The 70,713-nt window shown below is 48.5% G+C and overlaps 2 protein-coding genes and 1 long non-coding RNA gene across 19 annotated transcripts; 1 reads left to right on the top strand and 2 right to left on the bottom strand.

Moving 5' to 3' along the window:
- Positions 1-2: 2 nt before the first annotated feature.
- Positions 3-3,800, top strand: FAM240A (family with sequence similarity 240 member A). Of its 3 annotated transcripts, none has more exons than XM_057503777.1 (2): positions 3-302; positions 3,217-3,800. In XM_057503777.1, the coding sequence occupies exons 1-2, from the start codon at positions 127-129 to the stop codon at positions 3,305-3,307; spliced, it is 267 nt and encodes an 88-aa protein (XP_057359760.1). In that variant the 5' UTR covers positions 3-126; the 3' UTR covers positions 3,308-3,800. The 3 variants fall into 3 exon arrangements, 1 of the variants encoding a protein (XP_057359760.1); XR_008998371.1 differs by lacking the exon at positions 3-302 and adding an exon at positions 326-1,421 and having other exon boundaries at positions 3,217-3,309; XR_008998320.1 differs by lacking the exon at positions 3-302 and adding an exon at positions 326-1,037 and having other exon boundaries at positions 3,217-3,308.
- A 14,584-nt stretch (positions 3,801-18,384) lies between these two features.
- LOC118930035 (uncharacterized) lies at positions 18,385-28,356 on the bottom strand. The gene is made up of 2 exons (XR_005031850.2): positions 24,651-28,356; positions 18,385-23,016 (listed from the first exon to the last, which is right to left on the bottom strand). It is a non-coding gene; the product is annotated as an uncharacterized LOC118930035 (long non-coding RNA).
- A 523-nt stretch (positions 28,357-28,879) lies between these two features.
- On the bottom strand, positions 28,880-67,453 carry ALS2CL (ALS2 C-terminal like). Of its 15 annotated transcripts, XM_057497759.1 has the most exons (28): positions 67,318-67,453; positions 50,398-50,606; positions 46,421-46,546; positions 45,468-45,666; positions 45,006-45,071; positions 44,685-44,711; positions 44,371-44,536; positions 43,773-43,904; positions 43,417-43,536; positions 41,872-41,930; positions 41,663-41,729; positions 41,051-41,247; positions 39,927-39,992; positions 39,424-39,522; positions 39,161-39,322; positions 38,325-38,436; positions 37,125-37,202; positions 36,146-36,276; positions 34,758-34,931; positions 34,479-34,575; positions 34,152-34,309; positions 33,575-33,643; positions 32,534-32,707; positions 31,265-31,307; positions 30,506-30,534; positions 30,345-30,406; positions 30,090-30,239; positions 28,880-29,340 (listed from the first exon to the last, which is right to left on the bottom strand). In XM_057497759.1, the coding sequence occupies exons 3-28, from the start codon at positions 46,521-46,523 to the stop codon at positions 29,093-29,095; spliced, it is 2,988 nt and encodes a 995-aa protein (XP_057353742.1). In that variant the 5' UTR covers positions 46,524-46,546; positions 50,398-50,606; positions 67,318-67,453; the 3' UTR covers positions 28,880-29,092. The 15 variants fall into 15 exon arrangements, 12 of the variants coding, with proteins under 12 accessions (XP_057353742.1, XP_057353763.1, XP_057353749.1 ...); XM_057497780.1 differs by lacking the exon at positions 46,421-46,546; XM_057497766.1 differs by lacking the exon at positions 50,398-50,606 and having other exon boundaries at positions 67,318-67,420.
- Between the last annotated feature and the right edge of the window lie 3,260 nt (positions 67,454-70,713).

The following is a 70,713-nucleotide window of genomic DNA, read 5'->3' as shown; positions in this document are numbered from 1 at the left end:
AGCAAGCCGTGAGGTGGTGTCATTGTCCTCCTTGTGACGTTGTGGCTGCCAGGCCCTCCCTCAGATGAATGGCAGGGTCTGGATTCAAACAGTGTGTACCCTTCAGAGTCAAAGGGACCATGTTCTATGGGGGGTTGCTGCTATCTTCTTTTTCAGGGGATGAACAACCAGTATGCCCGCCGGGAGGTCTTCTGCCGGAACACCTGTCACGAGCTCAAACGCTTCTGGGAAAGGGAAATTGGCAAACAGACTTACTACCGAGAATCGGAGGAGCACCGCCTGGGAAGAAGTGCACTGAGGAAGTACGTGGCTTGTTTGCTTATTTTTAAATTAATTTCTAAAGTGGACTTTATTTTTTAGGGCAGTTTAGGTTCAGAGCAAGACTCAGCAGAACGGAAGGTGTTCCCATACACCCCTCCCGCCATGCACAACCGTTCCCACCACAGACATTGACGCATCATTGTTTATCACCCCTGTCTATTATTTTACAGTGAAATCAATTTCCCCAGCAGAATGCCAGATGAGCATCTCAGAGGATGTAATTATTTTAATTTTCCATGCGTATAATCCTGCCACCACCTATAGTTATGGGCAATAATTTTCAAAATTCTTCTCAGTCATTCTTATCTTCATAAACAGAGAAATCTCTCCTCTCTGTCACCATTTCTGGGATGTGAGGGTCACACTAAACTTGCAGAGCAGGTCAGCAGATGAGTCCGTGCAAAGCAATCAAGCAAGCAGCGACCAGTTTTCAGGATGCCCTGTGTGGTCCCCAGAGAAGACCTGATGGGCTCCCGCTCCTGTGGTGGGCGTCGCTGCTCTGGCCAAGTCAGCCTTCCAAGCGGAGAGCGGCAACTCGCATGCGCAGACCGTCACTGTGGGAGCAGCGCGGCTCCCTGCGCACACGCCGCCTCCCCGCTGACCACTGAGGCCGCAGGCTGTGCGGGGCCGGGTGCTGGGGCACCAGAGGCGGCCTGGCCCAGGAGCCCCGCCCGGACTCCGTTCCGGCAGTCCGGGGCCGCTGGGCAAGACCATGGGTCAGTTCATGGGAGTGAAAATCTGTTGCCTTCCAAACCCCCTCCTCACGCTAGACGCGAGCCCTCGGGGCTTCCACGTACACAGACCAGCTCAGCTGTATTACCAGCCACAGGCAAGAAAAAGCATGCCATCCTTCATGTTGGAGCATCATGTCATCTCTCATCGGAGAGAAGCTGAGCTGGGGCAGTCAGCAGGCATTTCTGCGGCCCCTGCCAGCCTCCTTCCCAGGCCAGGCCACTCAGCACGCCGCCAACCAGAGGCCACAGTGAGCCCCATGCCCTGGGCCCGTGTGCCCCCCGGGAGCATGCAGAGGCCTCAGGGGCAGTGAAACCTGCCTGAGAATGACAAGAAAACCAAAGCCTAGAGGAAGTGCAAGGCAAGGGGTGAGCAAAATTAGCTCTGGAACAACTGTGCCATTCATTAAAACATGAAAATACATGTGGGCAGCATCTGTCTATGCACGTCCAGAACACTGCGGGAAAAAAGCTTTCTGGTTGGTGGGATGTCAAGACTTATTTATCCTTCTCCCCCATTTTCCTGGGTAGCCTTGCTTCAGAGCATCTCTGCTTTTAACCACTAGTCTTGTCCCTTCAAAAAATGGAGAACACAGCCCCAGGTCATTTGGTTGTCCTGAGGCTTGACAGAGAAAGCGTGCCTGCAGCGCCCAACCTGGCGGAGGCCCGGGTCAGGGCTCAGCATGTCATTCCCCTCCCTGCTCCCTCCTCCCACTTAGTCCGGCACTGAACACAGCAGCAGCAAGACGCTCGAGGAGAATCTCAGCCCTCTGGGTCTCTGGGTGAGACAGCAAACGCCTCAGCTTCCTCCTTATCATTTCTATCATAGAGAAGGAGCCACTAAGAGAAGCCAGAGGGATGTTGGGGAGGTACTGCCTTTTATGCTGGGGACCAGTTGGCTGACAGTGTTGTTCACATGCTCCACATCCTTCCTGATTTCTTGTGTGCTTGTGTTATTGACAGTTGAGATGTGGGTACTGAAATCATTAGCTCTGATTGCGGATTTGTCTGTTTCTTCTTACAGTTCAATCACATTTTGTTCTATGTATTAGGAAACTCGTTACCACACAAACATTTAGGGTTGTTATACCCTCTTAATGAATTGATCCCTTTATTGCCAAACGATCCTCTTTCTCTTTGGTAATATTCTTTGCTGTAAAATCTACCTTGACTGATATTAATATAACCACTCCAGAGTTCTTTGATTTGGGTTTCGATGGATTGTTTTTCCATCCTTTTACTTTTAACCTATTTGTGTCTTCATATTTAAAGTGATTTTCCTGTAGGCAGCCTATATTCGGATATCGCTTTTTGATACAATTTGATAATCTTTCATTTTCATTGGATTGTTTCCATCATTTGGTATGACTGGGCTTAAATCTATATTCTTGTTATTTGTCTTCTATTTCTCTTACCTGTTCCTTATTCCCTTCCTTTTTCTGCCTTCTTTAGATTAGTTAAATATTTTTTATGATTCCATTTTACCTCTTCCACTGGCTTCTTAACTGTATCTCCTCGTGTTACTGTAGTGGCTGCTTTACTCTGTATATACATCCTTATCACAATCCAACTTCACTTGACATGTCATTCACTCGGTATGTACAGCATAAGAATCTTACAATGGTATTGTCCCATTTCTCCCTTCTCGGCCTTTGTGCTGTTGTACAAAATACAGTTTGACTTCCGCATCTGTTGTAAACCTCACATTACATAACTAACAGTTTTGCTTTTAACCATTGTCTGGTGTCAACCTGGTGTCACTCTCCTTCGGCTTGAAGGACTTCCTTTGACAAGTCTTGTGCTGATAGTCTGCTAGTGATGAATTCTGTCAGTTTTTGCATGTCTGAAACATCTTTGTCTCACCTGTTTTTGAAAGATAGCTTTGCTGGGTAAGCAATTCTGCATAGACAGAATTCTTTACTCTCCATTAAAGATATTGCACTTCCAAAGGATGGTTCAGAGGATTAAGATTGGAACACTTTGAACAAAAGTGAGAGTTACAATATGTATCTATTTAAATTTGCAAGTCCTCTGCATACCTTAAAACCTAATTGAACACACGTGAGTGCACATACACACACTCCCAGAAAAAAGGAAGGCAGCATCCCTGAACCAACAGCCATGGAGATGAGCGCTCCATTCATGTGTTTTCTTTCTATCTCAGGCTCAGAGAAGAATGGCGGCAGAGACTGGAAACAAAGCTGAAATTGAGGAACAATCCAGAGGAGACTAAAAAGCCAGCAAATGTTGACTGACAACTTCTTGCTTCAGTGACACAAGAGGATCCCAAGCACTGAGGTCCTCTGCTAGGAGAAGTCAATACACGTCCCTGAGTCCCTTGGCTATACCAACAGATCTCACACTGTGGTTTCCCCACCTGTGGGGGTTTACCTGTCATCCCTTCCCAGCACTAAATGGGAATTACTAGCCAACTCAGTCCTCTAGGCCCAGGATATTATCCCAAATGTCTCTAAAGATAGTTTATTTAATGTCGAAGCTCCATGAAGTATACGTTATTTCCAGATACTGACTTCTAATTTTGAAATCCAAATATTTTAAATTCTAAGCACACTACATCTTCATGCATAGTAGTTTTGCTCCTATTTCTAGGAAACTGTTGCATGTCATCCTTCCAGTTGTTTTTTCTTTTTATGATGAGAAATGCACCTATCTGCAGAAATAAAAATATCATGAATAGTCACTAAATAAGCTTAGCAAATAAATTAACCTAATATAATTTTTTCTTCATATGAATTTAATTGGCTTATACAAAACCATGTTTACTTAGAACCATTCAATAAGACCAGGATACTTTTAATAAAACTTGGCTGCCTTGCCATCGCTGGGGTGCACGCTGTTTCACTACCTCCACACGCTTGCACTGGTTAGCTGTCAGCTCAGTGAAAGTAGGTCAGGCCACCCCAACAAGTGTTTGCCACATAGATTCTGGATTTTGAATAGTACTTCCCAGCCTTCTCTCAGCATAAGGTTGCTGCTTCTAAAAGTGCAAACTGTGCTGCGTGTTGCCAAGCACGTGATGGCTGCAGATAGCACCTGCAAGGCCCTACAAGCCCAGGGCAGTGCTACCAAAGACAGAGAGCAAGGCAGGGGCACTCTGCACAGGAGCAGGTGTGCTGTTTCAGTCCTGTAAATGCCCTGATGTGCCAGTAAGTGTTCCATCCACATCCTCAGGGAGCTCAGAAGGCTCCGTCAGGGCAAGGGGAGCCCCCAGGAGGCAAGAAACGTTGGGGGAGCATTTCCCCAGGTCCCCTTACTTATGTGAGCGAGGAACTAGGACTCCAAACCCTCCCTTCCACGATGGTCTGTCATTTATTCTGAGATTCAGTTCAACTAACAAAGTATGAAATTCATCTGCGTTCATATGAGAGGATTTTCATGAAAGATGCATTTCTACTTGATATAGAAAGAAAAGGAATTAAATAGGAGGAGGAGACAGGACTGGGCTTGCAGGCTGAGGGGCCTCAGAAGAAAGGCCTGCCCCCCGTGAACTGCAAAACACTGCAGCTGGAATCTAAGTGCAGCTGTGAGGCTGAAAACGCAGGGGAAGGTTTGATGTTCACTTCCTTGTCCACCACACATCAAGCCCAGTGCTAGACAACCAGAATGCACTACAGGGAACCAGGGCCACTGGCTCTGGAGGCTACAGTGTAGGGAAGTCAGCAGGAAAGCCCAGGTCATTAAGTGTGAGGGACTTTAGCACTGGAAGTCACAGCCCCTATAGGGAACCATTCTCACCTGGGGAGGACTTAGTAAGGACAAGCTAGTTAAGCCCAAGCAAGCATGACCCAGATGAAGGGGAGACTCACAGCTCACCAGTCCTCGGCACCTTGAGGAAATGCAGTCAGCAAAGCTAGATTGGGAGTGAGGAGGTGTTGCGAGAGCCAGAGCTGCAGAAACCAGCATCCTGGCCTTGCTGGCTGGGAGCCTAAGCTTTTCCGAAGGCGCAGGAAGCCATTGAACGGCGTTTGGCCAGGAGAGTGTCACAGTGGTCACAGTCCTGAGGTTCACCCTGCAATGAAAGGCAGGAGGACAGAGGTGGGAAGGCCAGCCAAGAGCTTCTGCAGATGCCCCTCGAGAGGCTATGGGGTCTACGCTAAGGCCTCAGTGCCCTGGAAGCAGGGACTGGAAGGAAAGGCGGAGACAGGCATGAGTGCCACTTTCTCACAGTAGAGGGGGCTGGAAGCCCAAGGTCAAAGTGCCAGCATGGTCAGCTTCCAGGGAGAGTTTTTTCGTGTCCTGAAGGTGGCTCCCTTCCCAAGTGTCCTCCCCAGGCATGGGGAGAGGGAGAGAGGCAGGGACAGAGAAATGGATGTAAGTAAGCTCTCTCTGGTGTGTCATCTTCTAAAGGCATTAATCCCATTACAAGGGCCCCACCCTCATGACCTCATCTCAATCTAACTGCCTCCCAAAGGCCTCATTCCAAATACCAGCACATTAGGGCTGAGAGCTTTAATACATGAATTCAAGCAAGTGGAGGACACAATTCAGTCCATAGCAGAATGGGATGCTTTAAATCAATGTATCAAGTCCGGCACACCTCTCATGTATAAAACTGACCAGGATCAACTCAGCAAAAACCTCGGAGAGTGAACTATGGTATGGAATGCTGCCCAGGTTTCACACTGGTCTCTGGGTAGCATACAAGCAGCAGACCACAAAAGCACAGAAAAGGCTTTGAAAAGTAACCGACATTTAAATCATAGCCCACAAAAGTGGGCCAGCACATGAATTCTTAACACTAACAGATTGCCTGCTGCTAAAATAGACTTGTAAAGGAGAGAGTGTCTCATAACCTTGTACTCAAAATGTCAGGATGCAATCCAAAACCACTCATAACAAGAGCCAAGAAAACCTCAACTCCAGTGAGAAAGGATAATTAACAGACACCTGTATCGAGATGATACAAAGGTGGGAATTATCCAACAAGGACTTTAAGGCAGTTACACAAATGCTCTAACAAGCAATTACAAGCACTCTTTAAACAAAGGGGAAAAGTAAAACCTCTCAGCAAAGAAATGAAAGATAGAAGAATCAAATGGAAATTTTAGAAATGAAAAATACAATAACCAAAGTAAACAAAACAATACAAATAAAACTGGATGAGCTCAACAGCAGAATAGAAAATTCAGAGGAAAGGACCAGTGAACATGCAGATAGTTAATAGAATTATATGATATGAATAACAAACGGAAACACTTTTCTTTAAAAAAGGGAACAGTGCCTCAGGACCTGTGGGACAATAACAAAAGATCTAAACCTTATATCACTGGAGTCCCAAAAGGAGAGGATGCCCACTCTCACCACTTTTGTTCGACACATTACTGGAAGTCTAGCCAAGGCAGTTAGACAAGAAAAAAGAAATAAAAGGTTTATTGTGTTTACAGATAAAATGCTCTTATATTTAGATAACCCTAAAGATTATATGCACACACAAAAGAAACTGTTATTTTAAGTAGTAAATGAATTCAGAAAAGTCACAGGATACAAAATCAACATGCAAAAATCAGCTGCTTTTCTAATACAGCAACAATGAACTATCTTGAAAAGATTATGAAAATAATTCCATTTGCAATCACATCCAGAAGAATAAAATACTTACGAATTAACCAGAGGCCAAAGACTTATACACTGAAAAGTGTAAAACACTGCTGAACTAAATTAAAGAAGATGCAAATAAATGGAAATACAGTCTGTGCTTTTGTATTAGAAAACTTAATATTGTTAAGATGCCAATACTACCCAAAGCAATCTACAGATTTGGTGTAATCCTATCAAAATACCAAGGTGCCTTTTACAGAAATAGAAAAATTTGTCCCAAAATTTATATGGAATCTCAAGAACTCCAAACACGAAACAATCTTGTAAAAGAAAAATAAAGTTGGAGGTCTCACACTTCCTGATTTCAAAATTTATTACAAAGCTAGTAAACTAGTAATGAAAGCAGTGTGGTACTGGCACAAAGACAGATATAATATGATAATGGAATAGAGAGCCTAGAAATAAACTCTCAAAGATGTGGTCAAGTGATTTTTGACAAGGTTGTCAAAATCATTCAATGGAGAAAGGACAGACTTCTCAACAAACGGTGCTGGGAAAACTGGACACCCACATCCAAAGGAAGGAAGTTGGACCCTTACCTTATACCATATACAAAAATTAACTCAAAATGAATCAAAGCATTCATTATTGACACTGGATTTGGCAATGATTTCTTAGATATGACCATAAAAGCATAGACAAAAAGAGAAAAAGAAAGGGGAGGGCTGTACAACACAGAGAAGACAAGTAGTGATTCTACAACATTTTGCTATGCTGATGGGCAGTGACTGTAAAGGGGTTTGTGGGGGGGACCTGGTATAGGGGAGAGCCTAGTAAACATAATATTCTTCATGTAATTGTAGATTAATGATAACAAAAAAAAAAAAAAGAAAAGGGGGATTACTCCCTGACAGGATAAAACTAACTGCAAATCACCGATTAATGCATGCTTTAAATATCCGTAATTTTGATCATTTAAAGGGTGTCAGATGATCAGCTTTGGAAGTACATTTTTCTGATAATATTCCTTTCTCTTAAAAAAAAAAAAAGCAGTTCCTGTGTGGTGATCTCCAATAAGTTCTTCACAATGGTATAAAGGGCATATCAAAGTTTGGGCAAAGGGTTTGTTTGTGTTTATACAGAGGATCAAAGCCTAATTTGGCTACCCAGAAAACGAATTAAGATACGATATGAAGAAGAACTTCCAACATCAACATTCTCTGGAAGAGTCATTCCAGAAGATGATGATCAAAAAACTTCAGCAAAGATCCTGGCGCTGTTGCAGTTGTAGCTGCATTCATCCCACCGGTTCCTGGACTTGCCATTGGAATGAAGGAGATATCTAAGCTGGCCTGTGCATACAGTAAAACAACAAATTGGACTGGATCTATACTGTTGGAACTCAACCAAGCATTAGGAGAAGTACAAGTTACAGCACTCCAAAATCTTGCGACTATAGACTATCTACGGTTAAAAGAACATATGGGATGTAAACAGTTCCCAGGAATGTGTTGTTTTGTCTGATTTTTCTCAAACTACTCAAATTCAGTTAGACAATATCCATCATATCATTGATAAGTTTTCACAAATGCCTAGGGTGCCTAACTGGTTTTCTTGGTTTCACTGGATATGGCTGGTAATTGTAGGTCTGCTTTGGTTATGTAGCTGTATTCCTATTATGTTAATGTGTGCACGCAATTTAATTAGTAGTTTAAAACCTATACATGCTTATGTTACTCTACAAGAAGATATGTCAAAGAAATAATCTTCCCATGTTTTCTTCCATCTGCTACTTCTATAGCTTTTCTTCTTCCTTCCTAATTACAACCCTTAAGTAGAATTCGTGCCTCATATCGAAATTACCGAGTGGTAATTCTTCCAGGTGGTAAGGATACCTCCAGACAAATGCTGGGCATAGAAGCCACAGGGCATAAATCTGCAAAGAAGTAAAAAGCTAACCTTTTCAAACAATATGGCTTCTCTCTCACTTACCAACTTTACATTTCCCTGTATGGCCCTGGAAGATGACTGGTTAGCCAGAGATGGGTAAGATTCCTCAAGGGAGGAACAACCTAAGACAGGCACAGTCACAGGGGGGCCATCAGGTGAGAAATTGGGGATCAACAGAGGTGAGGCTTAGAACCTCACCCCCCGTTTTGAGAGAAATCTTCTGCATCCGTGGATGTTTTGTTGCCCTTGTCTAGCTTGGATTAATACTTAGTCTATAGGCACACACCCGATCATCTACATTTGCCCTCTTACAGCACCAAACTATGTTTTCTACCTTTATCTTACATCTACCTACCACTTCAGTATTTTATTTAAAATAATAATAATAATAATATGGGAGAAATGTGGGATTCACATATAAATCAAGTATAAAAATCAAATGAATAATCATATCTGACTTGATTGTTTATAGTTCATGATGCGTGATCAAAACTGAAAGTTTCTGTGACATGACTGCCCTTGCACTGTTCACCATGTAAGAACTTGTTTGTTATGCTTCAGAAGATTGGAGACTGTTGAGAATTAGGCTTGGGGTTGATTAATGATTGTGCATTGAGTTCCCTATACAGAATTTTATTGTTAACAACCATTGGATCAATAAATATGAGAGATGCCCTCTCAAAAAAAAAAAATAATAATAATAATAAGTCTTCCAGTCCATGAACATGGAATATCTTTCCATTCACTTAGATCTTCTTTATCTCCTATCAAAAATGTTCTGTATTTTTAGATTATAAATGTTGTACTACTTTGCTTAAATTTATTACTAAGTACTTTATCTTTTTGATGCTAATGTGTGAAATTGTTTTCTTTATTTCCTTTGAAATAGTTCATTCCTAGTTTATATAAATAAAATTGATTTTTCTAAAAATAAAAGAGAAAAAGAAACAGGACTACATAAAATTTAAAACTACTGTATATCAAAGGATACAATCAACATTGTGAAAAGACAGCACATGGAATGGGAGAAAACATTTGCAAGTTATGTATTTGATAAAGGGTTAATATCCAGAACACATAAACAACTCCTACAACTCCACAACAAAAAATTAACAACCCAATTCAAAAATGGGCAATGGACTTGAGTAGATATAGTCAAGCAGAAATTCAATAGAAAGCTCCAAAGAAGATATACAGATAGCCAATAAGCACATGAAAATATGTTCAACATCATTAATCATTAGGGAGATGCAAATTAAAACCACAATGAAATACCACCTCACAGCTGTAGGATGGCTACTATCAAAAACCAGAAACAAGTATTGTAGATGTGGAGAAATTAGCACCCTGTACACTGTTGGTGGGAATACAAAAGGGTGCAGTTGCTATGAGAAACAGAATGGTGGTTCCTCAGAGAATTAAACATAGGATGACTACATGATGCAGCAATTCCACTTTTGAGTATACACCCAAAGGAACTGAAAGCAGGGTCTTGAAGAGATCTTCGTACACTTGTGTTCATAGAAGCAGTATTCACAATAGCCAAAAGGTGGAGGCAACCCAAGTGTCCATCACAAGCAGATATGCAAAATGTGGTATATACATAAATGTTATTTAGCCTTGAAGAAACGTCTGGCACATGCTACAACATGCATAAACCTAGAAGCCATATGCTAGGTGAAATAAGCCAGTCACAAGGGACAAAGACTGTATGATTTCCACCAGACCTACGTGGACGGGGAAGAGGCAATTACTCAAATAAAAAAGTGGCAAGTGTACTGGGTACAGAATGCTTATGGTCCCCACAGAGCCAAGAGGAGAGTGACCAAATGGCACAGACCTCCTCGATGGGGCCCAGGCATGCTCCCAGCCTTGACTGTTCTGAGCAGCGTCTGCCCAGAGCTAAACTCAGAGAAGTCTCTCTCTGGTGATGTCTCTCCAACTCTGGGGCCCACACACAGCCGTGTTTGTACCATGCAGCCCCGCCGTGATGGGTTCAGAAGAGAACACAGTGTAGATTCAGTAGACATTTCCCCAGAGTGTGGGCTGGGGACAAGAAAGAATCCATTTCCCTCTGGGCATCTGAACTAACACGGTGGGGATTTGAGAGCTCTGGGGGCACCACTGTGAAGGCAAAAGCAGAGAAGTCCAACAACTGGGAAGTAAGAGGGTAGCAGCAGCTGGGAGAAAAGCACAGGCGGCGCCCACGGCGCCCCCTAGTGTTCCGGGACGATTTCCACTCCCAGCTCTGGTCCTCACCAGTCTGGCTGCTTTCCTCGCGTGGCCTCCATGAGTATTGCTGCACCCACGTAAGAAATTACCTCCTCATTAGCTGCCTGGATTTCTATTACCCAAAGAGTCACAAGTAATATAAATTCAAAGGGGGTCTTAGGGTCTGGACCAGGGCACGGGGCTGTTCTTTAGAGAGACGGCCTCCTCCATCGCCTGTGAAGTCTGTTGGTTCCTGAGGCCCCAGGTGTTAGGACAACGCTCCACAGTGCGGAGTCACACCGCTAGGGGAGGGCTTGGATCTGAGAGTGTGGCGCCATGGCTTATTTGCCAGGAGGCCAGCTCCCAGCGACCACTCTTCTCAGGAATGAAATCCTGCACCTAAGGGGGAACCTGGGCTGTCCAGAGCAGGCCTGATCTCAAATGTGCTAACAATCTTGGATCTCGTGTCACAACTTTTGGTGAAGAAATGGTCACCATGAATATATTCCAAGAAGATTCCAGTGATTTCTCAGACACGTCCCTCAGATTCACCTTTCTCAGCAAGTAAGCGCACTGTGCACTCAGTGGGTGAAGCATCCAGCGATCAGAGGAAGCTAAATGGACAAAAAAAAAGAGTGTGGATTTCACAGGTACCAGGGAGCTGGTGCTGTTTTGAAGCGATGAAGGACCTACTTATTGGGCTAACTTTCTTTATAATACAAGTACACAGAGAATTCTACTGTGCATAATTCTAGTCAAGTTATTTAAGATCTGAGCTCCAGCTTTGTCATCTTTAAAATATGTTTATAATAGTAACTTCATTATTGAAGTACAGTGTCTGACACATTGTAAATTACTCTGTAAGCGAACAGATGGTGTAAGTGGTGGGTAAGCAACCGAACAGATGCCGGAGTTTCCACAGGCAGTCATTGTTAGAGTTACAGGCGAGCGTCAAGTGAGTGCCCTTAAAGGCTGCTTCTCCATTTAGACTTTCAAGATCAATGCATATTTTCTTCTAAAAAAGTTATTCCAGAAAGTTCCTCCACATCCAATAATTTCCACCAACCCTCAATCTCACTGTCTCCATAAACGGTGCCCAGTTCACCCAGTCAGTTACTCAGGCTAAAATCCATCCACCCACAGCTCCTCTTTCTCTTAACCCATTCATCTAAGCCCCTCAAAAATCCTGCCAGTTCCACCTTCAAAATGTCAATTCCACCTTCTAAAGTTTACAAAATTTAGAATCTAACTACTATCAACCTAGTTCAACAGTGACAGTAATCTTAATATAATTAAAATGTATCTTTATGCTGCTTAACTGTAAAGAGGTCAGAACCCCCATACCTGCCAGGGCCACTTCTACCGGGAAGGTTCTGTGAATGATGGCTTACTCAGGATATGGCACGAAGATCTGGCACGTGGGTCAGAGGTTATAGAAAGCCACTCAGGAAGCTTGGTGGAAGTGGTATTTGTTAAGTGGAGTGTGACATGGAGACAGAATTCTATTCCCAGGTCACCTCCCAGATGGTCTAGAATGTGACCTCCTTAGGACACTATAAATACTTTAAGAATGGCCATCTTGAGGCCTGTTTTGTTGTCTGTCTGGCCTCCTAAACAGGGGGTATAGAAACTTGGCCAAACTCTTGGCTGGCTGCATGCCTGTCTCCAGTGCAAGTGATCTGACCAATCAGAAAGAATGATGAGTTTATGGCCAAGGGGGTGAGTGAGACTGAGTTTGGGGTTTGGAGATCCCATTTCTATGGCTAACAATTTTATTATGGGTGTGTTGACAGGTGCAACAGTTTGTAAGTGTCCTGTTTCTGAGTATTAAAAAGATGTCTATCTTTTAAAATACCCAAGCACTGATGACTTGTTGGGGCTCTATCGTATTCCCAGGCTGAATCTATACTGAAAAGATTTTTACTGATTGGTATGTTTTGGCTACAAATGTTTTAGATGCCTTTTTGTAAAGCATACAAATACAAGCAGAATGGAATTACTCTTTCAGGACTGATACACAAAATCAAATTTTCATGTCCACCTATATGGATATAATGTATCACTTTTAAAGCTCCAGTGGAATTTCTGTTAGGAAAAACATGTTTCTATGGAACCTGACTTACTTCCTGGAAAATAACAGATGTAGACATGAGATTTGTTTGTTTAAGGTCAAAAAAAACAAAAAAGAACCTTAGAGGATGAGTCAGGCTTGAAGCCCAGCCCCCCACTCATTCTGCCCCACTGACTTAGTGTCCTCTCAGAGATCTGAATTGTCCAAGTGTTGATCCTTGGAAAATATATCCCTGGAGATGAGCAGACACTGCTACCTTTTCTCTCATCCATGGAAGGGTCACCAGGAGAAAGCACCTATGGGGTTGGAGGCCAGCTTTGGGAGAACTTGAAAAATGCAAGGGGGAAGGCCATGAAAGTAGGGTCCAGCTAAATGGTCTGGCTGTGGGGAAAGCGCAAGATAAATTAGGACAGGGCCAGAACGATGTGGGACCCAGCTCAGCGGAAGCAGAGGCTGGATGTGAATGAAGGCAGAGAGCTTGACTGCCTTGGCATTCGGCACATCCCTTGGGTCTGGACCAACACTCGTAATATGCTGGGAGACACAAGACTTACCTGTTGGATGAATGAATGGAGGGTTTGCACATGGCACAAGCACAGTGTTTTATGAGGAACTCCTAAATCATACTCCACTCATGGCAGGGCCGAGGCTGCTGAATGCATGCAGCTTGAGGCTGGTTTCCTCTCCGATGGCTGAGAGCTGGCTCAGCTTGTCTCAGTTAGGCAACATAAAGCAGGCTGACATCAGTTCCTAAGTGTCAGAGGTTCTTTGTACAAGGCCACTTTCCGACCGGGAAGCTTTCAGCATTTCAAAATTGCCCAAATATTTCCACTAGGCCTACAAATGAAGGGCATTACAGGGATATGACGCTTCTGGAACCTTCCTACAGGGTACCCTGTCCAGCTGTCACAAGCCCGAGCCCACCTCTGGATGTGCTCTGCAGCTTCTCTGCTGGGAATTTCCCCCTAACAAACACAATTGTACATTTATACTCCGAGTGGCTTTAGTGATGGGTGGTCCATGCCCCGTGCTCACAACAGTGGCCCCATTCAGATCCTCCCAGCCTCAGAAAGCTGTCCTGGAGAACACTGCCAGGTCTATGGAGGATTTGAGACAAGGAAAGAAGGAAGAACACACAGAAGGCAGTGAACAAAACTGAAGGACGTAAAACCCCCAGAGGTATAGTTTTCTGGAAAGACTCTTGGACAGGGCTTTTGAAGAATTCCTCCTTGATCTGATTCATCTGACTGACAGAGGCTAGCCAGATTCATTTAGTTTGACTCTTACACCATTTCATTAGGCCAACTGTGAAGCCTTCAAGCCACAGGATGAGGCCAAGCTGACCAACATTGGCCTCAGCTATGTCCCCCAGGATCCTGGACTCAACCAGCTGAACAAATCCCATCAATCACCAGGGATTTCTACTTTACAAACCAGGTGGCTTTCTCCTTAAGCTGCTCTATTAACCTTTCCTCTTGGCCCAAGGGGTTAATCCAGGTTCACAGAATGTATTAGCAATTGCAGGCTCCACTGCGGCCAGCAAGGAGGAAGGCTAGGGAGATACCATCATCTATACCAACCAGGGCCAGGGAGCTAAGGCTGCCTGAGGCCACCAGGCCAAGGTGGTGTCATTGACTTCAGCTAAAATCAGGGACAAATTTCATCCCACTTTTCCTAATTGGATGACTCTCACTGTAGGGAAAAATGCCCTGAGGGTATACATATATAGTCCGAGTAAACAACAGCAGCCTTATTTGGAAGAGATCTCTGCAGTTGCCTGAGGGCCGCAGGATCCACTGCGGGTGTTCCCTTAAGCCCTTGAAGGTCTCTTAGGACAACCTGAAGGTACAGGTCATCTGGGGGTCTAACAGGACCGAGACATGTCTGTAGCCAACAAACAGAGCCATGAAAGATTACATCCCCGCCTTGGTTGAATTTCCCTAACATACTTGATATGTGTATGGCCTCTGACCCCCTTGGGGAAAGGGAGACCTCTGCCCCAGCCCAACTCATCTTTCCCCTGAAAGGCGTTGAGGTTAGGACAGAGCAGTGGAAGTGCTGCCGGGCAGCTGCATCTCAGGAGGTCTCTCCCTGCACACTAGCTGAAACCTCAAGATGGATGGGGGAGGGTTCTTGACTCTGAACGGGGAAAGAATTCTCCAGCCGGTCTGACTTGTATAGATAAGGAAGGAGTTAATTAAAGTGAGAGTAGCAGGGAAAGGCAGCTGCTGTGCAGGCAGCAGAGAGCAGGATGAACGGAGGGGGAAAGGGAACCTCACTGAACTCCTGCTCAACATAGCAGATCCCTTTCCAACTCCTATGGCGTCCAGTGTCTTCTTGAATCTGCATGGCATGGGAACTGACTCCCTACCACCCCAGGATTTGGGGAAGCCACAGAGCACTGGATGGAGTGAGATTATATTCTGAGCTTCCCAAAGGCCAAGAAAGGAGATTTTCAGGCAGGCTACCTAACAGCATGATCATACAGCTGCAGTCATGTCCGGGTCACCCAGGCGACAGGAACGTGTAAGCCCAAATCAGATCTTAGTAGCCCTTCCCTACTTGTCTGAAGTAGAAAAGAGACAGTGAAGACTTGTGCTTAAGTCTGGAAAACAGAATGAAATGGCAAAGTAACAAAGATGCTTACCGCTGGAAGAGGGCAGAGACCAAAAGCAATTATGTGCAGTGAGAAGTCAAAAAGTACACACTCAAAGAAAGGGGAGTGTGGGCAACCTCAGAGAGGAGGCGCACTTAGAGACTTAGGATTCTGTCTTTTAAGGCTTTCAAGAATGGGATAAAGGGTGGTCGTGGGGTGGGCGTTGTTGGCCGTAGTCTTGACATGTGGTCTCATGCTGTGTATTTCCAGTGAGAGACACTATATCACTATTCACAGCCTGCCCTCTAGATGTTCTGTACAATAAACTTAACACAAGGAATTTCTTGATCTGTTCTTCTCCAAGATAGTCGTTACCCTCAAACAGTGGGGATGTATCACTTAGGACTACTTGCCTGAGTTAAGATAGGGTCAGTTGTTGGCTGATTACCAGAAAATGTGTTAGGAATCTTACCTCCAAACTCCCTGTTTTTAAAAATGGAATCTTAGCCTTCAGATGGGGTTCCTTCTGTTCTTACTATACAGTTTATATGTCAGCATTTTTCATCATAGGCAGGAACAGTTAATCATGATGCTTGTCCCCATCCCTGCCCTACCTCAGAAGAATCGATGTCCTGTCATGTTCGCTTATGTCTGGTTTGTGGGCTTCCTGTGGTGGCAACCCTGCTGCTTTATTGACATTATTTTTGTAGACTTTTAATTCTGCACTTTGCTTTTCTGATGGATCCTTGAATGAAAGGTTCAAGTGTAACTGTGGTTCTGGCTTTCAAGAGCACTGGATCAGGGAAAAGGGTAAGGGAGGGGCTGCTGGCCAGAGCACCTAACTCTGTCATCACCACCTGCGTGATCCGCTTGGGAACCTCTCCTCCTTTCACTGAAATGAACCACACTCGGAGCCTACACACACCGCCACGGGATGTAGTAAGGTCTCAGCTACTGCCCCCTACTGTGCCCCAGGGTACCTTGGATCCTCGGCCCCAGGGAGCACTGCTGTGGCTTTCCTGGCTAGGAATCTGCCTGACCCCTTCAAGGAAGGCAAGTCCAAGCACGCTGGTATTTGGCAGTGCTGGGATCGCCCTTCTCCCCACCTGCAGCACGGGGAAGGTCTGTGAGGCGCAGACATCTTCTCTGCCTTGGCCTCCAGTGCAGGGCTACGAGGCTGCGCCTTTGCCTCCAAATGCCACAGTATTGTTCTGCCAGGCCTGATAAGCACACCCTGAAAGCGATAAGGAGTAAAAAGAATCTTAGAGTCAATAAGAATTCCAAAGATTTACCTCATGGCTCTCAAATAGTTGACTAATAGACACATGAAAATAAATCAACTTTTAAAAATACAGTGGTTCAAAGCTGAATTTGTAATTTATCTTTCTTAATTAACAAAGGTTTTTCTGTGTACTCCAATACACCAGCAGCATACCCACCCTCAGACAACAGTTCCTGAAACCTTCAGGGTTTCTTGGATATTTTTCTAACAGTAAATCTATTATGTATTCACATGTACGGGAACACCAAACTACCATCCGCTTCCTGAACCAGGTTTCTATCCTATGCATTGATAGGTGGTACAGCTATTTTAATTCTGTCCAAAAAACATTTGGCATCATCAACAGTTGATGTTTGTCCTTGAATAAAATAGTCTTTCACATCCTGGTTTGGGGGCTTATTTTCCTGTCATTTTTTCTAATATTTTTTAGTTCTCTTTTTGCCTTTGAACTATTCCATTCATTTCGTATGTAAGTTTGTGAAGGTTGGGGGAGGAAGTTGGCCATCCCTTTTTTAGAGAGAGCTAGGTGGGGTCAGTGGGGGTTGTCACCTGCCCTGAGTGGGGTCCACTTGACTCGGACCTGGGGTTGGGGCCAAAAGCCCCAGCTTTGGGGAGGCCCTACATGATGACAGGGGAATGCATAAATGAAGATGTCACAGCGGAAGGAACAGAATGGTAGCTGGGAGCCTGGGAATCCTGTGGGGTGCGTGCCATCCAGGGGCCAGTGACAGGAAGCACCAACTCAGAGACACACAGGCTGCCTCAGAGGGAAGATTCTCTGAGTCAGAGCCAGCCAGCACAAGAGATGGAGGTGGCCGAGGTGGGGTCTGCCCTGAGCTCACACTGCCCGCCATCTGGGGTGATGAAGAGCATGCAGCACTTGAGGGAGTTGGAGTCTCGGCATTAGCCAAGGCCAGGGAGCTCGAAATCATGCTGTTTGTTACAGTAACAAAGAAATTAACTCCAAAGCGTGAACGAGTGAGTGTGCTAAGGCTGCTATAGCAAATCGTCATGAATTTAGAGCATCAAAACAACACAAACTGATTACCTTTCAGTTCCACAGGTTGGAAATCCCACGGTGCCCTTACTGGGCTGAGCTTCCTTTTGGAAGCTGTAGGGGGGAAATCCATTTCCTTGCCTTTTCAGCTTCTCTGAGGACATTTCCCCTGTAGTCACCTCTCTGATTCTTTACTTGTCTCCCCTTTCCACTTTTAAGGGCCCTTGTGGTTAGACTGGACCCACCGAGAAAGTCTAGGCTAACCTCCCATCTCCAGGTCCCTAACTTAAGTACATCCACAAAGTCCCCTTTGCCATGAAGGGGACATATTCACAGGTTCCAGTGATTAGGCCATGGACATCTCTGGGGGACAATAACTCTGCTACTCACACCCAGCAACTGAAGAACTGAAAAGGCAAAGAGAATTCTCAAACAATTGGGGGAAGCGGCTTCCTCTCCCTAGGGCTGGAGGACGACATAGTAGAGGCTAAAAATATGACAACTTAAGAAACATGGAAGATGGGCCACACTGGCAGGAGCCCAGAACTCAGAGAAAGGGGTGCATCTCAGTGGGTGTGAGGCTTGTAAGGGAGCTCGGTGAACTGTTCTGCAAGCTGAACTCGGCCCCCACCTACTGAAGGTAACAGGTAGAAACTGAACACATGGTCTGTTTCCTCTGTATTTCTTCATAGAATTGTCTTCCATTTACTGCCATTGATGAAGGATTTCCACAGACATAGGGATATTAAGTTTCCCATCTTAATACATTCCAATTTTTGAAGCATACAAAAGTTTTTAATTAAATGATAAATAGTAGATATGGAAGAGGACTGTTCTGTTTATCTATTGCCACATTAAAAAGACAACCCAAACAGTAGCCTGAAACAAGAGTGGTTATTTGTGTTGCTCAAGAATTTGGCGTTGACAGGGCTCTCAACCCAGCAGCTATGCTCAGGGGCATCTCCTAAGGTCCCAGTCAGGTGGCAGCCCAGGCTGCTGTCTCCTCAAACGTGTCCTCATTCATGTGCCCACGGTCTGGGCTGAAAGACCCAAACACCGGACCCCGTATTTATTTGGGCTGCTGGGAATCACTGTCTCTCTCACTGCATCAATTACTCCATTGTTGTGTTCCCGATGGTCTCTGCCTGTGGCAGCTCAGGGGTGTGACTTCTCACTGGGTTGCTGAAGGCTCCATCATGTGTCCCAGGGGAGCAGGCAGAAGGCATGTGACCTTTTCCCAGCCTCAGAAGGCACACAGCACCCCCACCCCAACTCCACTTGTCAAAGGCCAAGCAAGGTTTAAGGGGAGGGGCTGTAGCCACCATGTCTTGGTGGGAAAAGTGTGAAAGAATTGGTGGAAATATTTCTCCTGACCACAAGGGCAGAGAAAAAAATCAGGTTGAGGCTGAAAAGCAGTACTATGGGAAAAGCCCTCTTTTTTGCAGATCTTTCTCACTTTGACTTTGCCTGGCCTCCCCTTGACTCATGTCCCAGCTCTCTACATGGAGATACAGGCCCCTGCACACCTCCCAGCTTTTCCCTCTGCTGGGCGTGCCATCCCTCCATCTGGCAAACTAATTCTTCAAGGCCCAGTACCACGGCGCCTTCTGCCAAGGCACAGCCCACACCCCCTTCTTCCCCGACCACAGTGTCTTCTAGGCTCTTTCTCTACAGTGAGCGGGGCCAATGTCGCCTTTCCTGAGGCTCTGACAGGGTTCGCTGGTACAGAGTTAATCTCAGCTCACCTGTTGTCACCTGTTTAGCCCTAGGATGCCTGGAGCCTGGTACCAACTCTTGGCCAAACCTGAATGAAATGCACGAACTAATGATTAAAGGAGCACTGCACTAGGTCTGGGACAGTTGCGGGCCAACCCCAAGCAGCGTGTCTGCGCTGCCCATGGGGGTGTGCCCTGGGCTGTTGGCACCTGGTTTTTCAGGTTCTTTTGGTTTCTGACATTGAGCTTGGTTTAAGTGCACAGCTCCCTGAGGCCAAGGTGCCTTCCATGTGCTCTCTCTTCCCATTGTCACCCCCTTGAGTAGGGTCCCCAGCACTTCTCAGAGGATCACAGCACTTGTGTGGGAGGGAAGAGTTCACCCCAATGGCAGGCTTTGGGGTAACAGGTCAAGGACCGGGGTAAGAGGTGGCAAGCCTGCTGGCTTTTTGTCAGTGGTCCTCACCTCTTCCCACTCACAGACCCAGTGTCCTCCCTGCCATGCACAGAGCAGCCCAGCTCCAGGTTGCCACCCTGTGGGATTAGCAGCTCGGGGTGCAGAGGGCACCGAGCTCCTCAGAACACAGAGGAAGAGCCTCAGTGCCACCCTGGGCAAACCAGCCTCTGCAGGTCCTTTCAAGCCAGCAGAGGAAAAGGAAGATGTCATTGTCCCACTGTAGACAGAGCAATACTCATCTGTCCCGTCACCAGCGGCCTCCACCCAAGGGCACCGCATGCACTCTGGTTAGCTCTGTCTCTCCCCACGCTGTCTGGCAAGGCCCATGGGACTGCTCAGCCCAGGGCTGAAGAGGGCAGCCAATTAGCATGGGACCCAGAGCCACATAACCTTGCTATTCAGTCCCCTACTGCCCTGGCCCTGACTTCCCACCCCATAACCTCAACTCCAGGAAAAGGCATGTGCTATACACCCCTCCTGACCTCTTCTGCCTCCACCTCCCATCCATCCCTGGGTCCCTATTTACTAATCAATCAGGGCTGGGGGATTTCCTATTCAAACCTCGGGTGTGAATTTAAAGAGATATACAATGCTTCAATCTCTCCTTACCCACTCCCCACCAGTGCCAGGCAGAGCCCAAACCTTGGTCCCTGAGTCTCAGGGACATGCTGCCTGCTCCCCAATACCACGGCCAGCAGGTCTTACTCCCTTGGCTTGGAGTCTTTGCCCCTCTGTTCCCCTGCCCAGCCTCACTGAATGAACATTCCTGTTTAAAACTGGAGTAGGGACCTGAGGGGGCCTAGACGTGGCTCTCCAGCCTCAGCTGTGTCATGAATCATGTTCTTAGTTGCTTAAGCCCCATCCTGGAGTCAAACTGAACCCTTCCTTATCACCCATGCTGAGTACTACACCTGGAAGAGACCACTGCTTTGACTCTCCTTGCTACTGTGTTCACTAAACTGATGTGAGGCCTAATGCATGCTTTAGGGATTGGGTGGGGAGTGGGCAGGGTCTCACAGAAGGTGCTTGGGGAGCCACGGTTTCTTTGTTGTCATTTATTCAGTGCTGGACCTTGTGCTAGGCACTGTTCAAGGCCTGGGGGGTCAAGGAGTCACCCACCCAGACAAGGTCTCTCCCTGCCCTCCCAGAGTTCCCAGTCCAGCAAGGAGCAGGAACTGTAGCCAGGAGACCATCAAGGATAAAGCATGCATGGTGACAGAGTGTAGGGAGGGGCCAATGTGGGCACACAGCTGGTCAGGGAAGTCTCCTGTCAGCAGCAGCATTTAGGCCAGAAACCTGAAGGGCAAGGGCAAGCCGGCTTGGGGAAGGCAGAGGCGAATCCAGGCAGAGGACACAGGTCAAAGAGTATCAGTGCGCTCAGAAGCATCAAGAGCGCTTAGCCAGAGCGGTGGGAATGCAGAAGGCCAAGAGGGTAGGGACTGTCAGGGGCAGACAGACATCCTGGGTGACCTCAGAGACAGGCCTGTGGGCCAAGGTGAAGAGACCGGAGTCTTATTCCAGGTGCACTTCCAGGGAAGCCTTTGAAGGCAGGGTTTTATTTTACAAAGCTCCCCCTGCTGCTTCATGGAGAATGAGCTAGGGTGGGGGCAGCATAGGCAGCAGGAAGGCCAGGGAGGCTGGGGCAGGTGTCCAGCTGAGAGGTGATCCTGGCCTGCATAAGTGGGTGTCCAGACATGGGAGAGAAGCAGATGTTCTCAAAGCCCATGGTGGACTTAGACTGACAGTGTGCTGATGGAATGTCAGATCTCTGGTTTGGAAACAGTTGAGTAGAGGACTGGCTGTGGCTCTGCCCTGGCACCCTGCTGACCTTGCACATCCCCACATAGGCCCTATAGCCAAGGCTTGGCTGCAGTCTGACCTAAGTGTCAGCAAAGAATATCCAGGAACTCCTCCTTGGAGCAAGGGGAGAGGAGGCTGGTGAGGAGCCACCACAAGGCCTTTCTCAACCATCTTCCTAGTTACACACACAGCCCAATCAGGGGATAGCTACAAGCTATAAAATGCTTGGCTGTAATTTGGAGGCAGCCCCTCAATGGTTGAGTGGCCCACACTCCCACTGTCTGTCGCCTGGCCGCCCGGTTCAGTGTTACGCCGTAGGACAGAGCATGTGGGAACTGACCTTGCCTGTGCTGTCTGTGTAGATGAGAAACTGTCTGAATCCATACAGCTGTTTCTTCTCTGGGTCTCTGGAAGCATGGCAAGCCCATCCAGCACCTACAGGTACCGTTAGCTGCCCTGCACCTGCTAGAGGACTACTTCACTGCCTGACAGACTGGTGCCCAACGTGGGTTTTTACAGACAACACAAAAACAATGTCTTTTTGGAGAAAAGACACCAGAGGCCCACATGGTTAAGCTGAGGGATATAAAAGGACTCCTCAGAGCCTGTAGGGTCTGCAGTCACCCAAGTGGGGGTGAGGAGGGGAATGAGGGTGCCCCACTGTCTGGTCTAGTAGGCAGTGTCTGGAGGCTGAGCAGCATGCAGTGGGATTGAAACTAGCCACCAGAACATCAGCTACTTGAAACCTAAGTAATTACAGTGAGCCTGGGATACAGAGCTGCTCCCTCCCTCCAGGCCCCATCTCTACTTCCCTTCTTCTGCCCTCAGCTGTGGTAAAGAGAAAAAAAAATCCCTGAGCACCAGCACTCTCTGGGTTCCCAGAGGGGACGAGAAGCTGCAGTGGTCTGTGGAAAGCCAGCTTCCAGCCCGCACTCCCAGAGCTCCCGCCTGCAGTTGGCATGATCTCCTGCCCCCAGCCACGGCTGACACAGCTCCTGAAGTGCAGGGCTAACTCATAGGTCCCTGTCCTTGCAACAAGCAATCGCAAACCTCAAGGTAGCTGATAGGAAGTGGGCAACACTGACAGTGAGTTTACCATGATCTTATGAGCCTTCTGGCCCATTCGATGTCCTGCTGTAGAGACATGTGTTACACATGTCCCCATTAAGGCTCATGAGGCATCAGGGGAAGTTCACTGTTCAGGGTGCCACCACACATAAAAGTGCAGAGGCACAAACCACCCTGCATGAGCAACCAGCAGTTGGGTCAAAATTCAGCACCAGGCAGAATTCTATCCTCTGATGAACTGATTCCCTCTACAGATGAAGTCTTAGTGTTGGCAGGTCAGCAGCTTCAGCCTCAACAGCCGGACCTCGCCACACCTCCGCCAGCAGGGGCTGATAGTCCCCAGCACAACCCAGGGGCTGCTTGCCAAGGAGTGTCTTGGACTATGTGGGTGAATTCCCAGTACCCCAACCCTCCAGCAGTCAAGAAATGAACTGCTGCCCCCACAAGGCAGAGGAAACTTTCTGATGCACAAACCACTACTACCTGCCGGCTTCATAACTTCCTGTCAAAACTTCTCCCAGGAACAAAGGCCACATTGTGCAGGGCTCTGGCTGCACCTTGCTCTGCATCAAATCTTAGACCTCCACCTTCTTGGTGCAAATGGTGCTGCTTCACCAATATTAAGACCTTTTCAGTTAACATCCAAAATTTACAAAGAACTCACAAGCCTCAACACCCAAAAACAAATAACCTGATAAAAAAATGGGCAGAGAATCTGAACAGATACTTCTCCAAAGAGGAAATATGGATGGCCAACAGGCACATGGTAATATCTCCACATCGCTAATCATCAGGGAAATGCAAAATAAAACCACAATGAGATATCACCTCACACCAGAAAGAATGGCCAATATCTAAAAGACAAGAAATAACAAATGCTGGCAAGGGTGCAGAGAAATAGGAGCCCTCCTACACTATTGGTGGGAACGTAAACCGGTGTGGAAAGTATAGAGGTTCCTCAAAAAACTAAAAATAGAAATACCATTTGACCCAGTAATTCCACTCCTAGGAATTACCCAAAGAAAACAAAATCCCTGACTCAAAAAGATATATGCACCCGTTTATCACCAGTTTGCAATAGCCAAGATATGGAAGCAACCTAAGTGTCCATCAGTAGATGAATGGATAAAGAAGACACGGTACGTACACACAATGGAATATTCTTCAGCCATAAAAAGAAATCCTGCCATTTGCAACATGGATGGATCTCGAGGGTATTATGCTCAGTGAAATAAGCCAGTCAGAGAAAGACAAGTATCATATGATTTCACTTATTTGTGGAATATAAGAACAAAGCAAAACAGAAGGAACAAAACAGCAGCAGACTCATACTGAGAAGTGATTGGTGGTTACCATGGGGGAGGGAAGTGGGCGGGGGAGGGTGACTGCTGAACTGCTGTGATATACATTTGATATAAGAAAAGAAAAAAACATTTTCAGGTTACAAGTGGCAGTTACAGTCCAATCAACAGACTCTGGCCTTACCATGGACCCTGAAACTAATCTGTGTTATTTCATTTGATTGACATTCCACACTCAAGTAGCTGAAGCTGTGTACAGTGCAAGTAGATGTTTCATGTATGAGTAATACTTCCTCTGACTATAAGGGATGCTCCACTGGGGAGAGACCAGTTAGGACAGGGGAACAAGAGCACAACTGGGAGCCCATCAGGAACCCCTCACCCCAAAGCCCAGCTATGTGGTGACAGTAAAGCAGTACAGAAAACAAGAGAGGTGGGACCAGCTAAAGAGCTACTAGATGCATAAGTATTTAAAGAAACCACCCTCAGGCCAGCTGGTCCTACAGATCCTTTAAAATTACAAGTGTCTGGTGACTGACAATTATGGAAACTGGAGTCCAGGGCAGAAGGATGTCGACATTTGGCAAAGGCGACCCTTGGCATTCTGAATACAGCAATTCCTGACAGACACCTCTCTAAGTATAGGCATCTTGAGTGCCAATTACTGGCTCATGACTCAGCACCTGTAGACAATTAGAGACCAACCTCCAATGTGCTGTTCCTCTCCAGCAGCCCCACTATGGCATAAAGTGGACACTGCCTAACAAGCAGCCATCACTCAATGAAAATAACAGATCTGGAAAAAGGAGTAAACCACCTATTGAATCTCCCACTGTATGTAAGGTGGCCAGTCTGCTTGTCCTGGAAAACACCCCCCAGGTCCCCAAGAAGGTACCTTGTTACATTTTTACCAACTTGTAGCTGGTAGTCAATGGGCTGACAGTGTGGCCTGGTACCTGACAATGAAACAACTGAATAATGAAGTCCCAACCTCTGGGGGACAAACATTACAGCAGCAAATTGCACAGGACCCCTACCCTCCACTCAGACCCAGATGGATGCCCATGTAAAAGGACCCTTTGGCAATGGGCAGCAGTGGAGTTGTCAGGCCTGACTGTAACTCTAAATGAATCCCTTCCCCAGTGCCAAGGGCAGTCCTGCCGCTTGCCTATCCCACAGTAGGCAGCCATCCCTCTGGGAGAGCTGAGGGCCGAGGCCATGCAGCCCCTGCCTGGAGAACCTTTACTTCACTCTGTGCACTGCTAAGTCCCCTCCACCAGCGTCAAGTCACTGCTGACTGGCCCTTACTCCCACTCCCTCCAGCCTTCACTGCCTCCCAGCACCCTCAGGAGTGATTTGAATGTGCAGAGGCTTGGTCAGAACTTGGGTCTTCTAGATGTCAACTAGCTCCCACTTTGCATTAGTTACGGACTCGGTTTCTGCAGCTTCCTTGTCCCACATGCCCAGCAAGCAGAGTCTGCTGGTGCCTTCCTGAAAGGACAGCCAGCCATTCTCACCTTGTTTGCTGTGTTCGATGCCATATCCCACTCAGACCAGAGCTGGCATCCAGGAGGCCCCTGGTGAGGCTTGCTGACTGAGGGAGGAGGCCAGTCTATGCAGGGACTTCATGGGACCACCCTGTGCCCGTCCCCTTCAGAATGACACATCCATCACCCACAACTGGTCAACAGCATTAACCTGGCCATCACATGGCATCTCCTGAAGTGGGAGCTCAACACTCTGCCAGACTGGCATTACTGCCAGGTGTGGGTGGGATACTAGGCCAGGAGGGCCAGGCCTGAGCCCCTGGTGCCCACGTAAGGTCACCTGAGCCCTGGGAGCATATCTTTTTGTCTTTCTCCTGAGGCTTTGACATCAGCTTCCTGTCTACTCCCCACCCGAGTTTGGCCTCACCTCCATTTCCCTGTGGGTCCCTGCCTGTCCTGGTCATGCCTGAGTGCTTGTTTGTAGGTACTGCCCTGACTGGGCATGAATGCAGACTTGCCCTGGACTCCAGGCCCTTCAGTCTGATCTTTCCTGTTTCCACCCTATCTGGTTGTCAATGGGCTGACAGTGTGGCCTGGTACCTGATAATGAAACCAGCCCAAGGAGCGGCAGTGAGCTGTGTGTCTGGAGAATGGAGGGGGAGCAGGGACCCACACATCACGCACCACTAACATGAGGCCAGGGCGGGGGCCATGGAGAAGGGCTGGGGAGGAAGAAGCTTCCTTCCTTAGGATCCAGGAGTTTGTTGTGAGCTGGGCCAATGACAGAGCAGCCTGGGACCTCATGGGACTGGAGGAGGGCATTTCTGGGGGATGGAACAATGAAAGGCAGGCCTGAGAGAGCAGGGGGGTAACAGGTTTGGCTACTGAAGGGAAATAGTGGCTGTGGGGAAAGCAGGGGTTGAGATGTTCCTCAGAAATAGCATGTGGCACTAGGGCTGCAGTTGGGGACAGGGGCAGGCCAACTGGGGTCTGCAGGGTCAGGACTGCAGTTGGAGGGAAGTGGGTGGCCAGGCTGTATGACTTGGGACACACATGCTCACAGAGCAGCCATCCAACCTCAGAGGCATCCCTGTGTCAGCCCTACATCCAGGCCCTCAAGAGCAGGGCTGGTGTGGGCCTTCGCAGTCTGTCAGAAAGCTACCTGTGGGGCGTCAACGCAGTGTCTCCCTTTGCCTCATCTCTGGCCTGAGTAACCATGAAGTCCTGTTCGGGACTAATTCTGAAGAATTTCATCACTCCCTCAGGATCGCTGCTGAAAGAACCCTCGTCCTGGGCAAGAGATGGGGACCAGAAAGGTGGAAGGTGGAGAGCACCTGAGCTGGGCCCCACCAGGCCACTTGACACTGGCCAACTGCCAAGGTGCTAGAGCCCCTGACTAGAACCTGACTTCCAGAGCGGACACGTGTGCTCCCACTGCAGCTGAAGGGGATCCTGCAGCAGCTGGGAGACGTCATGCAGGTCGCAATAGGTGACCTGTCTCCATCAGCCTCCCTGAGGCACCCCGCAGAGCAGGTGGTTATTACCTGGCTCCAGGTGTCTCCTCCATAAAGGAAGCAGACAGCAGTTGTGAATTTCCTGCTCTAGGGTTTTGTTGTGATAGGGTCTGATACAGCCTTGGCTGCCCTTGGAATTTCCCAGGGCCCTGTCCAGAGGATCCAGTCCAGTTGGCACTGGGTGAGGTCCAGTGAGGAGGTGCTGGAAGGGTCTTGGTGAATCTTCAGTGCACCGAGAATGCATGGACCCTGAAGGAGGCTGGCAGGTATGCAGGGGTCTCTGGAGTGAGGTTATATAGCATTGCACCAACTCAGGGCTGCCCTGAGGCAAAGCTGTTCTCACTAGTCAAGGGACAAGAACTTGCTGGTGACCACTGGAGAGGATTTAAGTGCTAATGAGCTGCCATGTCCGGGGTCAGCGTGAAAGCCCATGGCATCCTGGATGTCCTCACTCTCCATCAGTTCTACACCCTTCTAGGGACCTTCATGGAACCACAGGGGGTTCTGGCAAAACCAGAGCACAAGACCTTCCAAGCCACCACATTTGGTGGAACCAGCCGGAGAAAGCTTCACCCCCACCCCCACATTGTCTCTGGGAGTCTGTGGGTGTCTCCCAGACACCCTGCACCTTGAGACTCCCAGTGTGGATTTGGCCTTGGGCTCATGTGTGGCTGGGTTTTCTGGAGCTTCCCTCAGCCCTACCCTTGAAGGCTGGGGTCAGTGCTTCATTTATTGAAGACATGACTGGGAGCCAAGAACAATCTGGCTTGCATACAGGCTACACCTGCAGGGTGGCAGGGTGGGCCCGGCTTGTTCTCAAGGTTACACCCCAACATAAATCCACCCTCTCCCCATGCCTCACCGCTGGACCTCTGCAGAACAGTCACCCTGTCTACTGGCACACATCTCTTGTTGAGCAGGGGGAGCCCCTGCTGATCACCTGGGTCAAGCCCCTCAATGTGGGAAGAAACTGAGACCTAGCAGGGACGAAGCTGCCCCAAGACCCAACTCCTGCATCTTTGGGTCCCACACTACCTCCACTGTAAACAAAGTATTTCCCTCCCAAAGGCACCTGCGCTCCCAGTGGCCTCCCCTGAACCCCCACAGTATCCTCAGCTAGAGATGCTTCTTGATCTGGGCACAGGCCAGCCTCATGCCCCTGCAGCCCTTTCCATGTGCAGGTCCACAGAGGTCACAGATGTGTAACTCATGAGCCACTTGGGCACTGCTGGCAGTGATAAAGGCAAGGTAAGCTTCCTCCCACTGCCCTCCAGCTTGCTCCAGCACCTCCCCCTTGTCCTCCAGCACCTCCCTGTGCCCTCCAGCTTGCTCCAGCAACCCCCCTGCCCTCCAGCTTGCTCCAGCACCTCCCTGTGCCCTCCAGCTTGCTCCAGCACCTCCCTGTCCCCCAGCTTGCTCCAGCACCTCCCCATCCTCCAGCTTGCTCCAGCACCTCCCCGTGCCCTCCAGCTTGCTCCAGCACCACTGTTTACATCACAGTATGTGGACTGCAGTTCAGAGCCCTCTAAACCCACACCTTCAACTGCCTACCCAAGGAGGGGATGGCCTTGCCAGAGGCCACCCAGCAAATCAGACTGAACTTTAAGAGGCCAGCTTAGCCCTGAGGCAGAGTCAGCAAGGAGCAGTGGTCCAGCAGACCACTCATGGGAAAGAGGCTCTATAAACAGAGTGGTTAGTAGCAGCTTGGAGCCTCTGACACTGAGTGGAGAAACAGGGAGCACGACCAACCGTGACGGAAGAATTTCAGTTACAGCCTAGCTGAGTCACGTCAGACTTCCAGAAGGACTCCAGGATCCAGCAGTTGAGGGGGAGGAGGGGATGATCCTTGACAGACCATCCTGTCCACTATTTTATAGATTGCAATACTGAGGCCCAAAGAGCCTTGGTAACTTGGGAGCAAGGTTCAGGCAAGGAAAAGCCAGGGCTCCTTGCCCCCAGCCTGTGAGCTGCTGCAAGTCAAGGTCATCTGGGAACACCTGGTGACGGGGGAGGGGTATGCCTGTCACCCTCACCCTCACCCCCACCCCAAGCAGCAGCAGCGTCTGCCTGAGACTGTACACCCATTTCCTCCAACAGCTGCCTCCGGGGGCCCATCCTGCTCTCTGGCCCACGGGCCATGCTCGCTCCGACGAAGTCCAGGGCCGCCCTCTCCGTTCTGCAGTTTGTCCAAGAAAGGCTGAGCTACGAGTGTTCCCTGGAATCCCAGCGGATGGGCAAGAGGTGCAGCCTCATGTCTTCCTTCTGGATGTGCTCGTAACAGGACTGTGGGAAGAGGTAAGCTGAGGCTAGCTGGCCTGCCCGCTGTTATCCGCACAGAGGGCCTGATGCTGGGGTGCACCCACCTCCTGGGAGTTGGACCACTGTGTCTGCAACTCAAAATGGGGACTTCCCTCTCCTGTGCTCAGGGATGCAGCCTGGAACACACTCAGGGTGCTGGGGACCCAAGGGGTGTGTTGCAGTGTGGGGCTGCCCCCCCTGGCTCCTTTTAACTAGGGCAGGACCAGGGGCTCTGTAGGACCCTTCCCATGGAGAACCACATGAGCTGAGAATCCGAGTTCACCCGCATGACGGGGTCTGGGCGGGGAAGGAGTCTGCCGCAGCGGCCAGGGCATTCCTGCCGTGGCCCTCACCTCCAGGGCTGTGAGCAGGAAGTCATACAGGCCTCCTGTGTGGATGGGGTTCATCATGTCACGGATCAGGTGGATCTCAGCTCCCAGGTGCTGGATTCTGGAGGACAACCACCCCCACGGTGAAAGGGAGAAGGGGGCCCACCAAGGACAGGCCCTGAGCACCTGAGAATAGACCCGTGGCTCAGCTGACTGGCCACCCGGGGTCCCTGCCCTGCTTTTGAAATCCATGGGACCCAGGGTTGGCCTCTCTGGGCCTCAGCTTCCCCTTATGTACCAAGAAAGGCTGCACTACAAACCCCGATGTTCTTGGTTAGGGGTGGGGCAGGGTGGGAAGGGTCCTCCTGCAGCCCACCCCCCAGCTCCTGGCCTGGTGGAGCTCACTGGGCACGTGACACCACGTAGATGAGCAGTGGCAGCAGGTCATCCATGGGCAGCTTGTGCTCCTGGCCCAGCACCCGTGACACAGTGGTCTCAATTTCCCCGTATGTCCTCTCCAGCACCTCCAGCTTCTCCTGGGGGTCCACTGTGGTGCTACAGCAGGGTAGCTGTCTCAGATCATGGCTCTCAGGTTCAGTCCCAAGAAGGGCCCCAATATTCCTGCCACTTGCCCCCACCATCCCCGAGGCACAGACTCACATGATCTTCTGCAGACATTCAGTGGCTGACAGGAAGCACTTATCCCTGACCAGGGAGTATCTCTGCATGATGGGGGAGCATGTTGGATGAGGCCATGGTCCCCCAAGCTCTGTCACCTCCTTCCTAGGGTTGGGGCTGGCCCTGAGCCCCTTGCCTCCCACCTCTTCTCCATCACTGATTCAGCACAGCCCTGCCCAGAGGATTGAGTGAAACAGGGTAAATTACAGCTCCACTGTGAGCCTCAGTTTACCCAACTGTAAAGTGGCTTAAATGGTCTCCAGGAGGTTGAGAGGATCAAAATGGATAAAGAAGATAATAACCATAACCACCAATGGTCACAGGGGGCTGCCCAGTGCTAAATGCCTACAGCAATGACTCTTGAACCCAACAACTTGTTGCAACACAAATTCCAGGTCCACTCCCTGAGTTTCCGACTCAGTAGGCCTGGAGTGGATAAAAGAATCTGCTTTTCTAACAAGTTCCGTATGATGCTGATGTTGCTGGTCCAGCAAGCACACTTCGAGAACCATTCCTCATGTGTACATGCCCACTTCCCCTCACGATTATCCACGAGGTAGTACTAGTACTGCAACAGGGGGCACTTTCACAGATGAGGAAACTGAGGCACAGGACCAAGTATCTTTCCCATGGTTGCACCAGTAAAAGGGGCGCAGCCTGTGTTTGTGCCTGGCCATGGTGGGCCAGCAGCTGTACCCTCCCTTCAACAGGAGGTATCAGATTGGCACAGGAAGCCTGGCATCTCCCTGCTCACCCATCTATGCCCCACCCCCGCTTCTCTGCAGCCTCTGACCAGCAATCAAGAGGCAGAGTGCTGCTTGGAAGCCTGAACAAGTTCTGGGTGCCCAGCTAGGGCTCAGGCCTCCCTCTTACTGAGGCAGGTAATGGGCCCACCCTCTCACCTGATTGGTCGACAGTTTGATGTCTTTGAGTGGCCACAGGTGCCTGAAATTAAACAAGTGAGACAGGAGGCTTTGCCAGGAGGAAGGAAGGAGCAGGGTCTGAAGTCAGAGGGCAAATTCCCTGTGCACATTGTTTCCCAGCATAGCAGAGCACAAGAAAATAGGTCCACTAGCACTTCAATGGAGCTCAAGGCAAAGGGAGGCTGGAAGGAATTCCTGCAGAAGGCAGCACTCCATCCTGCACTGAAACATGAATAGGGCTTGGACAGTGTAAAGAAAAGACAGAGGAGCAGAGCTGCAGGCCAAGGGGCCCTCACAAAGTCCTGTTGGTCAGGTCACAGGGTGACAATGGAGGAGACTGTTCTGAAGGCTTGACAGACCAGTGCAGGCTAGTGGGCAAAATGCAATGCAACACCAGGATAGGACCCGGAGACAGTGAAGCAAGGAGGCCAGAGTGGAGGAAGCAGCACAGAGGTGGCAGGAGTGGGTCGGGAGGAGGACCACTTGGGAAGCTGCTGGTGAGCAGGTCTCTTGGCCAGTAACTGGTCAGATTCAGGAAACATTCACCATGACAAAAGAGGAAACAGGATTTGGGGGATGAGTTGGAAGCACCATCACTGTGTGACAAAGGAGACCAGTGTGGGAGGAGAGAGCATCCATGCCCTCTGTCAGGCAGAGGATCACTCGCATTAGAAGAGGCACTGAGGAGAAAGGATATCTTGGGGATCAAGAGTAAAGGGGGGTCCTGACCTCCTTCCAGAATAGCCCTCAATCTCCCCCTTGAGGATCTGCCCTTTCCCAAGAGCCAGAAGCAGACCTTCCTTGCTCCAGCCCCAGTGGTAGATACTGAGGCAGGCCCGGTTAATCTGGCAGCATTCAGAGACAGACTCAAGGCCCAAGCCAAGACAGTGAGGGATTTTAGGGGCCATGCTAGAGCTTTGGGGAAGGATACACCAACTCCCTGTGGGTACAGTGGGGGGACTGAGCTGGAAGGGTATAAACCTCAAGTGGCTAGTGCCATATTTATCACCATAAGGCGGGGGGAGGAGCAGAGATGAACCAACAAAGAGAGAAGCTGTTTCCCTCTGCCCTGTGGCTAGGCACCTAGATCCAGCCACACCTGAATCTAGCCATCCCCATATAACTCTAGAACTTCCTGGGTACATGAGCCAATTCACACACACCCCTTTTTTGCTGAAGGCAATGGGAATTGTGTCTATCCTCTGCGACACAGAGCACTGGCAAACATGGCATGGAGGGAAGTCTTACTTCTGCACATCGAGGAACTCAAGTAGCTTGGTGTCAGGGAAGAGGCTGAGGTTGATGATGCCCTGGCTGTAGAGACTGTCCTCCCTCTCATGAAGAAGTAGGTAGAGAGTGAAGAGCTCTGAGTAGAAGCTGGGCAGCACGAGGGGCAGCACCAATGCATGCACCTGCAGGTCCCTGAGTGAAAACAACCAGGACAGGTTGGGGAGCTCTTGGGGGTGGGGATCACTCCCTGCGCTGCCCTTCAAAGAACCCCCAGAGCTCCTCATTCCACAACAGTATCACTGCCTTCAGCCTCCTCCACTCCCTAGAATACCCTTCCCAAGCCAGTCATTCATCACTCAGTTGATACTTGTGGCCACCTCATTCTCTCATTTGACTCTGAAGAGAAGCATGGCATGTGGGGCAGAATTTGATTCCCGTATGATTGAAAGCAACACTAGGGCTCTGGATGGACAAGTGACAAGTGACTTTGTCACTTGCAGCAAAGCACTCAGCAGCCATTCTAGGCTAGTCCAGTGGCTGCCTCCTAGTTTTCTGAGCTTCCTAGGACTCCAGGGGGAGCATTCTCCCTAAGGTCTAACCCCATTTCCCTTGTCTCTTGCAGTGCAATGACAGAAAGGCCTCTCTGATCAGGATCTCTGTGCCTGGAATCTGAAGGAATATTGTATGGTTTGGTCTCAGGAAACCAGGGGAGATAGATTTAAGGACCTATTTAACTCCTGCTCTATGTCACCTCAGGCTCAGCCTGCCAGGCCTGTTTCCCCATGTGTGTGCAGGGACAAAGAGGGCACCTAAGGCAGTTGCTCACCTTCTGTATACCTGAGAGATGAGGCTGAGATAACACATTTAGAACACAGATGCATTTAATGCATTGTGGCTGTAGCCCCTCCTGTGTTGCTCAAGGAACAGATGTCATGGGTCATTCTAATCCTTGGATGGTCAGTGAATAATGCTTGGTCAAGCATGAACCTCCAACACTTACCCAAAAGTGCCCCTTCCCCCTGAGGGAGAGGACCCCACAGGCCCCATGGGAACAGTCACCTCGTCTCCACATCTTCACCTTTCTCTGGGGCCTGGCCCTTGCGCTGTAAGGCAACTTGCAGCAGACCCCTGAAAACCAATGAGAGAGGTATAGTGTGCTGCGACCCCCCCCACAGAACCCAGGTCACCAAAGGCCAAGCAGGCAGGCTCTACCCCTAGAACCATGCAGTGTGAGGCCTACAAAGCCCACAGTTAAGAGAGCTGAGTCCTAGAGCCCCACAGTAGCAGATCCACAGAATCTGGACCCCTAAACCTACTGTTTGACGGAATCACAGCTCAAATAGGATTGGAGATGGGTTCTGAGTCCAGGGTCAGGCTCAGTCTGCAGTGGGGTTAGAGTTCTCCTGGGGTTAGGGGTCAGCCCTGGGCCTGACTGTGCTCGGGCCTTACTATCAATCTCCGTGCTCACCAGCTGTACACTGACCAACCCACCTTTTGGTTCTTTCTCCATCCAGACGTGAGGTGAAGGCACCATTCCTGCCCAGGGTGCCAGGCAGAGCTGACACCTGGAAAAGGCAGAGCCCCACCCTCCTGGGGTCACAGCACTGTGATTGTACCCCCGTACCACTGAGCTCACCTGTAGGCAGCCCAGAGTTCCTGGGCATGCTGCTTCACCTCCTCCTGGGCTAGCCCCTGCAGGTGCTTGTTGGCCCCAATGCCTGCATACGTGGCCTGGAAGGTGAGCATCAGCATCCGGAGCAGCTTTCCAAGGGGGTGCAGCGCATTGCTCAGAGCCTGGACAGGAGCAAAAGCAACAAGATTTCAGGGACTGGAGCACAGCATGCTCAAACAAGACTGCTCTCATTTCACTATTCCTTCCTCAGAGCAACACTGAGGCCCTCTGATCAGTACCAGGGAGCAGTAAGGAGTCCCCTCCCCTAGGCCGCCTCCCCAGTGCCCTTACCTTCCTGAGGCACTGCTGCAGGGCTTTGGGTTCCCGGTTCAGTAGCAGGTCGTCTAGGATATCTTCTATTTTGCCCACACCATCCTCAGGCTGAGTCCTGGGGCACCATACAAAGGTCTCTCACCCACACATGGGCCCAGGCTTGCCCTCTCCAGGAAGCCTCCCTCCCCAGCCCTCTCTGAGCCCCACTGACCCCAACCCTGGCCCTCTGGATGCCCCCATGGGTACACATGCACATGCGTGCGCATGTACACACACGTGTGCGTGCTGGGGCCTTACCTCTCACAGCACAGGTACTCCTGGGACTTGCGCAGCTCCCTTGAGTTCTGCACATGGAAGCCCAGCAGGGCCTCCTGAAGGTCCCCCGGGCAGCCAGCACGCACAAAGTCCTGGAAGGGGCCGTAGACGCCCTGCCAGCGGCTCTCCATGGGAAAGGCACCCAGACCCAGCTGCCTGCAATGGAGGCAGTGGAGGGTAGGGGTAGGGATGGAGCTGTGGTGGGCAGGACCCAGTCCAGGCCCTTGGAGAGGAGGGATATCCAGCCTGGCCAAGTCAGGGAAGGGTGAACGGGCTGGGGGATGCAGCTTACCCCCAAGGCTCCAGGAGGAAAAACGAGAGGCAGGGAGAGAGACAGAGAATCTACTCCATGGTGGAGAAGACAGACAGGGGCACACAGAGCCCTGGAAAGCAGACAGAAAGATCTGGAGAGCTAGCTGGAGGACAAGTCCAGAGCATGGGATCTTAGCCTAAGAGAGAATGGGGCCAGAAGTCCAGGATTCCCCCACAGTGAGATCCCACTCTCCCTCCCACACCTGGTTCGTTCCTGAGACCCAGCTGGAGCCTGTCTTGGCCAGCAGGCCTGGGAGTCAGGCTGCGTGAGTGTCTAGCAGACACTGTCTAATGGAGCACTGCCCTCCCATGTCACACTCACAGATTTTTCTACACCTGCACCCTACCTGGGTTTGGTCATGCCCCCAGGGTTTGCACTCCACTCTTATTCCTGCTGTCAATAAGCAGCAGCATGCAGAGATGGTGAGTTATGTGACCAACTGCATCCTCTCCCCATATCTGAAATGCTGGCTGGGACATCAGAAACACTAGCCATACCTCAACAGACATGGTTAGAGTTACCACATGAACTAGTTTTCTAAAGAAGAACTCTTTTCCCATAAGGAGAAGTATCTCCCCTTCTCAAATATTCCATGGTAGGGACACTGATTCTACGGAGCAAGTTCCTTTATTTACTTTGGCTGCCAGAGAGCTCAAAACCAGGCTTCTGCTCAGTCATAACCATTGAGGGGCTTATCTGTACCTCCCTTTCTTTTAGGCTTAACCACACTTTTATTTTCCATTTTATTCTTGTTTTTTATGATTAATAAGGTTATACCCTTCCCATTAAAAAAGCAGGATGTAAGCAAAGCCTATGCCTGACATCATTCACCAGTTTTGTGGCATATGGAGTTACCACCAACTACCCTTGACTTTAAGAGTCTCTGAATTGAAGGTTGTGTGACCTGGACTCTCTGAACTCTCCAAAGAGCTAGGAGGAAGAAAAGAAAAGCCCCTCTTATGACACCTGAGTCCTTGGGGTGGAAACACACACACACCCATATATAGACACGTCCAGACGTGCTCCAGAATGCACGCAGTGACAGCCAGGCTCTCACCTCCTGCGGGTGCTGCTTGGGTCTGGTGGGAGGGCAGCTGTGTCCAGCACGCCCTGTGTATGCAGTCCTCTGCCTGCCCCACTGCCAAAAGAGCCCTCCAGGGTGAAGCCATTGGGGAAGGTGACCTTGCCCTGGAAGCCGGGAGAGGGAGGCAGGGGTGTATGTCCACCTGTCTGTCTGTCAGCTGTCCTTCTATTCAATCATGACAGGCCTTCATGTCTGTCCATCCTGGGTCCTAGAGGATGGGTGGGTGGCCATCCCATCATCCATTCAATCTGCTCCAGCCTAAGAGCTCATAATCCTCCATCTCTAAGGGCACCCCCTCAATAGCTGCGTCTGCCACCCAGGGGCTCACCTCAGAGGTATGAGACGGGGAGGAAGAGAGGAAGGCACTCCTGGGTCAGAGTGGGGACAACCATCACTGTGGGGCTAGTCGGGGGAGGGGGCAAGTCCAGGAATAGGCAGAGGCCTAGGGAGGGTGTTAAGTACCACTGGCACTGGGGAGGGCAGTTCTCTACCACATGGGACTGTCCCTATCCATTAGATACCATAGTGCCCCACAGTCATTATGAAACCAAAATTGTGGCCACATTTCCAAAGGCCAAGCAGGGACACCACTCCTTGGGCTGGGGAGGCGGGGACAGGAACATATTGAAGGCCAATAGCTCCAGGGCACCCACCCAAGGCTCTGCTGCTGCTGGTGGAAGGAATCCAGTTCCCAACTAGGGGCCTGCGGGGAACACAACCTCCATCCCAAAGCAAGGTGCCTGCCCCTCCTGACTCCTGCCAGGATCAAATCACACCTCCGCAGCAGGCAGGAGGCCCTGCGCCTGCCTGCAGGACCTGGTGGAGATGGGAGAGGTTTTCCCATACCTTCTCGGCCCACTGCCCACAGCCTTGGCTCTGGGTCTAAGCAGGGAGATTACAGACTCCAGACAAGGCCTCAGCAGGGAGTGGAGTAGATCTCAGTGGCTCTCACCTTCCCGACAAGGGTCAGGTGTCTGGTAAAGGTGCCTTCGTACAAGGAGTCGTCTTCAGAGAGGAGGATCCCAGGGCCCTAGGAAAGAAACCAGGGAGAGTAGGAGCCGTAGGTCAGGAAAGGCAGGAGACTGAGAAGCGCGGGCAGTAGGTAAGGGAGAAGTGGGCACTGACCCACGGGCAGAAGGGGTCCTGGGCCCTGGCACACCTCCCAGCCCTGTGTCAGTCCTTGGCCTGCTGAGCGCGGGACACCAGCCCTTTGGACCACATCCCCAGGTTTCCCTGAATGACTCCCTAGGACCTGGCCCCTTCTCTCCAATGTCCTCTCTCTCAGGAAGCCTCCAAGGGCTCAGGAAGCACTGTGCTTCTCCCATACCATCCCTACTTCCCCATCACTAACCCTCAGGACAGTGGAACTGACCAGGCTCCCTTGCCACATTGGCTGCCAGGAAACTCAGAGTCAAACAGGATACAATTTGTGTTCTAACTTATTTCTGAATCTATTTTATATGTCTATTCCTGTCTTTTTCTTTCTCTTTCAATCCTTTCCAAAACAAAGTAGACCTTAAACAAACAAACAAGTCATAGTAACAATAACAGCCTTCAGGCCAGAGCCCTACTACGCACCAAATACCTGGCAGGGTGTGGGTGAGGCAGAAGGCAGGTGCTGGGGTACCCAGGCTCAGGAAACCAGGGTCTGAGTCCCAGCTCTGCCACTCAATAGAATGTGACACTGGTTCTCTGACCTCTCTGACCTCACCTCTATCATTTATATACTAGGTTTATAAGGCTACAGGGAGGATCCCACAAGATTATGCTGGGAGGTCAGGCATGCAGAGCTAGGCACCCAGTTAGGGGGTCTATAAACGCCAGCTGTGGAGGCTGCCGGCATCATCGTGACCATACACTTCAATCACGCAATTTCACTGAGTCTTTATGATAAACAGTTAACCTAAGCTGCTCATAGGGAAACTGAAGCTGTGAGGGGCAGGGACTTGGCCAAGGCCAGGTAGGTGGTTGGTGGAACTGGACTTTTACCCAGTATCTGGCTTCCTCCAACACCCAGGAACCCAGCTTCCTGCCCATCTGCCTATGACCACCCTCAACTCAGCTTCAGGGCTCCCAGAGCAAGGACGCTCCAGAGTTCAGCCCCAACACAGGGAGAGGAGAGCTCAGAACACACACAGGCCACCATGCTCACCACTATCTTGTCTGCCTGGAAGGTGCCCTGATAGCAGATGCCCGCCTGGGTGACAAGGACCCCTGTGCCATGGCGCTGGTCAGCCTGCCACATGCCAATATAGCGTTCACCCCTGGAAGAGGAGGGGGCGTGGTCAGAGTTCGGTCAGAACTGTTCCCATGCACCTTCTGTGTGCTCTGCTGGCATGGCTCAGGGGGTGGGGGTGCAGATAAGGAGCAATGATATTGCCTGAATCCACTCAACTTAGACACTGGGCAGGCGAGGTGAGGATCCCCCCCCCAAGAGGAACAGAGGGAAGGGGGGGGGAGCATGGCCAGCAGAGGGCATCCTGGCAGACTACCCAGGGGAGGTGACAGATGGAGTGGGGAGTGCCATTCCCACACATGCAAAGCCATAGAAGTAGGAGTGCACCACAGATATATGGGGACACTCAGTGATTAGCAGGCTGGAGGGGTGACAGTAAGCACAGCAGGGGTGAGGTGAGAGTGGTAAACAAAGCCGTGAATGCCAGGCCAAGGACTCTGTGCTTTGTCCCACAGCCCAGAGAGCCTAGAAGGGCCATGACTTAGATGGGACTAGGTTAGGGAGTGAGAAACTCCTCTCCAACCGCCCAAGGAGGGGGCCAGGGCAGGGAGGCTCCTGCAGTTGGGTAAGGCTCCCTCACCCTGAGCCTCAGCAACAACCCAGAGAGTGGGCAGGAAGTGAGGGGCTTCAGAGAGACTCTGGGGGAACAAGCAGCATGGGTCCACTGATTATGGGGAGCCTGCACCCTGAGGCAATTTGGTCAGGGTCCCCTCTGCCCCCCAATCCTGAGGCTGCCGCTGCAGAGTGCTCACCTGTCCCCGTCCTCCTCGATGCCATAGCCGCTCCTCTGACCCCTTTCCCAGTGACCTGTGTACTTGCAGAGCTGAGGGGCCTGTGGGGCGCTCTCAAGGACCCCAAATCCATGCCGCAGGCCCTCCCAGAAGTAGCCTTTGTACACCTCATCGGTGCTGTACCTGGAGAGGGTCACCAACGGCTGACCCTGCCTCCCAGAGCTCATCCCAGGGGACATGCCTGTCCCACAGCTCCAACCCACCATCAGGCCGAGGTCACTTACTCACAGATGCCATAGCCACACATGCTACCTTTCCACCAGTGGCATTTGTAACAGTCAAACTTGTCCTCAGAGGCCTGTGGCACCAGGTGGATGCCAAAGCTGTCCGTGTGGGTGGGTAAGGAGGGAAGTCAGCACCCTGACCTGAGACACCCTATCACACCCCCTCCATGACACCAGCAATGTCCCTGCCTCCAAGGGAGCTTCTCAATGGGCAGAATCTCATGGGTGCTCAGCCTCCTCTCCTTCCCGGGGGCCCTCTCAGGACCTCCCCCCTCCACCTCATCCTCATGCACCCTGGAAGCACCTTCTGGTCCTGGGACACTCCTTCCATGGCCCACCCCACCCTGTCCAGGATTCAGCTCCCCTTTTGTAAAATAAGGGGAGCTGGACCAGATGGCCTCTAAGTTCCTGTTTAATGTTTGGGAATTTAGGAGGCCAGGCTGGTGATGGGGTGTGAAAGCCACTGCCCTGCCCACACACACCCACGCCAGCCCCAGCCTTACCCATGCTCCAGGCCCTGGCAGAACTCTCCCACATGATGCCGCCCATCTGGCCACTTCAGGGTTCCTCTGGAACACAGTTGAGGTCCATGGACATCAGGTCCACTATACCCGTCCTTCGGCATAGGGTCCCCAACCAGCCTCTGCCACAGACTCACGGGCCTAGATTCCCCTGGACTAGACTTTCTGCCCCCACCCAGCCCTCTTCTCTGAGCTCTGTGACCCCACAGGGGCTCTTAGCCCTTCTCTATACTCCTGATGTAACTGCCCCAGCAGCCTCTCAGGGCACGCTCACCACACCCAGTGGGAAAGTTCTGGACATATCCAGTTTCCCTTTTTCCTCAGCTAGCAGGAAGTGCAGAGCTAAACTTCAAGCTCAAGACAAATGCTAATCAATGGGGGTTCTACCATCCTCCTTTCCTCTTCTGATCCAGTATTGTTTCTTCTGTCTTTTTGTTCACAAGCTTCCTCTACCTTTTCTAGAAGTGGGCAGGGTATCAATGCTAATGGATACTCATAACCTTGGCAAGTCCCTTCTGCTTTCTGGGCCTTGGTTTCCGCAGCAGTAACACAGGGTGGGGCCACATGTTCTTCAAAAGCCTCCCTGCCTGTGGGGTCCTGGTGACCTGTGATTGAGGCCAGGCTTACCCTACAACCTGCCCTGAGGCCTTGGGCAAGACAAGCCGGTCTCTTGGCCTCTTCCTTACCCATAAAATGGGTGATAACACTTCTCCAGAACATTGTTGTAAGTAAGGACTGCTTAAGATAGGATGTCTACAATCCATTCCCACCACCAGCAGACAATGCTACATGGATACAAGAATTATTCTTCTGCCTTCCTGAGACAGGACAGCAACTGTAGGTCCTGTAGGTCTGCCACATGATTCCTGCCTAGGCTCTCCAGCATCACCATCATCAAAACTATTTGGAACAGACCTACTAGGGGCCAGGTCCTGTCCAAGAGGACTCAGGAAAAACTCGGGGAGACAAACAAAATTGACCAACTGACCACAGGGAGTAACAGATTTGGCCCATGCCCAAAGCAGTTAGGGCCATGCGGTCCTACCTGTCCCTCAGACTCCCCAGAGGAACCCTGCCTTGCTCAGCCTGGAGCCTCAGTCACTCACCTGCCATGGGGCCTTCCCCAGCACCACTCGCCCTCATAGGTGGCCTGGCAGAGCCGACCCTCAGCACAGAAGGTGTATGCTACACAGCGGCAGGTGGGGGGTTCGGAGGGCTCCAGGCCCGCCCCCAGCACTGGGAAGCCCTTCTTCCCACGCAGGGCCTGGCACACAGCCTGGGTCATCTTCCACTGCCAGACCACCTGGTGGGGCAGGGGAAACACAGAACAGGTCACTGCTGCTGCAGGCAGGCCCCCTAGGAAGGCTTCTGGGGCAGCTCCAGGTACTGTCCCCCACCCCAACCTGCCAGGTGGGGGAAACTCTAACTGCTTCACACTACTCCCTAGAATGCTCCATCCAGACCTGAGATCCTCATCTGCAGTTTAAGGGCCTGCCCAGAAGGGAAAGACAAAACCTCAATGGGCCCCAATCCTGGCTTCAGAGAGAAAAATACCCTGTTCTCTAACATTTGATGCCTGACCCACTCTGACCATCGCATCAGACGCCTGATACGCCCGTGGAGACTCCTGAGTAATATACCTGTGCCTTCCACCTGCCCTCCTGTCACCTTCTCTGACACCTGACCCCTCCCCCAATTCATGGCTCATCCATACTCACCTGACCTTGGGGGTCATTGGTGCAAAGGGAGAACTCTTCCTCGGGCGTGAGGAGGTGAAACGTGCACCTAGACAGATGGAAGTGACAAGCCCCAGCTTTGTCCTGAAGGATGTTAGGGGAGAGCCCAAGTCGGAGCCCTGGGGTACAGGCAGGTTTCATGGGGGTGGAGGGAGGGGAGGTCTGGGGTGTTATTGGAGGGAGTTGCTTACCTGTCCTGTGCAGGATCTACCCACATCAGCTTCAGATCAAAGGTGGAGATATTGTGGCCCTAGAAGAAGATGGGACACTGGTGTTGTCCAGGGCCCAGAGGACATGTTCACCTACTTCTCTGGCCAGGCTTCACCCCCAAGCCCAGCCCACTGGCACCCTCCTGGATATCCCCAGGCTGCTTGGTCCAACAGGCCCAGCGCTGAGCCCCTCACCACCCTTGCCTGTTCCCCATCTCCAGGGTAGCTCCTCCATCCCCCTTAATGCCAAGACCTGGCTGGGAACCTGGGATCAGCCTCCCTACCCCCCGCATCCTGCTCCATCGTGGCCACCAGAGTGGTCTTCTGGAAATGCAGCTCAGGCCCTGCCAGCCCCTGCTGGAAACCTAACTAAGGCTTCTAGTGCCTGGGGGATGGAGACCTCACTGCTGAGCCTAACACCTGGGACCACACACACCACTCCCAGCTCTTGGCCACTCCACACTTACAGCTTCTAGAGCTGGCACCAAGCTCTCCTCGATCTCAAACTCTGCTCCTGCTGCACCTTCTACCTGAAATGCCACCCTGCTCTGACAGGCAGACTGAACATCTCTTCCCCCAGGAGATTTTGTACAGTGACCTCCCTCCTGGCCCAGACAGGCTGGTCACTGCCCCACAGCCACAGGAGGAGAGGTGCACCAGATACAAGCCAGGGACACAGTGGGTCCAGAGAAACAACAGGCTGTGCACAAGTACAGAGGTGGGAAAGGGCTCAGTGCACTTTAACTGACAGTATCTTGTCAGTGTACCTGGAACCCAGAGTGTGTAATCAGTAGAGGGGAACTCAAACTGAGCCAGAACCAACCCCAAAACCAGCCTTCAGGAGACTGGTTTGAGCAGGGCAAGTAGCATGCCTTCCAGGCCTCAGCCTGTCTGCAGGGGAGTTATAGACTGACATTCTAAGAGGGCAGAGAAGATAGTGCTGTGGCTATCACAAGGGCAAAATGAGTTGAGGAGGACTAAACACCATAGGGTTACTGGCCACATTACAACGCCAAACCCCAGGCTGGCTCTCTCCTGACTTCTGTAATGCGGAGAGCCCAGCCCTGGTCTCCGCGCTGTTCTTCTCTAGGAGCCCTACATGTACCCTGAGTGGTTCATCCAGCCCTCCTCAGCCACCCAGGGCCATCCAGGGCCTCCCATCTGCAGTTCCTCTCCTATGTGAGGACAAGAACTTGGAGTTGCCTGGCATCTGCAGCAAGACAAACTCATTCACAATTACCTCATTTTCCAGCTGAGGAAACCAAGGTGAGGACACTTAGCAGAGACGCCAGCTGGGAAAGGTTCAGGACAGGATGCATTTGAACCCACAGCCCACACTCCTCCAGGGGTGGTGCCTGCCTATGGCCCCCACCCCAGCACTCCACTATTCTGTCCCCATCACCTCCCTACTAGCCCAAGTTCTTGCTCCCAGCTGCTTATCTATCCTCCATTCCTCTTTTTTTTTTTCAACCAGACCCCAGACCCCCATAGTGGCCCCAAGAGCTCTGGTCAGCTCCCAATCCCAACCTGCAGCAGGACCAGGGCATCATCAAAGAGCAGCACACGCTCTGCCCGCAGTGGAGTGACTGTCACGGGTATGTCCTGACTGTCTTGCAAGAGTCGGCGAGCAGGGGTGCAGAGCACATCCTGGTTAGGTGAGGGGAGAGGCACAAGGCTCAGACACTCTGTCCTGGACACTGCAGTGTGGGTCAGTTCTGCTCAAGGTCTAGCCCAGGAAGTGCTCAGCAAATGGGTGACAGCTAGACCAAAGGACCTCACAGCCACCTGAGGAAGCTGAGGCAATGGAGAGTATAGCTCAAGCCACCCAGCAGGCCCCTGCCCAAGGGGAACTTCCCTGCCTGCCGCTCAGGCCTCAAACTCACTCTTTGCCGGCTGCTCAGGGTGTGCCAGAGGGCCTGCGTGGCCAAGGCCTGGTCCAGCGCCTGCCTCATGAAGGACTGTAGGTTCTCAAATAGGGTGGCTGCATGCACCACCAGCTCCCAGGTGGGATGATGCTAAAAGGGACAGAGCAGCCACGGGAGGGGGTCGTTTTGTCAGAAACATGCTCCCACCCACCCCACAGTTGGCTGCCCCAGCCCTGGCCTGACCCCAGCTTGTCGGAGGTGTGGTTCTAAGCCAAAATTTTCCCTTTTCTCCCTACCGAGGCCTCCTCTGAGAAGGGGCCAGCATGAAGGTTCTTCCCAGGACCGCCCGATGACTCTCACACGCAGTACCTGATCCTATGTCTGCTCTCTGGGACTGTGCTGGCTCCACTAGGGTGGGGCCATGTACCCTACATACCATTAGGCAAGGACATGGCCCTTCAGATGCCCCAGGATAGAGCCATGTCCCTGAGGCATGTCCAGGTCCTTCTCAAACCAGGCTCCTGAGTAAGACGGGTCCCCTGAGACAGGACTGTTTCTCCCTCCCTCAGCTTCCCCTCATGAGCAGTACCTGGCCCCATGCTGTCCCACCACCTACCTTCCCAATGGTGTCCCTGAGGCTCAGGAGGAGGAGCACATATTGTTGCACATGATGGGAGAGTGGCTGGCAGAGGGACTGGACCAGCGCTGTGCCCACCGGGCCCTCTGAGCCCACGCCCGACAGGAGTTGCCGCAGTGCCTTCTGCTGGTCCCTCCAGTACTCGCTAAGTGGAAAGAGGGTCACACACCACTTCCACAGACCCCTCCTCCATTCCCACACCCACCACCATACCCACTCACTTTCCCCACCCACCTACCTTGCTAATCCCTCAGATCCCAGGACCAGTCCCAGACCCCAAACCTCTCTCTTACCGGGTAAGTAATAGTGCCTGAATCACCCTATTGGAGATTTAGCAGCAACATGTCAGAGTTCAAAGGGATCATTGATTCCACCCACCCACCCTGGGTAGGACTGCCCTCCTGCCCTGCCCCAGGGTCAACCCTGGCTAGTAGGTATCTGGATTCCACTCATGGCCTCACTGGGCTTCTCTCTCTCTCTTCTTGTGTTGATCAGTATGGAATTGTTAGAGCTAGGGGCACTCGGGCTGTGTCACTTCTCTGGGGACAGGGCTTCCCCAGCCCCTCCCTCCCAACAATCCCGCCACTCACAGGCCCACTGCACACTGTGCTCACCTCCTCCTCTTTGCTGCTTTCTGAAAGGCCTGCACCACCATGCAGTTCGTGTAGGACTCGATGTACCTGCAGGCACCACAGGGAACACTGTGCGGGCCCAGCCCTCAACTCTCAACCCAAGCCCCTGCCTTCTGGGGTTCTGAGATCCCACTCCCTGAGTGACTGGAGCACTGATGGCCCAGACGGTGGCCTGGCTCTGGGGAACAGAGACCTTCAGTCCTGACTAGCTTAACTAGACAATTCCAACTCACAAAGTCTTTCTACCCTGGGAGGCCCCAAGGCTCAGGTCTGGGATGTCTGAGCCTATGTCAGGCTATTGCCCAAGCCCACTGAGGCCAACCCCAGGTGAACACCACCCCAAGTTGAACCGAAACCTTTCCTCAGCCCTGACTCAGGTGAGCCCTAGTGCCAGGTGGCTTCCTGATACCCAGGCCAAACCCTAGCCCCTCCGCACTGTCTTACTCTACGTGGACCTGCACAACATGGTCAGCACTGCGCAGCAGTAGCAGGGATTCCAGACCAGTGGAGTCCAGGGGGCACAGCCTCTCCCGCAGTGAGTGCAGGCTTTCCTCCGTCACCTCCCAGAGCTGCTGGAAGCTCCGGTGCAGCTGCTGCAAGAGCCGCAGGCACTCTCTGCCCCGGGGGTCCGAGGGCTCTGGGGCTGGGGCAGAAGCACAGCCACACTGTGAGGGGCCAGGACCGCTCCACCTTCCAGGGCGCAGCACCCACAAGCTCAGGATCTGCAGCCAGTCTACTGCATTCCTGGGGCCGAGACAGGTTTGGAAGCCACTGTGCCCCCTTGGGCGCAGCAGGGGACAGGTAGGTTGGAGAGGTGGGCAGCACCCTCGAAGAGTAAATGCAGGCACATGTCCATTACCTCACTAAACAGGGACAACACTGATGACCTAAAGGGCACTTAGTACATGAATTCCTCCTGAGTCTCTGGGCTTCCCCGGGTCCAGAATATGGAGTCCATAGGGCCCTGCGGTCCTGCCATTCGCAGATCGCAGACAGAGCCCCCAAGGAAAGGTATCTGCCCAAGGTCACTTCACCAGGAAGACCCAGGCTGGAAGTAAAAGCTGAGCATCCTGCCTTCCAGTCGTGCCCTGGGTGAGGGCAAGATGAGAATTCAGGCAGAGAATGCAGACCTGAGCCCTGGGAGAGGAAGAATTTCAGCACTATGCACAGAGGTCTAGGCTAGAGCAGGACTCTTGGCCTGGCCCCTCAGCATTCCTTGGAGGGGGTGACAGCCAATAACCGATGCCACAAATGGCAACAGAAGATGCCAATACCAGTGTCACCACCTGCACGTGAGGTTGCGAATGCTGCAGGGCAGAAGGCCCAACAACGTTGGCTTCTTTTCACTGGGACAGTTCCTGTTTCCCCTACCTTCCCCACTGAGAGCTGAGACTCACCGGCCTTGAGCAGGGGCTGGAGCACAAGGCTGCTGATGCGGGCAAGGGTGGCCAAAAAGACCTCCTCTAGCCGCAGGAGGGTCGCCTCCTCAGGGCTGCACATGGCCAGGGCACTACACTCAGGGCCTGTGAATGGGGCACAGATCAGGGTGAGACAGCACCACTGGGAGCGGGGCGAGTGCCCACAGACCCGGGCTGTGTGCCCAGAAGGAAGGCCCACGTCTAGCCCCCGTCAGAACTGAGCAGGGAGCCCAGGGAGCCTCAGAGAGGAGTTCTTGGACTGGCTACTGACCCCTGGCCAGCTCTGCACCTGGGCCCAGCGGAGGGGAGCTTAAAGAAGTGGGAGAGAAGACTCAGAACAGAACTGCCAAGGGAGGCGTCCTTTTTACCCAAAAGGCAGATGCGCCTCCAGCCCACTTCTGGCCTGCTTATCCCCATGCTCTCAAACACCTGCCATGGCTCTGAAGGGCTCAGGCTAGAATCTAGCGGCACTCTGACCTACCCCCTCTCCACTGAGCCTCTGGAAACAAGGACACACTGTCAGAGGAGCCAAGAGCCTTTTTCTCATAGGCATTCCTGCCCCACCCTTCCTGCTTACCCTACCTGTGTAAACAAGGAAAGGTTTGGGAGAACAGCAGGGGTTTCCTGCTGGAGCCATAAGCAATGCACAAGAAATAAAGAGGCAGAGAGGAGGACAGGCATGCAGGTGGGGAATCATGAGAACAAAAGACACCCCAGCATACAGGCCCAGGCTTTGCAGGTGGCCTAAGAGCAGCCTAAGTGGCTGACAGAGTTGCCATGGAGGACCTTACAGCAAAGGCATGGTGGGATCCAAAGTCAGACCTGGGGAGATGGACTTGGTGACAGGTACAGGAGATGCCAAGCAGTGAGAGGGTGAGGTCAATGTACAAGAGCCAGAACCACCATGCCCCACCCCAACCCGACTGACCTTGCTGGATGGATCCTACTTAAGAGGTGGGGGCTGTGGGAGTGGGCAGGTGGGCTTACACCTTTGGACTTCCTGCCCTGGAACAAGGGACCCTTCAAGCAAGCAGGGATCACCTGGCAATTGGGCCTCCTGACTGGAGGAAGGAGCAGCAAGGGGCCTGGGCTCAACCCCACCCCCACAGTCAAGCTGTAGCCTCCAGTCAGACACAGGCCTCCCCCACCAGACCTGGGGCGCATGCCCTCACCTGGCAAAGATCATCTACCCAGATAATCTGACCAGATGTCTCAGGGTTGAGAGTTAGAGGGTCTTTGAGTCCAAGACCCACAGGCTCTGCCTCTCCTTGGCTCTGAAACTCTTGAGACTCTGGCATTAGCTGACCCAGGTAGGGCGGTAATATAAATGAGGCAGCCAGTGATGGGCAGGTGACACAGGCAGACCCAAAAGGGCAAACAGGAAAGGGCTCATTCCTCCCCACCCAGCCCCCAGGACACCAAAGGGTATTCCAAGCCCCTGACAGAGTCAACAATTCCCAGGGAACTGGCTCTGGGGCTGTCTGGGGTGGGTGCCTCAGAACTCTGGCTCAGTGCCCCAGCCCAGGCATTCCTGCCCCACCCTTCCTGCTACTGTTGCACCAGGAGGGCAAGGCCTTGGGAGTGAGGGGTAGGAAAGGAAGCCACCAGCTGCTCTGCTGGCCCCTGCAGCAGCCTTGGGTGGGGGCAGGCTGCTCCCAGCCAGCTCAGGCAGACCAGAAGAGCCCAGCCAGGGGGTCAGGGGTGCAGCACGTGGGACTGGGCCCACCTGTCCCTCATTCTTATCTCCAAAAACTGATGGAATGAAAGTCCTTTGTGGGGTGACCTTCCTACCCTCAGCTGGCAGTCAGTCAGCTGGGGCCAGAGCTGATTGATGATGACACTGGCTTAAGGTTGGGAGGTACTGTCAGGATGGGAGGTACAGACCAGGAACCAGATCAGGGCAAGCTGGAGACCTGCAGTAAATAACTTGCAGCTGGGAGGCCTTGAACACCAGATCCCCCACACTCACACCCACTAGGGTGCCCACCCCAAACCATGCCACACCCAGGACTCTCTGCCCTCTCCACCTCATGCTACTTCCCCCTCTAACATGGGCCTGGCAGCTGCTCCCCACCCGAGACCGACAACCCACATCTCATCTGCTCCCACAGGACCCCCTTCTGAGCATCCATGCAGCTATTCGGCTGTGGCCATGCCCCAGCTTGTGCAGAGGCCTGCTCCTCTCTGGGCCTCAGTCATCTCCTCCATGAATTGGGGGATCCAACTAGATCAGAGCTTTTCAAACTATTTTGGTACTCCCTGAAAAGGATAACCAGGTGGAGGGGAGCTGCTCTGGGTATGGGGACCTGGCCTTCAGCCTCTCTTACCTCTCAAAGCAGTCTGGGGCCCCTCAGGATGCAACATACAGTCCCAGATTGGCAGACACTACTCTAGGACCCTTCCAGGTCTGTGGCCCCAAAGGGATCTCTAGCCCTAGGAAACTGAGTCACACTGCCTGGCAGGAAGGCTAGAAGTTAAGATGTCTGGTGAGGTGAGTGGGAGAAAGGGCTGCAGTTGAGGCTGGGAGTCTGCTCTGGTGGCCTCTGCTCCCAGGCTAGGGAATCTGGGCTTCATCCTGGAAGTGACGAAGAGTGTGTGAGGGCAGGGCCAGGCCAGACATGAGCATGCATGGGAGTTGGGGGGGGGGTGGAATGCTGAATCCTAACAGGAGGCACCCAGTAAGAATACACCCCTCTCAAATTCTAGTACCACCCCCAACCCACCCTTTCTGGTCAAGGGCATGCATGGCTTCCTTACCCTCTCCCTCCATCCAATTCTAAGGTTTCTTAGTGGTAGACTGTACATGATGTACATATGGAAAAACTGAGGCCCAGGAAGAAATGGAGGACACAGAGACACTACCTGTAGAGATGTACAGGGCTCAGACCCAGGCCTCTGGCTCCCCAGTCCCACCAGGCTTACCTGAGCTAGGTGGTTCAGAAAGGCTGGGAGACTCACCACCCCTCCACCCACCCCCACATAGCAAGTTCCTACCAGGGCCCAGCCTCCTGGATCCCCAGGCAGCCTTGATGCTCATCATGGGGCAGGATGTGGACAGAACTAGCTAGTCTTGGCGTGTTCAGGTGAGTCAGCTCTGTCCTCATGGCCATCTAACCAGCAGCCAGACCTGCTCTCTCCCCTGCATTCTCCGTGTGTGTCTACACTGGGTCCTTCTCAGGCAAGGGTCCCTGAGGCCTTCCCCGCCCTCTCCAAGGCGTGGCCGTGGCCCCTCAGCCACACCCTATCATGGAACCCATTCTGGTATTTCCTGGTCTGGACAGGCAAGGAAGTTCTGCTTGCTTTGGGAGCTTTTTCCTGGGCTGCCCTGCAGCAGCCTTGATCAGCCAGCAAGCCCAGTGGTAGCCAGAGGAGAAAGGGGCCGCGGAGAGAAACGGTGCTGACCTGTCACAGCTGACCCCTCTGCCTCACCGCCTGGTACACTGCCCCTCTGCAGCTCCAAGTTTCCTGTCCTTGATACCCTCCACTCCCAGTCCCTCTGGTCGCATATTTCACGGCTACCCTTCCTCTCCCTCCCCAGGCATATACAGTCACTGGAATTTCCCAAACATGGCATCTGTTCCAGCCACCAGGCACTTGCCCACACACAGTTCTCACTGCAGGCAACACCAGGGTGAGTCTCCTTCTCCCGGGGGTCTCATGCTGGGTGAGGCCCCGCGGCCCGTGCACCAGGGCCCAGCTCAAGCCCCTGGGCACTGCGCTCAGGCGGTGCACGTCCCTGTGCTGCCTCAAAACCGGAGATGGGTGACCACAGGGCAAGGAGGATGAAGCTGAAACCCGCTGGGGCGGAGGAAGCCTTCGAGAACTCGGACGACCGGGTGTGAGTGCGCAGGGGACCAAGGAGCCATAGAGAGACCACCGGAGGGGACGCGGAGGTGAAAGTCCCACGCGGAGCAAGGAGAGCTACGCGACCCCCCCCCCCCCCACAGCGCCCTTACCTTGCGGTGCGAGTCTGACAGCTCAGCTGCGTCGGTCGCCGCCGCCTCCAGCACGCCGCGCTGCCGCAGGCCCCGCCCCCCGCGTGGGGCGTGTGGGAGAGGGGGCCGCCTGGAACGAGGCGAGGCGGGGCGGGGCGTCCGTCCGCCCTGCGCCCGAGGGCTCTCCTGCGGGAGGTCCCTCTCCTGTGTCCTCCAGCGTCGGAGGGCTCCTGGGACCAAGCAGGGTGAAGGGAAGGGGCTTGACCCCTCCACCCCCGCCGAACCCCCGCCACACACATACACGCACACACAAACACACACTCACACCCCGGCTCGCCTCACTTCCCGGCAAACGTGTCCGGGCAGCGGCCTCGGTTTTCTCTTCCTGGCGAGGACCTTCCCAGTTCCCCTCACCCCCCATGCCGATTCCGACCCTCTGCAGGCCTGGGTGCAGCCCCATGACATCCGCAGCCGGCACCGGGTCAGAGGGGCGGGCAGGAGCAGAGCGCTGGGTGGGTTCGTGTAACTTGGAGCAGAGTAGGGTACACAGAGGCCATCCCTTGCGTCAGGCATTCGGCAGCGGCTACTCCTGCCTGGGTGACCTTGGGGAAGTCCACCTGCCCCCACTCCTGGGTCTCAACATAGCCCAGCAGAGCGTAAAGCCAAAGGTTATCTATGCCAGGGCATGCGACCTTGGAAAAGGTTAGCGGAAGCCAAGTCACTGCAGGCCTCCTGGGAGGGGGAGGGGCTGTGGTGCTCTCCTGTAACAAAGGGGCCCACTGTCCACCGCCTGGTCCCCATCTGGCCACTGGGCCTGTCCCCCATCACTTCCCATAGTTGGCGGGTTCCAGGGGGTTACCAGCATCACTACCCCTTTCACAGCTGACAACACAGAGGCCAGCAGGCCCCTGTCCAGAGACAGGCAGTGGAAGTGCATAAACGTTGACCCACCAACCTAACACAGTGGGAGGTTGCCTCATCCTGCCAGGCTGAAGAGAGATCCCCAGCGGAAAGGGGTGTATGATGGGTTTGCGGTCTTCCTTCCTAGAAGTGAGCCCTCTAGCACATGGGGGTGAGCAGGCAAGGGGTCTCTGACACCTGGGAGGAAGGGCAGAGGGCTGGGGAGTGACCATGGCCACATGTAGAGAAAACAAGCTGCCCAGGAGCGGGGATCCTCACCACTTCTGACAAACAGGGCAGGTGGGGCAAGGCCCTGAGCAGGATGGACCGATCATGCTGGCTGTCTCTGGGCCAGCCCTTCTGTTCTCTGGGCCTGAGTTTCCTCATCTGTACCTGTCGCTGAGGAATGGCAGTGCTGCCTGGGCTCAGGCAGGAAGGAAGGGCCCCCTTTGCTGTGTCCCCAGAGCTCAGACTTTCTGTTCAGCCACATCTAGAGTATTTGGAAGACTGGGGGGCCAGTCTCCTTCACACACTCACCACTCACTGGATCACCTCATGGGCATTGCCAACCCTAGTTTTATTATCTGCCAAATGGGGCAGTTCCTGCCCAGCCTCTCTCCCAGCTTGTCCTTGGTTTGGGGCCATGTAATCTGTAGTGACCTTAGTAGTGCCCAAAAGACAGCCTTGAGTGGGTCCACCTGCCCTTGGCCCCCTGTGACACAGTCATAGGTGAATGGGTAAACAAACTGTGGTATATTCATGCAGTGGAATGCTAGTCACTCAGCCTATAAATACTACACTCGCCAATATATACACAATGAACTACTGATACGTGCAATAACATACATTAAACCTCAAAAACACTGTGCTGAGCAAAAGAAGGTAGATAAAAAGAGTACGTAACTTTGTGATTGTTTATGTGAACCTCTAAAAACAGTAAACCTCATGTCTATTGATCAAAAACAGATCACTGGTTGCTTGAGCCAGAGGGAGGGATGGTTGACTGAGACGAGGTACAATGGAACTTTCTGTCTGCGATGATGGAAAAGCCGTATTGCTTAATTGTGGTGGCAGTTACACAAATGTGTATGTCAAAAATCAAAATGTACATGCGTAATGATGTATGTAAATTATGTACCCTCAATAACCTTTATTAAAATGCACCCAAAATAGGGCATCACTTCAACTTTTGTCTTAGGCTTGCCTTCATCTATACCACAAGAACATACTGTGTCTGTTCATACAACCATCTTCTTAAATACATTCCAAACTAAATTAATGAAATGGTATGAAAAGCTGTGGACCTCATATTCCTTAGGCTGCTCAAATATAGTTTATCTTCCTTGAGCTTGGTTTCTTTGTTTTATGCGATAGACTAACACCGGGGCCTTATCCTTGAAATCAACATCAGTATTATACATAAAAGTAATATGGTAAGGTCTCTCTCAATATAACACCACTCAAAGAGTCCAAGGGAGCCTTCCTCAAGCTGAAAGACATTATCAAAAATATCATTAAGAAACAATTCTATTCCTGACTTAAAACACAGCCTTGTCCTTAAGGCTAGAAATAAGCATTGTTTAAGGTCAAAGCTACAGAAACCATGAACAAATTTTGTAACAACATCCTTTTAGATAGCAGTTATATAGTTCATATCCAACAAGAGGATATGAAATTGTCAGTTGATGCAGTATGTATTTAAAACAAATAAACTTGATCTAATAAGTTAATTTTAAAAAGAACATATATAGAATGCTAAAACATGTACTAGGAACAGTGCTTCATACATCTCATTTAACCTAACAATGATGTTATCATCCCCTTTTTATATACGGGGAAATTAAGTAACTCGGCCACAGTGACTCAGCTAGTAAATTACTGGATAACCCAAACTCTTAACCACTGTGTTTGCTCCTCTTAAGAAAGTAACGCTCTACTCAAAGGTTAACTTCAGATGCATTAAAGACCTAAATATGAAAGGTAAAAGTACAAAACTATTAGAATAAAATCTAGGAAAATATCGTTCCAATTTATGGACCAGGAAGGATGTCTTATTGCCCACAAATTAAAAAATTTGACAGATTTAAGTACATTAAAATTAAGGATAACTGTACCATAGTCAGCGAAATATTTGCCATGTCTTAAACCACCAAGGGACTGCTATCTCAAACACACAAGGAATTCTGGGAAGCAAGTCAAAACCCAACCAAAAGGAAGGGCAAAGGGCATGAAAAGGTCAGATGTGAAAAGAGACACCCAAAATGGCTGGTGGGGATATGAAGAAATGATTGACCTCCCTCATAAACAGAGAAGTACGTATTACAGCAACCATGAATTCTATTTAACAACAGTTAAATCAGTAAAGGGTAGGATCATGTTGCACAATACCAAAAGCTGGCAAAAATGTAAGAAAGTAAGAATTTCTATACCTTGTTGGTGAAGGTAAAAATTGGTGAAGCCATTTTAGAAATAATCTGGCAGAACTTAGTGAGACTGAATATGTGATATTTAACATAAACCTGCAACAGCAATATCGTGCGTGCCTATATATCCCCAGAAAAACTTTGTCACAGCCATTAGCAACATCTAGAAAGATGCTTATTACAGAATTATTTTTACCGAAGAGTAGGAGTCAACCTGCACACCCATCACTAGAGGAACTGGTAATTTGTGCTAGAGCAAATGCTGAAATATTGCACAGTTAGAAGCAATGAACTGGATGTACATACATGAACAGAGCTTGAAGAATGCTGAGTGAACAAAGTAAAATATATAGCAAAACAGCAGTTATGTAGATGCCACACACACAAAAGAACTTCGCCATTTTACAAGGATAGAGACATAACCAAGAACATATATAAAACATGTTACATTGGGTACAAGTGAGGATTGGGAAGGATAGAGTGAATGGTGGTTGAGAATGGGAATTAAAAGGAAAAACTGCAATCCAAAGAACATCGCTCTAAGCAATACTCTCTACAACTCAAATATTTTCTTACAGTCACATCAACTATCTGAGATGACTGTGCATTCTACACATCTTGGTCTCAACTATGATAAATTTGAAAATTCATGGCATTTAGTTATCAGTTGTTACAAATGGTCTAATAAAAGGAATACTGAGCTCCGAACCTGAAAAAGCTGTAACCTAGTCCAAGCTAACTAGTACTAAGCACCTTAAGCAGTCATTTTATCTATGTAATCTGTTTTCTTATCTGCAAAATGGATTTGGATTATTCTCCAAATTCCTCCAGCTCCAAAATTATTTCATTAATTTTCTTAATATTTATTCATATGCAATTACTTTCTCTCCTCCAACTACCCCCTCCCAAAAAAAGAAGCAAAAAACAAGAGTATCAAAAGAGGGTAAGAAAAGAGATGTAGCAACAGGAGTGCATAGCAACTTAGTTTTTTAGGGTAGAAAGGAGAAAACATTGAAGTGACAGTGATTTTTTTTACAGCCTCTTCAACTATCTAAGGCAGAGTAAGATTATCTTGAGTCCAAGTTCAGACGATCTATTCTTTGAAGAGTATTACTGTATGCTGTCCCACCTGTCACTACGACTCCTTCTCAAAACCATGTTAGAAAGCCTCTTATGGAGTTTCTACTTGAAGACCCTAAATTTCAGCTTATCTGCATCAGTTTTCACATAATAAATGACCTTTGAAGATGCCTTCCATATTAAAAATATAAGATTCCAACAGAACGATGAATTTTTTTAACCAACAAACTAGTCACACTCTGAGCATTTAACAAAAACCCAAACATTCAGTTACAACTACGGATCGAATGGATATAAAGATCTTAAAAATTAGGAAAATTAGACTATATTGTAAGTTGATGACCATGAATAGTAACTGAGGTTAAAAAACAATGGTATCACATTTTATAAAAAGAAAATTGAAATTGGATTAAGATATTTAAAAACCAAAATGGGAATATTTAAAATATCTGAAAATTTGGAATTAAAATACTTTAAAAGAGAAAACAGAGATCTTGCAATATCCTTAGAATACAATAAGCATGAGAAATTGACCTAATTCCCACATGTATCTTCCACTAACATTTAATTTTAAATATGGATGGGGAAAAGAGGGAAGGGAGTGGGAAGTAAGAGGTCACAAACCATCTGTTACTAGTAATTCCAGCACACATGCAGTTGGTACTGCACAAGAGATGATGAAAGTTTTCCCAGGTTGCTGTACTCTTAAGGTCTTCTACTAACAGCTACAGTTTATACCTCATACTCCATGCTTCAAGTCTCAATAAGCATAAAATTGACTATAAGGAGAAATGTATGTATGGGCAGATAAATGCAATCCCGAAGAGTACAGAGGACAGGTATTAAATAACAGGAAGATGTTTCAATAAATGAGATAAAAATAGCTTTAGAGAAAAAAAAATAATCTAATAATATTTCATAGCTAAAATACAATTGTACCCTTGAACTTGGCTTTTTCTACTCTACCTTTGGAGTTTTTCAATTGAGCTACACCTAAGTGATATACTCCAAAACACGGTTTAACAAAGTTAATGAAGTGAGTTTTAAATACTAAAAAATTTTCTTCTCTGAAAACCATCTTAAAGCAAATTTTACTTATTAAGGAGCATTTTGCTATTTAAGTAGGAATAGTATGTTGTCCTATTTTCAAGCAAATCAGTTTCAGGTAAACAAGCAGCATTATCTAACCCCATCAAGGTTAAAATCTAGACAGGCTGACAACATACTGAAATTTTTTGTTAAAATTGATGTCCCAATAATGCTTCCTTTAGGAATACAATTCCCAAAACACTGTCCCACCCAAAGGAAAGATTATTTCTGATAGCAATGCCTGTATAATAGGTCAGATTTAACTTTTCTTGGGAGTGCTACATAACTTTTTTTACTCTGTGTATATCCATTTATTTTCTTTTTACTTCCACCTAGCTCATTGATTATTTAGCTAGGACTGTGTAGAAACTACAGGCTTTCAAAATACATTTTAAAATGCCATTTTATTTTATTTCCTAATCAGGGCACTTTTCCAGTTCAAATATTTAAAAAATTTCCTTTCAAACCGAAACTTTTATTTTAGCTTTTATCTCTATTAGAAATTAACATGCATTTCCCCATAAATTAGTGATCATGCTGCAAAGATTAAGAAACCTTTCTTTTCCAATCCTAAATACTATTTCTACGATTCCATAAAGTTCTCTAACCTCTCACTGTACTTCTGCATGCTAATGCATATCTCCTTCCAAGATCTATATGATTTTTTTTTTCTACTGCAATTCAGTACAGGTAGTTAAGAGTAGCTAACAATATAATTCCACATGATATGGCATCTGTGTTTACATCTGGCTCTAATCACATGCTTAGAAGAGATTTATATAAGGGAAAGTAAACAAGGAGAAAACAAAATAAAAACACAACTATGAGAAATAATGATTGCTGTTATTTAAAAAATATTCCCAACTTCTAGGTAGAACTTTCTCACCACATGCTTCAAAGCTACTAGGATTACAAACATAAGGTATGGCATTCAAAAATGCTGGAAGGAAAGCAAGAAAGCCAGGAAGGAAGCAAGGAAGGAAGGAAGAAAGGGAGGAAGGGAGGGAGGGGAGGAAGGGAGGAATAACCAAACATCTTCATATGCTTTCACATAAGGGTCATCTTGACACATGACTGATGCTTTCAATTTACACGATACTTTAAATTTTGCTCCACGCTACAGTTATATATGTCATGGCTTGGTGGTAAAGTTCCTTAGTTCCTTCAAAAAGTAAGTGAATCACAACTATTTACTACACCTATCTAGGAATTCAGAGAAAAACAAATTCAAGAAACATCAGTCAGGAACCATAAAACTGTATTTACACACATATGCACACACACACACACACACACTCACTCTTGAAGAGCCATGACATCCTCAAATGAGAAATTCACAGTCTCACTTGATAATTCAGGCTATTTCAGCTTAATTCAAGATAAGCAGTATTACAATTACATTATGGTATTGGCAGTACACTCACAGAAACACCATTAAAAATAATTGAGGAAGGATATACAAGAAAAGATGGCGGCGTGAGAGGAGAGACAGAGGCTTCCTCCTAAAAACTGGATACAATTAGAAAATTTAATTGGCGCAACTAATCCTGAGAGAGCAACAGGAAAGAGGACGCGTCAGACTGCACACACCTGGAGAAAAGAGCAGATCTCAGTGAATGGGGTGACGCACCAGAGCTGTGGCTCTGCAGGAACCGAACCCCTCCCCCACCCCAGCTCACCGGTGGGAGGAAGACAAACAGAGCAGGGAGGGAGTGGAAGGCTTGGGACTGCTGAATGCCTAGCTCCGGAGACCTGCACTAGGAGCACAAACCTACATTTCACGGTGCTTTCATGAGGCTCGCATGACTACCGGGTTGGAAAGTTAATACAGGCAGAGTTACTGGGGAGACTGGGATTCCGGCCGCTTGTGGAAAGCAGGGATCCATATTCGACTGCTCTGGGACAAAAACTTATACCTGTGTGACCAGCCCACTGGCTCAGACAGTGGAGACAGGCACAGCAGCCGGGAGGCAGAGAACAGCTCTTTCCTACCAGGCACCAGTACTGCTCCCCTGTGACCCCCGACATTGCTTCAGGGGCTCAGCAGCTCCAGAATAGAGCTTCTGGACACTAGAGGGCGCCATATACAAAAATGAAACGCCAAAGGAACCTTCTCCAGAGTAAAATTGTTAATACAACTCCTGAGAAAGATTTAAATGATATGGGCCTCGTGACTCTTCCTGAAAGGGAGTTCAAAATAAAAATAATCAACATCCTAATGGAGGTACGGAAAGACATACAAGAACTCAGGAATGAATTCAGGTCAGAGATCCAAGTGTTAAAGAACACGATGGAGGGTATTAAAAGCAGGTTGGATACAGTAGAGGAGATAATAAATGAAATAGAAACTAGAGAAGAGGAATACAAAGAAGCTGAGGCACAGAGAGAAAAAAGGACCTCTAAAAATGAATGAATATTGAGAGAACTGTGTGACCAATCCAAGCGGAACAATATTCTCATTATAGGGATACCAGAAGAAGAAGAGAGAGAAAAAGGGATAGAAAGTGTCTTTGAGGAGGTAGTTGCTGAAAACTTCCCCAATCTGGGGAAGGAGATAGTCTCTCAAGCCATGGAGATCCACAGATCCCCCTACACAAGGGACCCAAGGAAGACAACACCAAGACACATAGTAATTAAAATGGGAAAGATCAAGGATAAGGACAGACTGTTAAAAGCAGCCAGAGACAGAAATAAGATCACATACAAAGGAAAACCCATCAGGCTAACAACAGACTCTCAGCAGAAACATTACAGGCCAGAAGGGAGTGGCATGATGTATTTAATGCCATGAAGCAGAAGGGCCTGGAACCAAGATTACTTTATCTGGCGAGATTATCATTTAAATTTGAAGGAGGGATTAAACAATTTCCAGATAAGCAAAAACTGAGAGAGTTTGCCACCCACAAACCATCTCTACAGTCTATTTTGGAGGAACTGCTATAGATGGAAGTGTTCCTAGGGTTGGATAGCTGTCACCAGAGGTAAAATTATGGTAGGGAGGGTGGAGCAGCTGACAGCCAGGCAAATGCAAAATTAAATTGACTATCCCCAAAGCCAATCAAGGGATAGAGAAAAAGTATAGAATCTGATACCCAATATACAAAGAATGAAGGAGGAAGAAAAAGGAGGAGAAATAGAAAAGAACCTTTAGATTGTGTTTGTAACAGCATACTAAGTGAGTTAAGTTAGACTCTTAGTAAGGAAAGTAACCTGGAACCTTTGGTAACCACAAATCTAAAGCCTGAAATGGCAATAAGTACATACCTATAGATAATCACCCTAATTGTAAATGGACGGAATGCACCAATCAAAAGACATAGAGTCACTGAATGGATAAAAAAACAAAACCCATCTATATGCTGCTTACAAGAGACTCACCTCAAATCCAAAGACATGCACAGACTAAAAGTCAAGGGATGGAAAAGATATTTCATGCAAACAATAGGGAGAAAAAAGCAGGTGTTGCAGTATGAGTATCAGACAAAATAGACTTCAAAACAAAGAAATAACAAGAGATAAAGAAGGACATTACATAACGATAAAGGGCTCAGTCCAACAAGAGGATATAACCATTATAAATATATATGCACCCAACACAGGAGCACCAGTATATGTGAAACAAATACTAACAGAACTAAAGGAGGAAATAGACTGCAATGCATTCATTTTAGGAGACTTTAACACACCATTCACTCCAAAGGACAGATCCACCAGACAGAAAATAAGTAAGGACACAGAGGCACTGAACAACACACTAGAACAGATGGACCTAATAGACATCTATAGAACTCTACACCCAAAAGCAACAGGATACACATTCTTCTCAAGTGCACATGGAACATTGTCCAGAATAGACCACATACTAGGCCACAAAAAGAGCCTCAGTAAATTCCAAAAGATTGAAATCCTACCAACCAACTTTTCAGACCACAAAGGTATAAAACTAGAAATAAATTGTACCAAGAAAGCAAAAAGGCTCACAAACACATGGAGGCTTAACAACACGCTTCTAAACAGTCAATGGATCAACGACCAAATTAAAATGGAGAACCAGCAATATATGGAAATAAATGACAACAACAACACAAAGCCCCAACTTCTGTGGGACGCAGCGAAAGCAGTCTTAAGAGGAAAGTATATAGCAATCCAGGCATATTTAAAGAAGGAAGAACAAACCCAAATGAATAGTCTAACGTCACAGTTATCAAAATTGGAAAAAGAAGAACAAATGAAGCCTAAAGTCAGCAGGAGGGACATAATAAAGATCAGAGAAGAAATAAATAAAATTGAGAAGAAAAAATCAATGAAACCAAGAGTTGGTTCTTTGAGAAAATAAACAAAATAGATAACCCTTTAGCCAGACTTATTGAGAGAAAAAGAGAATCAACACACATCAACAGAATCAGAAATGAGAAAGGAAACATCATGACGGACCCAACAGAAATACAAAGAATTATTAGAGAGTACTATGAAAATCTATATGCTAAGAAGCTGGAAAACCTAGAAGAAATGGACAACTTCCTAGAAAAATACAACCTTCCAAGACTGACCAAGGAAGAAACACAAAATCTAAACAAACCAATTACCAGCAAAGAAATTGAAGCAGTAATCAAAAAACTACCCAAGAAAAAAACCCCTGGGCCAGACGGATTTACCTCGGAATTTTATCAGACATACAGAGAAGATATAATACCCATTCTCCTTAAAGTTTTCCAAAAAATAAAAGAGGAGGGAATACTCCCAAACTCATTCTATGAAGCTAACATCACCTTAATACCAAAACCAGGCAAAGACCCCACAGAAAAAGTAAATTACAGACCAATATCCCTGATGAACGTAGATGCAAAAATACTCAATAAAAGATTAGCAAACCGAATTAAAAAATATATCAAAAGGATCATACACCATGACCAAGTGGGATTCATCCCAGGGATGCAAGGATGGTACAACATTCGAAAATCCATCAACATCATCCACCACATCAACAAAAAGAAAGACAAAAACCACATGATCATCTCCATAGATGCTGAAAAAGCATTCGACAAAATTCAACATCCATTCATGATAAAAACTCTGAGCAAAATGGGTACAGAGGGCAAGTACCTCAACATAATAAAGGCCATAAATGATAAACCCACAGCCAACATCATACTTAACAGCAAGAAGGTGAAAGCTTTTCCTCTGAGATTGGGAACAAGACAGGGATGCCCAGGCTCCCCACTGTTATTTAACATGGTACTGGAGGTCCTAGCTATGGCAATTAGACAACACAAAGAAATACAAGGAATCCAGATTGGTAAAGAAGAAGTGAAACTGTCACTATTTGCAGATGACATGATATTGTACATAAAAAACCCTAAAGACTCCACTCCAAAACTACCAGAACTAATATCGGAATTCAGCAAATTTGCAGGATACAAAATTAACACACAGAAATCTGTGGCTTTCCTATACACTAACAATGATCCAATAGAAAGAGAAATCAGGAAAACAATTCCATTCACAATTGCATCAAAAAGAATAAAATATCTAGGAATAAACCTAACCAAATAAGTGAAAGACCTACACCCTGAAAACTATAAGACACTCTTAAGAGAAGTTAAAGAGGACACTAACAAATGGAAACTCATCCCATGCTCTTGCCTAGGAAGAATTAATATCGTCAAAATGGCCATCCTGCCCAAAGCAATATACAGATTCGATGCAATCCCTATCAAATTACCAACAACATTCTTCAACCAACTAGAACAAATAGTTCAAATTTCATATGGAAACACCAAAGACCCCGAATAGCCAAAGCAATCCTGAGAAGGAAGAATAAAGTGGCGGAGATCTTATTCCCCAACTTCAAGCTCTATTACAAAGCCATAGTAATCAAGACAATTTGGTACTGGCACAAGAACAGAGCCACAGACCAGTGGAACAGATTAGAGACTCCAGACATTAACCCAAACATATATGGTCAATTAATATTCGATAAAGGAGCATGGACATACAATGGGGAAATGACAGTCTCTTCAACAGATGGTGCTGGCAGAACTGGACAGCTACATGTAAGAGAATGAAACTGGATCACTGTCTAACCCCATACACAAAAGTAAATTTGAAATGGATCAAAGACCTGAATGTAAGTCATGAAACCATAAAACTCTAAGAAAAAAACATAGGCAAAAATCTCTTGGATGTGAACATTAGCGACTTCTTCATGAATATATCTCCCCAGGCAAGGAAAACAAAAGGAAAAATGAACAAGTGGGACTATATCAAGCTGAAAAGCTTCTGTACAGCAAAGGACACCATCAATAGAACAAAAAGGTACCCTACAGTATGGGAGAATATACTCATAAATGACAGATCCAATAAAGGCTTGACATCCAAAACATATAAAGAGCTCATGCTCCTCAACAAACAAAAAGCAAATAATCCAATTTAAAAATGGGCAGAGGAGCTAAACAAACAGTTCCCCAAAGAAGAAATTCAGACGGCCAACAGACACAGGAATGCTCCACATCGCTAGTTATCAGAGAAATGCAAATTAAAACCACAATGAGATATCACCTCACACCAGTAAGGATGGCCACCATCCAAAAGACAAACAACAACAAATGTTGGCGAGGTTGTGGAGAAAGGGGAACCCTCCTACACTGCTGGTGGGAATGTAAATTAGTTCAACCATTGTGGAAAGCAATATGGAGATTCCTCAAAATGCTCAAAATAGACTTACCATTTGACCCAGGAATTCCACTTCTAGGAATTTACCCTAAGGATGGAGCACTCCAGTTTGAAAAAGACATATGCTGCCCTATGTTTATCGCAGCACTATTTACAACAGCCAAGAAATGGAAGCAACCTAAGTGTCCATCAGTAGATGAATGGATAAAGAAGATGTGGCACATATACACAATGGAATATTATTAAGCCATAAGAAGAAAACAAATCCTACCATTTGCAACAACATGGATGGAGCTAGAGGGTATTATACTCAGTAAAATAAGCCAAGCAGAAAAAAACAAATACCAAATGATTTCACTCATCTGTGGAGTATAAGAACAAAAGAAAAACTGAAGGAACAAAACAGCAGCAGAATCACAGAATCCAAGAATGTACTAACAGTTACCAAAGGGAATGAGACTGGGGAGAATGGGAGGGTAGGGAGGGATAAGGGCGGGGAAGAAGAAAGGGGGTATTATGATTAGCATGTATAATGTGGGCCGTGGTGGAACGGGGAGGGCTTCGCAACACAGAGAAGACAAGTAGTGATTCTACAACATCTTACTATGCTGATGGACAGTGACTGTAATGGGGTTTGTGGGGGGGACCTGGGGTAGGGGAGAGCCTAGTAAACATAATGTTCTTCAAAAAAATAAAAAATTAAAAAAGAATCCAAAGACTTTTGTTACAAAATGGTAAAATAATAATAATAATAATAATAATTGAGGAAGTAAATACTTTCAACATTTGACCTAATGAAATACTTTTTTTAGGAATGAATTAATATATGCAATTATAGTAACATAATTATGTGAACATAAATCAAAGAGCATAACTAAATATTTTAAGTCTTGTGCAATTATTTATATGTGAAAGTTATAATACCGATTTACATAGTCAGTTGAAAAGTGAGAATTCTTTGAATGCGAGCCTAAGATAATAATAAGTATCAAGCTATAGACTTTTACACTGCATTTAAAACCCCAAAACAAAATTAGTTTCCTTAATCTATCATTGATTAATTTAAAATGCATATACTACCTGATTCTGATTCTTAAAGTACAAGGAGAAGGAAAAGATAAAATTGAGAAACCTCGAATATCTGAGTGACTGCTCTTTAAGCAGTTGTCTGCCAACCTGCATTTAAGTGTACACAAGTTATGGGAAAATAATTACACGATACTAGCAATCAATTACTTACAATTTTTCTTACTATATTTGATCTTTTAATGTCTAAAAATATATTTTCAGGGATCTTACTAGGAATAACAAGGTTAAAAAGTATGGTAAATATGCAAAAAAAAAATACAGGCCAATCATTAACATATTCTTCTCCAAACCTAACACCATAAACCTCTTTTTTTTTTTTTATACAGCAGTAATGCATCCGGTCTAAAGCGAGACTAAAGTGATAACGATCTCAATTTCAGGATATATAAAACTCAAATTTATAAAAACGTCCAAACTAAAACATTCCTACTTCTTTCCAGTCTTAGTATACTGTCTAGAAAATACATATGCCTAATTGACCCAGGGCTAATTTTACACATCAGTAGGACTCAGAATTACACCAAGCATCCCTATCCATGCAGGGGTCCCAATCAACAGGAGACAGGGACTGAGGGTACTACTACACCAAACATCACTTTTGTTTTAGCATCCTCTACTGGTGGTTTCCAAAGACAGCAAGCAGAAATGGTGTAAATAACAGAAAAATATGTACCTGCTAGTCCATCTAAAGTAAAGTAATCAGATTGTGGTCATTAGTAGCTAGAATAACTTCCTCAAAAAAAAAAAAAGGAAGAAAGAGAACCACACACAGAGTATAAGCAGAAAAGGAGAAGACAGATTTTTAAAATACAACAAGCAAAGCATTACATTATAAATGGTAAAAATCGATTTAAGCAATTTAAATACCACTCCTTTATAGATTACTAACATCATTACCATCAAGTTACTACGTACGGTTTGATGCTTTGGCCAAACCATGCTCACTTGCTTTACACTTGTCAAATTACATTACTTGATTCTCCCATTAATATCCTAAACTGCAGATATATTCCAGAAAGGAAATTAAAATATTTTACGGGAGGCTTAGCAGTAAAATCTGCATACCTTATTTTAAAACGAATTTAAAAATATTTACATATAAGTAACAGCATAAAGTATCTCTTCAACTATCTGTCACTGTATACATCATTAACCATCATTAAAAAGACAAGAGCTAACATTTTTCCCAAGCAATTCTCTTCAATAAACAGCTGCAACTTAAATATGATTGCACTGCTAAGAAATATTAACCAGCACCTATCCTAATGCTTCAGAACACAGTGGCATATAACCATTTTTAATTTGCAGATTATGAGGCTTACCTCAAATAGCATGGCTGTAATCATCAGCACTGGATGAAATTGATTTGAGAACAAAAAGAAATACAAGCACAGAGCCAAAAGTGGTGAAAATGGAAGGTACCTGTAGTAGTACAGTGCTATCTTAAAATACCTTTTGTTTTCCGAGAGTAACCCATACTGCAGACAAAATATTTTGTGCTAAACAGCCCCAAATCTGTTCTTCTAATATTAAACACAAAAGAAAAATACTGACAGCAAGGGTGGTAAATCAATTCCTCCCTCAAGAATGAAAGCAGCAGACAGAGGGGGCCTCACATACAAGCAGGAGAAAACTCAACACCATCTTTTTTCTACCTGCACAAGGTGCCATTTGCTGCAGCGATCAAGAACCTCTTTTTCCTGTTGATTCCAAGTACCTTTCAGGATAGCTTTTTTTCCCTCAAGTCATCTGTTGATATGCCTTATGGGTGTGTTCATATTACAGGGTCTTTAGAAGAAAAATCCATTCTTTCCTGTTCAAGTAAACATATTTAAGTAGCTGCACAGACGCTGCTGGGGTGATTCAGACTCACATGTCACGCAAGTGTCGTCAGCAACAAGAAAATCCCCTTTATCTAGCGATGAACATTTTAAGTAAGGTAAAGAGTGAACAGCCCTCACCAACCAACTTACCTTTCCTAAAGCCAGCCACATCAATAGCGGCTGCAGCTCAATACAGAACACACAGTATTTAACGCTAAAACAGGAGATTAAATTGCAATGGCCTGTGCGCCACTCTGCCGTAAGGTGTCATCTCTCCACAATGATACCAAATATGAGTTATCAATCCTAACAGACGTCTTCAAAAAGCAAATGTTTATTCGAATAACTAAAAAATCACTTATGAAAGCAGTGACTTCAGTGTCAGCCCAGTGTATTACAAATGTTTACGACTGGAAGGAAACATCAAGAAACAGCTAAAATCTTGGTATCTGCTTCTAGACAGGAAATCCCACACAAAATCTAAAACCACCAGGACAGGTAAGAAAACCTTTCTGTTTCGCATCCCAGAAGGGAGGGAGAAAGGGAGCCAGGTAGGTCTGGGGGGCGGGGAGCGCCAGAGAGTTTACACTCATACACACATTTCCTCATTTTTCTGGAAGGTACAGCGATCCCAATTACAGGCGCGTTTATTGGCCCACTCCTAAAAACTCGTTTGAAAAATAACGCAGGAGCCAAAAGGAGCACCTCCGTCAGAAACCTACGCGAAATTCCTTACATAGCCTGGGCTGCAGCCCGCGACAGGGTCGTTGCCGCCCACTACTATACAAACAGGTACGGAGTCGCCAGGAGGGGAACTTCGCCGGTGACCGCCGCCCCCGTGCCGGCAAGTCTCGCTCCTCTCGCCACAGGAACGGTCTAGGCAAGAGCGAATCAGCAAACATTTCGCTGCTGAACAAGAGGTAGAGACGGCACAGAATCGCCCCCGAGATAAGCAGAAATGCAAACTTACACAAATAAACAAACTGCAGCTGCAGCGCGAGCAGCGGACCGAGCGTCCGTGGGACCGTCCGCCCCCTCCCCCACCAGCCGTCCACCTGAGACCGAGCGCGCCTTCCAAGCTCCATTACCCGACGCAGCGCTCCGCGCGTCCGGCCCAGGTAACAACTTCCCTAGAAACCCAAAGAGAAGACAGGCGTCCGCACAGAGCCCTACCCCGGCGCGGAAAAGCAGCGCTCCCCGGGGAGGGGATCTGTCTGCGGTGCTTCTCGGTCTCCGAGACCAGGTAACAACTCCACAAAGGCACCCGCCGCCCGCTCCAGGTCTCCAGCGGCGGCAGGCAGGTGCCCGCTCGCGGCCCGAGTCCCCGGCCGCCCCGCCAGCTCCCCGCGGAACGTGCATGGCGCTCACAGGGCTCGCCTCGCCGGGGCCAGCTGGGCCGAGGAGCGGCGGGAGGCCGCTTAGGGCCCCGCGCCTCCCCACTCCGCCGGCGCGCCTCGCCAGCCGGTCACAGCTTCATCGCCGCCAGCCCAGCCCGGTCCGCCCGCGTGCACCCACACGGACAGCACGCACCCCGCAGCCGCGGACGCACGTCGTCCGTAGCCCAGCCGGTGGGTACAAGCCGCGGAGCCCGAGAGAGAGGCCCTTGTGTCCGGTCCGCGCCAGGCACAAGTTGGTTTCTCCGCACTGAGGGAGGGTGACACGCAGGGGGCTGAGTCCCGGAGGAGGGGCCGATGGGCAAGAAAGTGGGGTGCCTGCGGGAAAAAGCAACGGCCGCTTCCCCCGGGACCAGAAGAGGGGCCGGCCGCGCGCATGGCTCCCCCGCCCTCACACACACACACCCCCGGGGCGCCCCGGCTGCCGGCTCTCCCGGCCTCCGCCGCTCCCCGGTCCGCCCCGCTGCTCACCGTCACGGCGCCGCGGGCTCTGCTGCTTTTTGCGCTGACGTGTGGGGCCGGCGCCTGCTCCTCCTCGCGTCCGTCGGAATGCTCCAGGCAGCTCCTCCGCCTCTCGCCGACCCGCGCCTGGCTTACGACCCTCGCGGCTTTACGACATCACGTTCCTTACACATAGAGCCGCGCGCTCTACGGCGGCAAACTTGTTGCTTAGGAGAGGACGGTTTGCGCCAGTCCTGGAAGCTGCTGTTTGAATGGAGGGGCGAGGGAAAAGTTTCCCTCAGTGTCGTGAGATGGGGGAGACTTAATTGAAAACAATAAAACATTACTGAGAAAGTGTGGGTGGGTGGGTGGGTAGGGAGGGAGAAGGGGAAAAAGGGGCATTACAATTAGCACACATAATGTAGGGGGAACACGGGGAAGGCAGTATAGCACAGAGAAGACAAGTAATGACTCTATAGCATCTTACTACGCTGATGGACAGTGACTGTAATGGGGTATGTGGTGGGGACTTGATAATAGGGGGGATGTGGTAACCACAATGTTGCTCATGTGAAACCTGAGCATAAGATTGTGTGTCAATGATACCTTAATAATAATTTTAAAAAAGGATAGTCAATAAACTAAAGACCAAGGCATGTTTCCTTGGCTTGGAAATCCCATTTAAAAATGTAACTTAAAATACCCCAAGGAAAATTAACTAGTCTTACATTAAAATATCTTTACTAAATTAGGAAGTGTTGTCTTTATTGTAGTCCATGCAATCAAGTTTAAGGTATAACTTTCCAGTATTTTTGCCTTTTATTTCATCATTAGAGGCAAAATTTTGCCTTTTATTCCCGGAATTGAGGTATTTTATATATTATACTATAAAGATAATATTATTTTCATTTTACTTCCTGCATGTATTATTATGTAAAAGTGTAATTATTATTATTTATTCTTACAGATGGACTTTTCTATGCACTTTCTTAATGAAGTATTTTGATGAACTGAAGTTTTCAAAGTTTTGAAATTCAATTTATCATTTTTTTTATGCTTAATGCTTTCTGTGCCCTCTCCAAGAAATCTCTGCCTATTCTAAAATTACAAAAAAACTCATCTGTTTTCTCCTCAAAGCTAGTAGTTTTAGTTTTACATTTAATATCTATAATCAGTAGACCTGTGGTTTGTTGGGAAATATGGATAGAGGTTCATTTTCTTCCTATAATAGTTATCCACTTGTCCCAGCATTGTTAGTGAAAAGACTATACTTTCAGCATAGGATTAATTTGGCAACTCTGTCAAAGAATCAATTGGCAATTTATGTGTGACTCTTGCTGTGATCTGTTTGTCTATACTAAAGTCAGTACCACACTGCCTTGATTACTGAAGCTTTATATTAATTCTTGAAATTGGGTTGTGTAAGTTCAACATTTTTCTTTTCCAAATTGTTTCGGCTATAATACGGGAGAGACTGGTGCCTTGGACAGTGGCCTCTGCAACAGACTGGCCCTCAGCCCCAACCCTCATCCTCTCCCGACATGTGCTCTACCCTCTTGGGGGCTGAAGGCATCAGTCTTTCCTCCTCCTCCCCCACTGCTGGCAGTATCTCCCAGGAGTGCCACCTGTCTTCTCAGTAACTCAATCTCTTTCTTAAGGGCAGCCCATAGGTCCTCGTCCATCTCCTCCAAGCGATGCTGAAGTGTGTCCGTCTCCTGCCGAAGTCTCTCTCTCTCCTTGATAACCCTTTCCACTATCTTTAGTAACAAACATCCCACAATCCTGGCTGCTACATGCCACTCATGGCCTCTAGGCAGTCTTCAATCTCAGGGAAGGCTAATTCCACAGCTTCTGGTGTCTCCACCCTTCCTCAATTCTGGGGAAGGCACCACCCCTCTAGGAGGTGTTTCACCCTACGCCACTTCCCCACTGGGAGCTCCCCACTTGGAAGCTCAACATATTCAGGGATCATCGTCAGAGAAAAGCAAATCAAAACCACAATGACATATCACCTCACACCTGTCAGAATGGCTACTATCAAAAATAAATAACCAATGCTAGTGAGTATGTGAAGGAAAGGGAATCTTTGTGTACTATTGGTGGGAATGTAAATTGGTTGCAGTATAAAGGTTCCTCAAAACTTTAAAATGGAATTACCATATGATCCAGCAATTCCATTCCAAAGAAAATGAAAACACTAATTCAAACAGATATATGCCCAACCCCACGTTTACTGCAGCAGTATTCATAGTAGCAAGATATGGAAATGACTTAAGTGTCCATCAATGGATAAATGGATAAAGATGTGGTATATATATATAATGTAATATTTTGCAGCCATAAAAATTAATGAATCCCTTACCACTTGCCAGGAAACATGGAATGAACATTGAGGGCATTATGCTATGCGAAACAAGCCAAACAGAGAAGACAGATATCTTAGCATCTCACTTACATGTGCTATCTAAAAATATATAAAAATAAAAATCAAGTTCTTAGACCAGGTTGGTGGGGGCCAGGGCCAGGGCCTGGGGGAATGGGTAAAACGGGTGAAGGAGATCAAAATGTACTTTATAATTTCGAGTTATAAAATAAGACATGAGGCTGTAACACATAGCATAGTGACTACAGTTAATAATACTGTATTGCATGTTTGAAAGTTGCTAAGAGGGTAAATCTTAAAAGGACAAATACTACATGATACCACTTAGAATAAAATAGTAAGCTCATAGAAGCAAAGACTGGAATGGTGGTTGCCAGGGGCTGAGTGGAGGGGAAAATGGGAAGGGTTGGGCAGAGGGTACAAAGTTTCCTTATACCAGATGAAAAAGTCCTAGACAGCTACTATATAGCCCAGACCTACCCTTAACAGTACTCTATTGTATACTTAAAAATTTACTAAGAGGATAGGTCTTATGTTAATTAATCATTCTTATCACTAAATAAAAATAAATAATAATAAATAAGAGGGCAGGAGGAAACTTTTGGAGGTGATGCCTAGGTTTATGGAAAGATTGTGTGATGACTTCACAGGTATATACTTATCACCAAACTCATTACATTGTATACATTTAATACATTCAGCCTTTCTGGATGTCGACCACACTTAAAGAAAGTGTTTTTTTTTAAAAAAAAACTGTCTCATTTTACAGTCCACATCCTTAACCAGTAAGGTATATATAGTCTTAAGGTTTTTAGTGACTGGGCAATAAACATCGATTAAACAAGGAGGAAAGTTCAGGAAACAGACTTCTCCAGGATGGCAGACTGGTGGAAGAATCACTGTTCAGAAGAGCATCAGTCCTTCTCATAATAAGGCTTTGGGCCTCAAGATAGCTAAGTTTAGTTGAAAAGCTGGGAAAAGCTGCTTTTGACCAGACTTCCCTTAAAAGAAGTGCAGGTAGCTCCTGTGAGTCATGCTGGAAC

The sequence above is a fragment of the Manis pentadactyla genome, chromosome 1 (genome assembly GCF_030020395.1).
Source record: "Manis pentadactyla isolate mManPen7 chromosome 1, mManPen7.hap1, whole genome shotgun sequence".
NCBI classification, from domain to species: Eukaryota; Metazoa; Chordata; class Mammalia; order Pholidota; family Manidae; genus Manis; species Manis pentadactyla.
This window is presented reverse-complemented; position numbering and strand designations above follow the sequence as displayed.

Excerpts from the sequence above, each read along its gene's own strand:
- FAM240A (XM_057503777.1), top strand. The coding sequence starts at position 127 with ATGGGGGGTTGCTGCTATCTTCTTTTTCAGGGGATGAACAACCAGTAT. Across the intron at positions 303-3,216 it reads GGAAGAAGTGCACTGAGGAA|GCTCAGAGAAGAATGGCGGC; the intron begins GTACGTGGCTTG and ends TTTCTATCTCAG.
- ALS2CL (XM_057497759.1), bottom strand. The coding sequence starts at position 46,523 with ATGTGCAGCCCTGAGGAGGCGACCCTCCTGCGGCTAGAGGAGGTCTTT. Across the intron at positions 45,072-45,467 it reads GTTGTGCAGGTCCACGTAGA|GTACATCGAGTCCTACACGA; the intron begins GTAAGACAGTGC and ends TGGTGCCTGCAG. Across the intron at positions 39,523-39,926 it reads TGCCAGGGCCTGGAGCATGG|CTTTGGCATCCACCTGGTGC; the intron begins GTAAGGCTGGGG and ends CCACACGGACAG.